The sequence below is a fragment of the Triticum dicoccoides genome, chromosome 4B, assembly GCF_002162155.2.
Source record: "Triticum dicoccoides isolate Atlit2015 ecotype Zavitan chromosome 4B, WEW_v2.0, whole genome shotgun sequence".
Lineage (NCBI taxonomy): Eukaryota > Viridiplantae > Streptophyta > Magnoliopsida > Poales > Poaceae > Triticum > Triticum dicoccoides.
In genome coordinates, this window is record NC_041387.1 from 116,204,156 (window position 1) to 116,276,244 (window position 72,089).

Sequence of the window (72,089 nt, forward strand, 5' to 3'; positions counted from 1 at the left end):
GAACATGATAGCCCTGAGGAATTTGAGAGTCAAAATTCCGATCGTTGCTGTGCTATGCGCCAGCTGTCCCAAAATATCTACCCACCTAACGGTCATATCATTGAAGGGCATTTATGTCTTATCATGTCGGGCTGCTCCCTAGGCTATAAATAGCCGCCCCTACAACGACTAGCTGGTTGGCTACTCCGAGAGAAACCGACACTTGTCATTTGAGAGCATCCCATCCTCCGAGGACTTTGAGTGAAAATCATCTAGTGAGGAAAACCCAAACCCAACACACCTACAACCCAAAGTGATTGAGCATCACTGAAGAGATTAATCCTGCATGGATCCGACGCTTGTTACCTTTGAAGACTGTGCTTCTTCGAGATGGTTAGGCGTCATGGTCTAGAGCATCCAAGAGGAATTGTGGATCGCCGAGTGACCTAGTCTGTGAAGGTTTGGAAGTCACCTGAAGACTTACCACGAGTGATTGGGTGAGGTCTGTGTGACCTTAGCTCAAGGAGAATACGGTGAGGACTAAGTGTCCTGGACTGCGTGTTCAGGACTATGTGTCCGGGACTGTGTGTCCTCGAGTTTAAATACTCAGCCGCTCCAACCAGACGTACAACTGAGACAGCAGTTGGTACTGGTCTACCAAATCATTGTCTTCAACAAGTTTACTGGTTCTATTTCCTCAACTCTTTCATTTCCTCATTTCAGTTGTTGTGTGCTTATTCATATCTGTTTGAAGACTTTGACTGAAGACTTTCTCAATTTCCTTAGTTCAATTTCTTCAGTCTGTCCATCTTCATCCTGTGTTATCCTTTGCTTACGTTTTCTGTACTATGTGTGTGTCTTCATTTCATCATGATGACTATGCTTGTGTTCTGCTATGTTTACTTTTGAGTACTAATTCCGCTGCAAGTAGTTCTTCATTTAGGAATTTCTTCACCAGCAAATTCCTCAGTGAAGAATTCATAAAAATCGCCTATTCACCCCCCTCTAGTTGATATAACGCACTTTCAATGTGTATACCCATTAGAGGAAGGAAATGGTCCCATATAATCAAAGCCCCAAACATCAAATGGTTCAATAACAAGAGAATAATTCGTAGGCATTTCTTGACATCTACTAATATTACCAATTCTTTGACATTCATCACAAGACAAGACTAACTTACGGGCATCCTTGAAGAGAGTAGGCCAATAAAAACCGGATTGCAATACCTTATGTGCAGTTCTATCTCCAGCGTGGTGTCCTCCATAAGCCTCGGAGTGACACTTGTGTAGGATCTGTTCCTTTTCATGCTCAGGTATACAACGTCTAATAACACCATCTAGTCTTTCTTTATAAAGGTGTGGGTCATCCCAGAAGTAATGTCTTAAATCATAGAAAAACTTTTTCTTTTGTTGGTACGTGAAACTAGGTGGTATAAATTTAGCAACAATGTAATTAGCATAATCAACATACCATGGAGCAGTACGAGAAGCATTTGTGACAACTAATTGTTCATCAAGAAAGCTATCATCAATAGGTAGTGGGTCATCAAGAACATTCTCTAACCTAGACAAGTTGTCTGCAACGGGGTTCTCAGCTCCCTTTCTATCAATAATATGCAAATCAAATTCTTGTAGCAACAGAATCCATCTAATAAGTCTAGGTTTAGCATCTTTCTTCTCCATAAGATATTTAATAGCAGCATGATCAGTGTGAATAGTTACTTTAGAGTCAATGATATAAGGTCTAAACTTATCACAAGCAAATACAACTGCTAAAAATTCTTTTTCAGTAGTAGCATAATTTCTCTAGGCACTATCTAGAGTTCTACAAGCATATTGAATAACATTTAGTTTCTTATCAACCCTTTGTCCTAGAACAACACCTACGGCATAATCACTAGCATCGCACATAATTTCAAAGGGTAAATTCCAATCAGGTGGCTGAACAATAGGTGTAGAAATTAAAGCTTTCTTAAGTATTTCAAATGCTTCTAAACAATCATCATCAAAGACAAAAGGAATATCTTTTTGTAATAGATTAGTCAAAGGCCTAGAAATTTTAGAGAAGTCCTTAATAAACCTCCTATAAAAACCGGCATGACCAAGGAAACTTCTTATACCTTTAATGTCTTTAGGACACGACATCTTTTCAATAGCACCAACTTTAGCTTTATCAACTTCAATACCTCTTTCAGAAATTTTATGCCCCAAGACAATGCCTTCAGTAACCATAAAGTGGCATTTTTTCCAATTCAAGACAAGGTTAGTTTCTTCACATCTCTGCAAACCTCGATCAAGGTTGCTCAAGCAATCATCAAAAGAAGATCCATAAATGGAGAAACCGTCCTTGAAAACCTCAACAATCATTTCACAAAAGTCAGAGAATATAGCCATCATGCATCTTTGAAAGGTAGCAGGTGCATTACATAAACCAAAAGGCATACGTCTATAAGCAAAAGTATCGGAAGGGCAAGTAAAAGTGGTCTTTTCTTGATCCTCTTTTGACATAGGAATTTGAGAGAAACCAGAGTAACCATCTAGAAAGCAAAAATGTGTATGTTTGGATAATCTTTCTAGCATTTGATCAATAAAAGGCAAAGGGTAATGATCCTTTTTAGTAGCTTTATTTAATTTGTGGAAATCAATTACCATCCTATAACCTGTAACAATTCTTTGCGGGATCAATTCATCTTTATCATTAGGAACGACAGTAATACCTCCCTTCTTAGGGACACAATGGACATGACTTACCCACTGACTATCAGCAACGGGATAAATTATACCTGCCTGCAGGAGCTTTAGTATTTCTTTTCTTACCACTTCTTTCATCTTAGGATTTAACCGTCTTTGGTGATCAACAACTGGTTTGGCGTCTTTCTCCAATCTTATTTTGTGTTGGCATAGAGTGGGACTAATGCCCTTAAGATCATCAAGAGTATATCCAATAGCAGCACGATGCTTCTTCAGAGTTTTCAATAATTTCTCCTCTTCCTGCTCTGAAAGGTTAGCACTAATAATAAAAGGATATATCTTATTTTCATCAAGATAAGCATATTTAAGAGTATCAGGTAGTGGCTTAAGCTCAAACACGGGATCACCCTTGGGTGGTGGAGGATCCCCTAGAATTTCAACAGGCAAGTTATGTTTCAAAATAGGTCCCTGTTTAAAGAATACTTCATCTATATCCCTTCTTTCATTCATAAACATATCATTTTCATGGTCTAGCAAATATTGTTCTAAAGGATCATTAGGAGGCACGGCAATAGAAGCAAGACCAATAATTTCATCCTTACTAGGCAATTCTTTATCATGGGGTTTTCTACGAAATTTAGCAAAATTAAAGTCATGAGATATATCCCCTAAACCAATTGTAACAATATCCTTTTCGAAATCTATCCTAGCATTAACAGTATTCAAGAAGGGTCTACCAAATATGATGGGACAAAAGCTATCTTGTGGGGAACCAATAACAAAAAAATCAGCAGGATATTTAACTTTCCCACACAAGACTTCAACATCTCTAACAATCCCAACTGGTGAAATAGTATCTCTATTGTCAAGCTTAATTGTAACATCAATTTCTTCTATCTCAGCATGTGCAATATCATGTATAATTTCTTTGTATAAGGAATGAGGTATTGCACTTGCACTAGCACCCATATCACATAAGCCATGATAACAATGATCTCCTATTTTAATAGAAATAACAAGCATGCCTACAACAAGTCTATGTTTATTTTTAGTATCTGGTCTAGCAATTCCAGCAGCTTCATCACAGAAGTAAATAACATGCCCATCAATATTACCAGCCAAGAGATCTTTAACCATAGCAATACTAGGTTCAACTTGAATTTGCTCAGGTGGTGTAGGTGTTCTAGTATTACTCTTACGAACCACAGTTGAAGCTTTAGCATGATCCTTTATTCTAACAGGGAAAGGTGGTTTGTCAATATAGGTAGTAGGAACAATAGGATCATTATAAGTGATAGTCTTTTCTTTAACTTTAATAGGTGCAACTACTTTTACTTCAATGGGAGGATTATATTTAAACCACTTCTCCTTAGGGAGGTCAACATGAGTAGCAAATGATTCACAGAAAGAAGCTACTATCTCAGAGTCAAGTCCATATTTAGTGCTAAATTCACGGAAAACATCGGTATCCATAAAAGATTTAACACAATCAAACTTAGGTGTCATACCTGACTCGTTACCTTCGTCGAGATCCCAATCTTCAGAGTTGCATTTAATTCTTTCCAATAAATCCCATCTGAATTCAATAGTGTTCATCATAAAAGAACCAGTACAAGAAGTATCGAGCATGGAGCGATTGTTGAGAGAAAGCCGAGCATAAATTTTTTGAACAATAATTTCTCTTGAGAGCTCATGATTGGGGCATGAATATAACATTGACTTAAGCCTCCCCCAATCTTGAGTGATGCTTTCTCCTTCGTGAGGCAAAAAATTATATATATATAATTACGATCATGATGAACAAGATTTATAGGATAAAACTTCTGATGAAATTCCAATTTCAATCGGTTGTAGTTCCATGATCCCATATCATCACATAGCCTAAACCATGTCAATGCCTCTCCCTTCAAAGATAAAGGGAAGACCTTCTTCTTGATAACATCCTCGAGCATACTTGCAATCTTAAATAATCCACAAACTTCATCCACATAGATTAGGTGCAAATCGGGATGTAATGTTCCATCTCCTGTAAAAGGATTAGCTAGCAGTTTCTCTACCATACCCGATGGAATTTCAAAGTAAACATTTTCAGTAGGTTCAGTAGGTTGAGGAGAAATTCTTTGCTCTACTGGTCGGGGTGAAGATACCCCGAACAAGCCCCTCAAAGGATTATGTTCCATAGTAACAAGTGACAATAAATTTCAGCACACTATATAAAATTTTCCTTACCAAGTTCCACTTATCAAAGGCGCTTCACTCCCCGGCAACGGTGCCAGAAAAGAGTCTTGATGACCCACAAGTGTAGGGGATCTATCGTAGTCCTTTTGATAAGTAAGAGTGTCGAACCCAACAAGGAGCAGAAGGAAATAACAAGCAATTTTCAGTAAGGAATTCTCTGCAAGTACTGAAATTATCGGTAACAGATAGTTTTGTGATAAGGTAATTCGTAACGGGTAACAAGTAAAAAAAGTAAACAAGGTGCAACAAGGTGGACCAATCCTTTTTGTAGCAAAGGACAAGCCTGGACAAACTCTTATATAGAGAAAAGCGCTCCCTAGGACACATGGGAATTATCGTCAAGCTAGTTTTCATCACGCTCATATGATTCACGTTTGTTACTTTGATAATTTGGTATGTGGGTGGACCGGTGCTTGGGTACTGCCCTTTCTTGGACAAGCATCCCACTTATGATTAACCCTTATTGCAAACATCCGCAACTACAAAAGAAGTATGAAGGTAAACCTAACCATAGCATGAAACATATGGATCCAAATCAGCCCCTTACGAAGCAACTCATAAACTAGGGTTTAACCTTCTGTCACTCTAGCAACCCATCATCTACTTATTACTTCCCAATTCCTTCCTCTAGGCCCAAACAATGGTGAAGTGTGATGTAGTCGACGTTCACATAACACCACTAGAGGAGAGACAACATACATCTCATCAAAATATCGAACGAATACCAAATTCACATGACTACTTATAGCAAGACTTCTCCCATGTCCTCAGGAATAAACGTAACAACTCACAAATCATATTCATGTTCATAATCAGAGGGGTATTAATATGCATAAAGGATCTTAACATATGATCTTCCACTGAATAAACCAACTAGCATCAATTACAAGGAGTAATCAACACTACTAGCAACCCACAGGTACCAATTTGAGGCTTTGAGACAAAGATTGGATACAAGAGATGAACTAGGGTTTGAGAGGAGATGGTGCTGGTGAAGATGTTGATGGAGATTGACCCCCTCCCGACGAGAGGATCAATGGTGATGATTTCCCCCTCCCGGAGGGATGTTTCCCCGGTAGAACAGCTCCGCCGGAGCCCTAGATTGGTTCCGCCTCATGGCGGCGGTGTCTCGTCCCGAAATCTTGCTTATGATTTTTTCCAGGGTAAAAGACTTCATATAGCAGAAGATGGGCACCAGAGGTCTGCCAGGTGGCCCACAAGGCAGGGGGCATGCCCAGGGGGTAGGGCGCGCCCCCACCCTCGTGGACGGTGGTGGCCCCCCTCTGGTATTTTCTTTGCTCAGTATTTTTTATTATCTCCAAAAATAACTTCCGTGGAGTTTCAGGACTTTTGGAGTTGTGCGGAATAGGTCTCTAATATTTGCTCCTTTTCCAGCCCAGAATTCCAGCTGCCGGCATTCTCCCTCTTGATGTAAACCTTGTAAAATAAGAGATAATAGGCATAAGTATTGTGATATAACATGTAATAACAACCCATAATGCAATAAATATCGATATAAAAGCATGATGCAAATGGACGTATCAAGCTCTGCATGGAGCTACTCTAGCTAATTGCTCCCACTTTCAATATGTATCCAGATTGAGACTTAGAGTCATCTGGATCGGTGCCAAAGCTTGCATTGATGTAACTTTACGATGAACTCTTATCACCTCCATAATTGAGAAAGATTTCCTTAGTCTTATGGATAATTTTGACCGTTGTCCAGTGATCTACTCCAGGATCACCATTGTACCCCCTTACCAAACTCATGGTAAGGTACACAATAAGTCTGGTACACAACATGGCATACTTTATAGAACCTATGGATGAGGCATAGGGAATGACTTTCATTCTCTCTCTATCTTCTACCGTGGTCGTGGTTTGAGTCTTACTCAACTTCACACCTTACAATACAGGCTAGAACTCCTTCTTTGACTGATCCATTTTGAAATCCTTCAAAATCTTATCAAGGTATGTACTCATTGAAAATCTTATCAAGCGTCTTGACCTATCTCTATAGATCTTGATGCCTAATATGTAAGCAACTTCATTGAGGTCTTTCATTGAAAAAAAATCTTATTTAAGTATCCTTTTATGCTATCCAAAAATTCTATATCATTTCCAATCAGTAATATGTCATCCACATATAATATCAGAAATGCTACAGAGCTCCCACTCACTTTCTTGTAAATACAAGCTTCACCATAAGTCTGTATAAAACCATATGCTTTGATCACCTCATCAAAGCGTATATTCCAACTCTGAGATGCTTGCACCAGTCCATATATGGATCGCTAGAGCTTGCACACTTTGTTAGCACCTTTAGGATTGACAAAACCTTTTGGTTGCATCATATACAACTCTTCTTTAAGAAATCCATTAAGGAATACAGTTTTGACATTCATTTGCCAGATTATAAAATGCGGCAATTGCTAACATGATTCGTACTGACTTAAGCATCACTACGGGTGAGAAAGTCTTGTTGTAGTCAGCTCCTTGAACTTGTCGAAAACCTTTCGCAACAAGTCGAGCTTTGTAGATAGTGACATTACTGTCAGCGTATGTCTTCTTCTTGAAGATCCATTTATTCTCAATGGCTTGCCGGTCATCGAGCAAGTCCACCAAAGTCCACACTTTGTTCTCATACATGGATCCTATCTCAGATTTCATGGCCTCAAGCCATTTATCGGAATCTGGGCTCATCATAGCTTCTTCATAGTTCGTAGGTTCGCCATGGTCTAGTAACATGACTTCCAGGACAGGACTAGCGTACCACTCTGGTGCGGAACATGCTCTGTTCGACCTACGAAGTCCAATAGTAACTTGATCTGAAGTTTTATGATCATCATCATTAGCTCCCTCTCTAGTTGGTGTAGGCATCACGGGAACGATTTTCTGTGATGTGCTACTTTCCAATTCAAGAGAAGGTAAATTACCTCATTAAGTCTTACTTTCCTCCCACTCACTTCTTTCGAGAAAAACTCCTTCTCTAGAAAGGATCCATTGTTAGCAACAAAGATCTTGCCTTAGGATCTGTGGTAGAAGGTGTACCCAATTGTTTCCTTACGATATCCTATGAAGACGCACTTCTCCGATTTAGGTTCGAGCTTATCAGGCTGAAGCCTTTTGACGTAAGTGTCGCAACCCCAAACTTTAAGAAACGACAACTTAGGTTTCTTGCCAAACCACAGTTCATATAGTGTCATCTCAACAGATTTAGACGGTGCCCTATTTAATGTGAATGCGGTTGTCTCTAATGCATAAACCCAAAATGATAGTGGTAAATCGATAAGAGACATCATAGAACCCACCATATCCAATAAAGTATGATTATGACGTCCGAACACACCATTACGATGTGGTGTTCCAGGTGGCGTGAGTTGTTAAACAATTCCACATTGTTTTAAATGAAGGCCAAACTTGTAACTCAAATATTCACCTCTGCGATCAGATCGTAGAAACTTTATTTTCTTGTTATGATGATTCTCCACTTCACTCTAAAATTCTTTTGAACTTTTTCAAACATTTCAGACTTGTGTTTCATTAAGTAGATGTACCCATACCTACTCAAATCATTTTTGAAGATGAGAAAATAACGATACCCGCCGTGTCGTGGCATTGTCACGTCAGATTTCCTAGTGAAAGGACTTAGTCGTGGAGCCATCGCAACTAGGAAGCTTGAAGGGGTTAATCAGGACAAGAGACATGAGAGGTTTATACTAGTTCGGCCCCTTACGATGAAGGTAAAAGCCTACATCTAGTTGTGATTGGGATTATGTATGTCTCGATAACTAGGAAGCAAAATCGCTTGACCTAGCTCTCGGGTTGTTGTTTCGTATCCTGAACCGCCACCGGGTCGTCCCCTTATATACTGAGGTCGACGCCCAGCGGCTCTACAGAGTCCCGGCCGGCTTATAGATTGTATCCGACTCAGTCTCTTAATCTTTCTTGCCTTACAATACAAGTTACATGATCAAGGCGGTTTAACACTATGGGCCTTAGGTCACCTCTGGGCCATTGGGCCTTTACTAAGCCGCCATCTTCAAGCTTGAGCTTCTGTCTTCAAGAATGCTTGTAAGTATAACCCGACTCCTTTTGGTGGGTCATACTAATAGTTATATCCCCAACATTAGGCCCCAGGCTGATTTGAACTAGTTCATGTCAGTCTTCAATATTTAAGAAAAAGTTCTCCGCCTCTTATTTAAGAAGATTCATGTAACCCACCATGACGTCATCCTTCAAATTTGTGGTAACCCGCCATGACGTCACCTGTCATAAATGTATGCTTTGTCCAACACATCTCAACGGATCTTTGTCTTAATGACCATCCGAAAATCGAGGCGCCTTCGTAGTTGGATAACTATGTCTTTCGGCCTCCTCGTTTTTTGCGCCCACTTCACAGGTCTTTCCTTATAAATAAACCCGACTAGGTCTCCTCTCATTCTCCGTTTCGCATCTTCTTCCTCTCACACCCATCTGTCACTGGAGCTCCACCGCCGTCGCCACTGCGCCCTTCATCCTCGTCGAGCTTGGCCGCTGCATCGACCTAATCTTGACCAGAGAACGGCAGCACTCCTCCTCCGTAGATCCATCGCAGTAAGTTCTTCCCCTTTCCGCACCATAGATCTGTGTTAGGGCTAGCGCGTTCCTCTGTACGGGCACAGTTCATCCAAGCTCCTGCGTTTTTATTGCCATGGCTTTGTTAGATCCAAAAGATCCCATAAATCTGATGCGGCTCATATTCCGCATCCATTTTGATTAACAGTCATCCTTTCTTGCTTGTAAGAAACCCTCATCTCAGCACATGAACTTCTCTGCGCTCTGTTTTTAGGTCTAGTAATTTTTCTCTTCTGAACCTTTGTTTGATCCAAAATAATTACTGCAAACTATGAAACTTGTTTGTCCTATACTTAGGAAAAATCCATAACTTGTTAAACTTGCTAGTCATGGCGGCTCTGACTGCCGGCTTAAGAAAGTGATAACCTGAACTTCCCCTATTAGTTGAAATAACACTGATGGCTTTAAAACAATTATGGCGGCTTACATAACCCGGATGGAAATATCCTTATGCCATTAGGCCCCTTCATAAGTCGCCATAGTTCATTCCAGCAATGCTTTTCCTGCCCGGCTTAAATTTGAACCGACCTTATTTACCTTGCATTTAGGTTTTCAAATATAATGGCGCCCAAGGCACCTACCACTTGCAATTGGGTGAAATCCATTGTTACTAACAACACTTTAGATGACTTCATCAAAACTGGCGATCTGCCCAAGAAAGAAGTCATGCCTTACCGTGCCCCTCACCCGGACAAAGAAATCCCTCAGCCCAAAGACGGAGAGGTGGTTGTCTTTACTGATCATATGAACCGGGGCTTTACTCCTCCCGGTTCAAAAATTTTCAGAGATGTGCTGAAGTTTTTTGACCTTCACCCACAAGACATCAGACCGAATTCCGTGTCTAACATCTGCAACTTCCAAGTGTTCAGCAAAGTTTACCTTGGTGAAGAGCCAAACTTGTTACTTTTCAGAGAGCTATTCTATTTGAACCGCCAGATAGAGTGTGCCAGTGGTCAGAGCTTGGAACTTGTTGGGATTTCAATTCAGTGCCACAGGGATGCACTTTTCCCCTATGCCAACCCACCAAGCCATCCAAAAGATTGGAACATGACGTGGTTCTACTGGAAAGATACCTCCCCGGCTGACGAGAATCCTCTGCCCGGCTTTCGTGCCCTCTGTCTTGACACCAATCATCATTCGCCAGACAAGATTACTTCCGCAGAACGCAGATCCCTCTCTTATACCATAGCCAAGATCAAAGCTCTGTTGGGGAACGAGTTGACGGGCATTGACCTGGTTCGAGTCTGGCTTGCCTGGCGGGTTATCCCTTTAAGCCGCCGCACCGTCTTAATGTGCGAATACACTGGCGCCAAGAATGACCCCCTGCGCCACAGCTCTATCGACTTACCTGCTCATGTTGTTGATGACATGACCAAATCTCTTCTCAACGAGACTCTGGCGGATTGTGGCAGAGTGGGTCTCGCTCCGTTCTGCAAAGACAACCCAGCTCAAAAGGTAAAAACACCCATATAAAAATGTTTACCTTATTTTCTTAATGCTTCATCCATATTCACAATATACTTAATCCTTGCAGGCGGGTGATAAATTTTGGAAAGTTAAATATGATCATGAAGCGGCTAAGAAAGCCAGGAAAGAAAAGAGAGCCGCCAGGAAAGAAGCTGCCCAAAGGAAGGGCAAGAAAGCTACTACTTCTGACTTGCTTCGGCTGTCAGACTCTTCTGATTCAAAGGTAGCCGTTGACTCCCTTGGCTTACTCTTTAATCATCTTATTGACACTGATCATCAGCAGGAGTACACTGGGATGAGCTGTAGCAAGGCTGACGAGGTAACTATTCTTTCCTCCGACTCCGAGCCTTTGCCAAGACAGAAAATCCGCAGAGTGACCCAGAAAGTAAGATTTTCTCATCCTCTAGCTCATCATGATCCTCAATTTCTTTTGAAGCGGCAAATTCATGAGAGCCGGAGGTAGACCCGGACCAGCAAGGACGCGGAGCTCTCCTTCGGCTTACCAAATACTCTAAAGAAATGCCGAAACGAGGTTACCTCTATTTTAACTAAGTTTTACCCCTTGGCGGGTCTCTTTCGTCAACCACTCAATTCCTTTGACTTGGATTATCAGGATACTTCCCCTCCCTCCGGCGAGTCATTGCAATCCAATCTGCCGACTTTCAAGACTGTACCAGGGTATAATAAACCACTCACTTTTGTAGTTATTGTAATTTTCTTACCTCTGTATTAATCTTTTGATTTGAATGCAGTGGTCAAGCTAAACCCAGCAAGAGGGTTAGAAAGAATAAACTGGCTGATGAGAGAGTCACCACTGATGAACCAGCTCTGGAAACAACCGTGCCGGAGTTAAGCACTCATGAGCCGCCACCAGAACCAGCACAAGATGTGTCACCTCCTAGTGACTTGCCCACTGGCCAAGGTGCTTCCGAGTCAGAAAATCCTCAACCTCCAAGCCCAACCCGGACGGCTGATCCTTCCAATACAGATGTTGAAATCACGGGAACTGGCCATGCTGACCCGGGGAGGCCAACCATACTGGCCAAATGCCCCACCAAGGAAGAACTTCTGGACCAGCGCCGAGTCAAGATGGATGTCACCAATTATGCTCATATGAGTATTGGAGATATCTTCTCTGGTTATATGAGCCAAGTGCACAACAGCCGAAACCTCGAGATTGACATGGTGAAGCAAATGCACCATCAATTCGAGGTATAATTTGTTTTATCTTGTTCCTTATCCTTCAGTATATTAGCCCCCAAGTCTGCTGCTTAAGATACTTACGCTGTAGACTTAGAAACAAATTTAACAACATAACAAAAGAATAAACTTCCGGCTTACCATGTAGTCCCCAAGGGGCGGCTTAACCAATATGGTTGAGCCGGCTCTTTATAGAGAGTCTTATAGGTCTTTTTAAACAACGATATGCATTAGCTTCCAAGTGCCAAGTGTTATTGTTTAGAAAATGCTTGGGACTTACTTTATATGAATCACCATATAATGAACCATCGTAAAAAAGAAAAAAACTCCTGCAAGACATTAGCCCCCAAGTGCCAAGTATGTTGCTGGCAAAATGCTTGGGACTTTAATACTGCATAAACAACTTACTTGATTGTATACTTGCATAGGCTACCACGCTACCACGAGTCAACTCGAATCGGAGGTGACCAATTTGAAGAGCCGCCTTGAATTCCAAGAGGCAGAACTTGAGAAAGCCAACAATAAGTTTGAGTTCAGTGTCTCTGAACAAGAGAAACTGAAGACAGGCTTTGAAGCTGAAAAGAAAGCCTAGGCGGATGAAAAGACCGCATTGATAAGTCGAGCTGAAAAAGCAGAAGCGGCTCTGGAAGAAGTCACTGGAGAATTGTTCGGGTTAAAGCACCATATTTCACAAATGGTCGCTGCCATCTTCGGTAAGTCGCCTTGCCGTTGTGTTCATATCGTAAGTCGTACAATAGAGTATATGCCAGAATTTAACTTTCCTGAATATGCTTTGTACAGGCCCTAGAAGCGCAAATTGAAACCACAACATGTTGACGAAGCTGAAAGCCGTGTATACCTTGGTGGAACAATTGTACACCGGGTCACAATGGACCCTTGCTTCGGTGGCCTTATCCAATGAGATTCCAACCCTCCTACCACGGGTCTTAAGTAAGCTTTCCGTCCTCCCTCAATGGATCAATGAATTGAAATGGTCAGCTGCAAGAGCCGGAGCAATAAACGCTCTAAGCCGGGCTAAGGCCTGGCTACCTGAATTAGACCCGGAGGATATTGCCATTGGTTACCCAAGTCTCAAGGAAGATGACACGCTGTTTGAGGACACGGATTTCCTTGCCTGTGTCAAAGAGGTACGCCCCATGGCGACTTTGATAGCCACTGAAATAGATTATACCAAGTACCAGGTGGGTTATGATGAACAAGGACGAAGGATTCCGACACCTGAATATGACGTGACCAGTCTGATTCCCCCAATCCGTAAGCATACCTTTGCTCCTGAAGTTGACCCGGTAGGTCTTGTTGACGATGAAGCAGAATTTGAAGCCTTAAACAACATTGACTGGTCATCATCAACCTTCCAGGAAAAGGAGCAGAGCGCAAACGTGGAGAGGGCTAACCCGGACGCTTCCGGCCAATCTTGAAGGTGAAGCTGTCATGGCGACTCAGTACCTGGTGTAAAAAACAATGCAAACTATTTGGACTTAATAAGTCCTGTAATAGGGTAGATATAACTCTATTGTGGCCATGCCATCGTGCATGTTTTGATGCTTAACATTTATAAGCCGCCTTGTTATATTCGTCCACACAGTTGATTGTTGTTCATATAAACTGCTAGGCCAAAAATGTGATCAAAATAATCATAGATTAGTTGGTTGATAAAAAACACAACTATAATAAGATTTTCCACTGGCCCCACCGGTTCATATGACCCGGCCGGTAAGGATGAAGATCCGATATTTGGATACCCGGAAAGTACCTCGATGCTTAAGGGCTGGCGACTCATCAGTCGATATTGAACCGGGTTACAGACATTATATTTATAACTGTAAACTTCAGGAAAAATCTTAAGTCAAACAATGGGGCTTCCAAAGATAATTTAAATCAAAAAGAGAAATAACAATGGCAAGGCTACTGATTCAAATACGACCAGTGAACCGTCCCAGAGGGGTTTAAGCTAGGATTCGAATACAATCATGTAGCCCCCAATGGCTTTGGCATTGCACCGATTAAGAGGGTACCGACAACTGTGTTCTCTTTGGTTCGAATACGACCTATGTTTGAACAGGGAGCCCCCTAATGACCTTGAGAGTTTTTTAACGACTCTGGTTCGAATACGATCAAAGTCGGTTCCCAAATGGGGTTTAAGCTATGATTCGAATATGATCAAGAAGCCCCCAAGTGAGCTTGGCAGTGTGCCAATCAAAAGGGTATCGACAGCTATGTTCTCTTTGGTTCGAATACGACCTATGTTTGAACAAGAAGCCCCCTAGTGACCATAATTTTGAACAGCTAGATTCGAATAGAATCGTAAGCCGGATCATAACAGGCTGAGCCGGATCAAAATGACCCGCCCCCGGATGATCATGTGATAAGAAGATGATAATAATAATGACAAATTTACCTTGTGAGAAGGGAAAAACGACAGAGGTCCTGCTTTATTATTTATCATAATATATACATCAGCAAAATATGTACATTAGTGGAGACTATGGCTCAAGTGTAGTAGGACCGGAGATGAGCAATATTCCACGGCCTCCGGGTCTCCTCCTCCGACTTACGTGAGTCTTTGTGCTCTCGAACGTCAATAAGGTAGTATGACCCGTTATTTAAGTTCTTTCTGACCACAAATGGTCCTTCCTAAGGTGGGGATAACTTGTGAGCATCAGTTTGATCCTAGATGAGCCGGAGCACTAGGTCACCTTCCTGAAAAGATCTGGACTTAACTCGGCGGCTGTAGTAACGGCGCAAATCCTGTTGATAAATCGCCGAACGGGCGGCTGCCAAGTCCCGATGTTCATCTAACAGATCAAGAGCATCCTGGCGTGCTTGTTCATTGTCTTCCTCCACATAAGCCGCCACACGAGGTGAATCATGACGGATGTCACTAGGGAGAACCGCCTCAGCTCCGTAGACCATGAAGAAAGGCGTATAACCCGTATATCTGTTAGGAGTAGTGTTGATGCTCCATAACACTGAAGGTAACTCCTCAACCCAACAACCCGGCGTCCGTTGCATAGGGACAAAGAGCTGGGGCTTAATGCCTTTCAGGATCTCTTGATTGGCTCTCTCGGCTTGACCATTGGACTGAGGGTGAGACACTGATGAAACATCAAGCGGGATATGCTCACGTTGACAGAACTCCTCCATGGCGCCTTTAGACAGATTAGTGCCATTGTCAGTTATAATGCTGTGTGGAAAACCAAAACGAAATATCACCTTCTTCATGAATTGAACCGCCGTGGCTGCATCACACTTACTGACCGGCTCTGCCTCGACCCACTTTGTAAACTTATCAACTGCCACCAAGAGGTGAGTCTTTTTATCTTTGGATCTCTTGAAAGGCCCAACCATGTCAAGCCCCCAGACTGCAAACGGCCAAGTAATTGGAATCATCCTCAACTCTTGAGCCGGCACATGAGCCCGTCTTGAGAGCTTCTGACAACCGTCACATTTACTGACCAGATCTTCTGCGTCTGCATGAGCCATCAGCCAATTAAACCAATGGCGAAAAGCCTTAGCCACAAGAGATTTTGACCCGACGTGATGACCGCAATCTCCTTCATGAATCTCACATAGAATTTCTTGGCCTTCTTCAGGAGAGATACAACGCTGCAAAACCCCTGTAACACTACAATGATGTAACTCACCATTGATGATCGTCATGGACTTAGACCGCCGAGTTATCTGCCTGGCCAAGGTTTCATCCTCAGGCAACTCGCCCCGTGTCATATAAGCCAGATACAACCCGTCCAATCTGGGATGACATGAAGAGCCGCCACCAACTGTGCCTCAGGGTCAGGAACAGCCAAATCTTCCTCTGTAGGTAGCTTGACAGAAGGGTTATACAAAACATCCAAGAAAGTATTAGGCGGCACCGGCTTACGCTGAGATCCCAACCGGCTTAAGGCGTCAGCCGCCTCATTCTTTCTACGGTCAATGTGTTCCACGTGATAACCCTTGAAGTGCCCCGCAATTGCATCAACCTCCCGGCGATAAGCCGCCATGAGAGGGTCCTTTGAGTCCCACTTGCCTGACACTTGCTGAGCCACGAGATCTGAGTCGCTGAAGCACCTTACCCGGCTTAAATTCATCTCTTTAGCCATCTAGAGACCATGGAGCAAGGCTTCATACTCAGCTGCATTGTTAGTACAAGGAAACATCAACCAGAGTACATAACAAAACTTATCACCCCGAGGGGAAGCCAAAATAATTCCAGCCCCCGAGCCTTCCAATTGCCTAGTTTTTTTTTGGAAGGGCTTCTTTGGCCCCCTTGTTTTTATTTAGGCTTCTTTGGCCCCTTTTTTTCACATGGGGCAATGCTCTAATAATGATGATCATCGACTTTTATTTACTTATAACTCGATATTAGAACAAAAATATGACTCTATATGAATGTTTCCGGTGGTGTACTGGGATGTGCAATGATCTAGCATAGCAATGACATCAAAAAACGGACAAGCCATGAAAACATCATGCTAGCTATCTTACGATCATGCAAAGCAATATGACAATGAATGCTCAAGTCATGTATATGATGATGATGGAAGTTACATGGCAATATATCTCGAATGGCTATGGAAATGCCATGATAGGTAGGTATGGTGGCTGTTTTGAGGAAGATATAAGGAGTCTTATGTGTGATAGAGCGTATCGTATCACGGGGTTTGGATGCACCGGTGAAGTTTGCAAAACTCTCTAGGTGAGAAAGGGCAATGCACGGTACCGAAGAGGCTAGCAATGATGGAAGGGTGAGAGTGCGTATAATCCATGGACTCACATTAGTCATAAAGAACTCATATACTTATTGCAAAAGTTTATTAGCCCTCGAAGCAAAGTACTACTACGCATGCTCCTAGAGGGGAGGTTGGTAGGAGTTAACCATCGCGCGCCCCCGACCTTCACGCAAAGATAAACAATCAAAATACAATGCATGCCAATTTGGTTACATAGTTAGTAGACCATACAAGCATGCTTCGGGAATCACAAACCTTAACACCAATATCCTTACTAAACACAACCATTTACTATAACTTCCCACATATTATCATCTCCATATCACAAAACTATTGCAAGGAATCAAACATATCATATTCAGTGATCCACAAGTTTTATGTAGGATTTTATGACTAACCATGTGAATGACCAATTCCTGTCATCTCTCTAAATAGATATAAGTGATGCAAGAGAGTTTAGTTATTTCTACAAAAGATATGCCCATGCTCTAAAAAATATAATTGAAGCAAAAGAGCATTCTACAAATGGTGGTTTTCTATGTGAAGAGAAACAGGCAATCCAAACTTCAAAAGATATAAGTGAAGCACATGAAGCATTCTAGAAAGCCATACTCAAAAGATATAAGTGAGGTGCAATGAGCATTCTATTAATCAACCATGGTCTATCTATACCAGCATGGTGCATAAAATAAATGTGAAAACTAAATGCAAAATACACTCCAAGACTTGCACATATCGCATGAACGAAACGAATCCAAAAACATACCGATACTTGTTGAAGAAAGAGGGGATGCCTTCCGGGGCATCCCCAAGCTTAGATGCTTGAGTCTCCTTGAATATTTACTTGGGGTGCCTTGGGCATCCCCAAGCTTGAGCTCTTGCCTCTCTTCCTTTTCCTCATAGCGAGACCTCCTCGATCAAACACTTCATCCACACAAAACTTCAACAGAAAACTCAGTAAGATCTGTTAGTATAATAAAGCAAATCACTACTCTAAGTACTGTTCTAAACCAATTCATATTTTGTTTTTGCATTGTGTCTACTGTAATATAACTTTTCCATGGCTTAATCCACTGATAGAAATTAATAGTTTCATCAAAACAAGTAAACTATGCGTCAAAACAGAATCTATCAAAAACAGAACAGTCTGTAGAAATCTGAACATTCACCATACTTCTGGTACCCCAAAAATTCTACAAAAATTAGCGAAAATAAACAATTTGTGCATGAAGATAGTGCAAAACATTTCAGAACCGTTTGACGTTCCAGTAAAAAATGTAAAATCGCGCACTACAGCCAAAGTTTCTGTCCTGCACCGTACAAACCAACAAGCATTGTAAACAACCTAAAGGCAAACCTTAGCACATTATTTTTATAATACAATGGAATTGTACAAGGGGATAATTATTTTTGATGAAAAGTTTCTGTAATCAAGATTCACAAAGTTTCCGTGAGCATGAACAAAGTTCAAGGAGCTCCCCCACTTCAACAATGCTTGTCTTTCTCACTTTCACTTTCCTTTTTGAAAAGTTTTGGGTTTCCCTCTTTATTTTTTTGTTTTTGGACTATATAAAAGCACTCAACAGAAATAAATGACTCTCTAAAACTTCCGGGTTGTCTCCCTGGCAGCGCTTTCTTTAAAGCCATTAAGCTAGGCCTAAAGTGCTCAAGTAATGGATCCACCCAGATCCCAAGGTATATCAAAGCCAATTTTAATTAACAATGATTTGTAATTTAGTAGTGAGCACAAAGTAACATATATCATGTAATGACGAAGTATAAATCTCTTCCTATGCATCGGCATGTCATAAAAGAACAATTCATGCACACCAAGTAAAGGCCAATGCATAGTATAAGCAGTTTCTTGCAATTCTATCATATTGGAAACATAGAGAGGTGGAGATATAGTTCCTCTCTCATAGTAATTGCAAGTAGGATTAGCAAGCACATGCATATTATATCTATCAAAATCATCATGTGTAGTAATAAAACACAACCCATCAATATAATCCTTAATAAGCACAAACTTCTCCGATATAGTGTAGTTTGGAGAATTCAAAAAGATAACAGGACTATCATGCGTGGGTGCAATAGCAACAATTTCATGTTTAACATAAGGAACTATAGCAAGTTCATATCCATAAGCATAATTCATATTGGCATCTTGGCAACAAGCATCATCAAAAAGGGGTATTTGAAGAGAATCAACGGGATCATAACAATCATCATAGCAATCATCCCTCGGTAAGCACAAAGGGAAATTAAACAATGTATGAGTTGAAGAGTTAACCTCATTAGAAGGTGGGCACGGGTAGCTAATCCGCTCTTCCTCCCTTTGTTCTTTGCTCTCCTCCTCATCTTCTTCATCCAATGAGCTCACAGTTTCATCAATTTCTTCTTCCATGGACTCCTGCAAAATATTAGTCTCTTCTTGGACAATGGAGACTTCCTCAATAAAAGCATCAATATCGGAGTTGAATTCATAATTCTCATAGCAATATTTAAGTATAGCAAAAAATTTAGGTCTGTAAACAGCATCATCAAGATTTTCACACTCTTTAAACAAAGATTCAATTTCATAAGCACCCATAAAAGCAACGAATTCTTCTATTTGTTCCACATCATAGTAATCATATATACCATTAGCATAAGAAGCTAAGGTTTTATTATCATTAAATTTGCATGAAAAGGGAAGGTGTGGAGCCTTCATCCTAGAGCAACATGTATAATCATATCTCAAGCATAGTTCCCGAGCATACCAATGCAACATATGAATTTGATCCCATAATAGTTTCCCTTTTTGTATCAAGCTATAATCCCTAAAGTATTCACGTTGATCCAACGTGTCTCCCATAACATAATTGAATGGGGTTTTCTTAGGATTATCAAAGTAGTACATAATATTTTTCACATAACCAGCATCGAGGGTTTTAGGAGGTTCCCCATCTCCATGAGTAGCAAGTACACCTAATTTTTTTGGTATTTCGTGTTCCACATCCATAACTAAAGATAGAGAACAACTTAGAACATCAAATAAAAATTAATTAGTGATAAAGCAAACAAGCACACACGAGAATATTCACCCCACGCTATGACTCCCCGGGAACGGCGCCAGAAAAAGGTCTTGATAACCCACAAGTATAGGTAGCCCCTTTCGATAAGTAAGAGTGTCGAACCCAACGAGGAGCTAAAGGTAGAACAAATATTCCCTCAAGTTCTATCGACCACCGATACAACTCTACGCACGCTTGACGTTCGCTTTACCTAGAACAAGTATGAAACTAGAAGGACTTTGTAGGTGTTGCTGGATAGTTTTGCAAGATAATAAAGAGCACATAAATAAAATGTAGGGTCTGTTTAGATAAAGAAGCAATAAAGTAACTATAGCGAGTGTGGAAAAGTGGTGGTAGGAGTTCTGAAATTGTCCCTAAGCAATTGACTACTTTACTAGACCGATAGCAAGTTTTATGTGGGAGAGGCATAAGCTAACATACTTTCTCTTCTAGGATCATATGCACTTATGATTGGAACTCTAGCAAGCATCCGCAACTACTAAAGATCATTAAGGTAAAACCCAACCATAGCATTAAAGCATCAAGTCCCCTTTATCCCCATACGCCACAACCCCCTTACTCGGGTTTATGCTTCTGTCACTCAAGCAACCCACTATAAGCGAATCATTATCATATTGCAACACCCTACAGTGGGAATCCCTCGCGCTTGTGCAACACGGAGGGCACAATAGGACAGCAACATAACCACAAGCAAATTAAACCAATCATAACAATTCACCAATTACCGATAGGACAACGAAAATTACTCAGACATCATAGGATGGCAACACATCATTGGATAATAATATGAAGCATAGAGCACCATGTTCAAGTAGAGGGTACAGCGGGTTGCGGGAGAGTGGACCACTGAATATAGATGGGGGAAGGTGATGGAGATGTTGGTGAAGATGACGGCGGTGTTGATGTAGATCGCAGTGATGATGATGGCCCCCGGCGGCGTTCCGGCGCCACCGGAAGCGAGGGGGAGAGAGCCCCCCTTCTTCTTCTTCTTCCTTGACCTTCTCCCTAGATGGGAGAAGGGTTTCCCCTCTGGTCCATGGTCTCCATGGCGTGGGTGGGGTGAGATCCCCTCCGAGATTGGATCCATCTCTCTGTCTCTCTCTCTCTGTTCTGCGTCCCAGATTCTACCATTTCACCGTTTCTTATGTATCCGGAGATCCGTAACTCCGATTGGATTGAAACCTTCACCCCGATTTTTCTCTGGAAATTAGCTTTCTTGCGGCAAAAGAAGAGCATCAACCGCCTTACGGGGTGCCCACGAGGGTTAGGGGCATGACCACCCCCTGGGGCGCGCCCCCTGCCTCATGCCCCCCTCAGGCACCGTCTTGCGTTGGTTTCTCTTCCCAAAAATCATAAATATTCCAAAAATATTCTCCTTCCGTTTTTATCCCGTTTGCACTCTGTTTGATATGGGTTTTCTACGAAACATAAAACATGCAACAAACAGGAACTGGCACTGGGCAATGGATCAATATGTTAGTCCCAAAAATAGTATAAAAATTTGCCAAAAGTATATGAAAGTTGAATAATATTGGCATGGAACAATAAAAAATTATAGATACGACAGAGACATATAAGGCTGCCGTCACCGCAGAATAACAGGGGGTGTGGGTGAGTGGAGGGATGACCTGGCCAGCGGTGGGAGTAGTAGGGGGCGGTGAGGTGATACGTCTCCAACGTATCTAGAATTTATGAAGCATTCATGCTATTTTATTATCTATTTTGAATGATTACGGGCTTTATTATACACTTTTATATTACTTTTGGGACTAACCTATTAACCGGAGGCCCAGCCCATACTGTTGTTTTATTGCCTGTTTCAGTATTTCAAAGAAAAGGAATATCAAACGGAGTCCAAACAGAATGAAACCTTCGGGAGCGTGATTTTTGGAAAGGATATGATCCGGGAGACTTGGACTTCAAGCCAGGGAAGGATCGAGGAAGCCATGAGATAGGAGGGCGCGCCCCCTGTCTCCTCGGCCCCTCGAGGCTCCCCCGACCGACTTCTTTCGCCTATATAAGTCCACGTGCCCTAAAAACATCGAAGAACAAGATAGATCGGGAGTTCCGCCGCCGCAAGCCTCTGTAGCCACCAAAAACCTCTTGGGAGCCCGTTTCGACACCCTGCCGGAGGGGGAATCCATCACCGGTGGCCATCTTCATCATCTCGGTGCTCTCCATGACGAGGGGGGAGTAGTTCACCCTCGGGGCTGAGGGTATGTACTAGTAGCTATGTGTTTGATCTATCTCTCTCGTGTTCTCTCTATGGCACGATCTTGATGTATCGCGAGCTTTGCTATTATAGTTGGATCTTATGATGTTTCTCCCCGTCAACTCTCTTGTGATTAATTGAGTTTTCCCTTTGAAGTTATCTTATCGGATTGAGTCTTTAAGGATTTGAGAACACTTGATGTATGTCTTGTCGTGCTTATCTGTGGTGACCATGGGATATCACGTGATCCACTTGTTGTATGTTTTGGTGATCAACTTGCGGGTTCCGCCCATGAACCTATGCATAGGGGTTGGCACACGTTTTTGTCTTGACTCTCCGGTAGAAACTTTGGGGCACTCTTTGAAGTACTTTGTGTTGGTTGAATAGATGAATCTCAGATTGTGTGATGCATATCGTATAATCATGCCCACGGATACTTGAGGTGACAACGGAGTATCTAGGTGACATTAGGTTTTGGTTGATTTGTGTCTTAAGGTGTTATTCTAGTATGAACTCTATCATAGATTGAACGGAAAGAATAGCTTCATGTTATTTTACTACGGACTCTTGAATAGATAGAACATAAAGGATAACTTTGAGGTGGTTTCGTACCCTACCATAATCTATTCGCTTGTTCTCCTCTATTAGTGGCTTTGGAGTGACTCTTTGTTGCATGTTGAGGGATTGTTATATGATCTATCTATGTTATTATTGTTGAGAGAACTTGCACTAGTGAAAGTATGAACCCTATGCCTTGTTTCCTACCATTGCAATACCGTTTACGCTCACTTTTATCATTAGTTACCTTGCTGTTTTTATATTTTCAGATTACAAAAACCTTTATCTACCATCCATATTGCAATTGTATCACCATCTCTTCGCCGAACTAGTGCACCTATACAATTTACCATTGTATTGGGTGTGTTGGGGACACAAGAGACTCTTTGTTATTTGGTTGCAGGGTTGTTTGAGAGAGACCATCTTCATCCTACGCCTCCTACGGATTGATAAACCTTAGGTCATCCACTTGAGGGAAATTTGCTACTGTCCTACAAACCTGTGCACTTGCAGGCCCAACAACGTCTACAAGAAGAAGGTTGTGTAGTAGACATCATGAGGCCTCCGCGGCAGCACGGTGATACGTCTCCAACGTATCTATAATTTTTGATTGTTCCATGCTATTATATTACCCGTTTTGGATGTTTACAGGCTTTACTTTACACATTTATATCATTTTTGGGACTAACCTACTAACTGGAGGCCCAACCCGTATTGCCGTTTTTTTTTGCCTATTTCAGTGTTTCGAAGAAAAGGAATATCAAACGGAGTCCAAACGGAATGAAACCTTTGGGAGCATGATTTTTGGAACAAATGCAATCCAGGAGACTTGGAGTGCAAATCAAGAAACAATCAAGGCATCCACGAGGGTTGAGGGCACGTCCCCCTACTGGGCCCGACCCCCTATCTCGTGGGCCCCTCGGGTGGCCACCGACCTACTTCTTCCTCCTATATATACCCACGTACCCCGAAAACATTAGAAGCAACCACGAAAACCTAATTCCACCGCCGTAACCTTCTGCATCCATGAGATCCCATCTTGGAGCCTTCGACGATGCTCCGCCAGAGGGAGAATCGATCACGGAGGGCCTCTACATCATCCCCAAGGCCTCTCCTATGAGTTGTGAGTAGTTTACCATAGACCTTCGGGTCCATAGTTATTAGCTAGATGCCTTCTTCTCTCTCTTTGAATCTCAATACAATGTTCTCCTTGATCTTCTTGGAGATCTATTCGATGTAACTCTTTTTGCGGTGTGTTTGTCGAGATCGGATGAATTGTGGGTTTATGATTAACTTTATCTATGAGAAATATTTGAATCTCCTCTGAATTCTTTTATGTGTGATTAAGTTATCTTTGCAAGTCTCTTCGAATTATCAGTTTGGTTTGGCCTACTAGATTGATATTTCTTGCAATGGGAGAAGTGCTTAGCTTTGGGTTCAATCTTGCGGTGTCCTTTCCCAGTGACAGCAGGGGCATCAAGGCACGTATTGTATTGTTGCCATCGAGGATAAAAAGATGGGGTTTATATCATATTGCATGAGTTTATCCCTCTACATCATGTCATCTTTCTTAATGCGTTACTCCGTTCTTTATGAACTTAATACTCTAGATGCATGCTGGATAGCGGTCGATGTGTGGAGTAATAGTAGTAGATGCATGCAGGAGTCGGTCTACTTGTCACGGACGTGATGCCTATATACATGATCATGCCTAGATAATCTCATAACTATTCGCTTTTCTATCAATTGCTCGACAGTAATTTGTTCACCCATTGTAATACTTATGCTATCTTGAGAGAAGCCACTAGTGAAACCTATGGCCCACGGGTCTATCTCTTATCATATAAGCTTTCAATCTACTTTTATTTGCATCTTTACTTTTCCTATCTATATTATAAAATACCAAAAATATATTTATCTTATCATATTATCTCTATCATATCTCACTTTCGCAAGTGGCCGTGAAGGGATTGACAACCCCTTTATTGCGTTGGTTGCGAGTTCTTGTTTGTTTGTGTAGGTGCGTGGGACTTTTGAGGAGCCTCCTACTGGATTGATACCTTGGTTCTCAAAAACTGAGGGAAATATTTACGCTACTATTGCTGCATCACCCTTTCCTCTTCAAGGAAAACCAACGCAAGCTCAAGACGTAGCACATAGCCGGCCATGGGAGGCAGGAGCAGGCGGCACAACCGGCGCTACTTTGGGCGGCTGGAGCAAGAAGACCAGAGGTTGAAGAAGCACGACGGCCGTTGGATGGATATCATACGGTCACTTCAGCTAGAATCGTTTATATTGACTAAGTTGACAAAGCCCTTGGTACGTGTCAACTTAGTAGGCCCACAGGCCAGCCTCCGAAACGGTGCGCCCCAGATGTCAGGGGGAGGAATCATTTTTTGGGCGGCTGAAGCTAGAATATCGAGATTGAAGAAGAAGCACGACATCCGTTGGATAGACATCCAACGTAGGCCACTGCTGCTAGAACCGTGTGTTGACTGTAAGTTGACAAAGCCTTGCATACGCGTCAACTTCTTTTTTTAGGGGACGCGTCAACTTAGTAGGCCCACAATTGTGTGGCAGAGAACTTATAGCCCATTTGCAATTTGTAAGAATGTACAACCCATTTTTGAATTCTAATGGAATTTACTACAGCCCATTTACAGTTTGTTAAAAGTACAACCCATTTTCTAGCTAGGACAACGATTAATAATTTCAACCAACCGTTCAAGACAGAATTAATCAATAAAACTTCCCACATTTTGATGGGATCCGAAATATTTTTATCCCGAAATTTCTAGTCAGATTAAATATAAATTTGTATTACGTAAAAATCCAACGAAACATTGCGCGCAACAATTAAAAATTAAGATTTTCAAAATCCATAAATAATACTAGCAAAAGAGCCCGTGCGTTGCAACGGGAGAGAAAACATAACACGCTCTTAACCCAACAACCATCACTCAAGACCACAATAGGTCCATCTCCTTTATTTTTGTGAGGCATCATATTTGTGTTGCCGCTTACCCTCCTTCTTACCCTCGCCGACGATGGCCTCGGTGTTCACACAAAACAAAACAAAAAAGTGTTTGAATATGGTTAAGGCGTCTCTCTGTCCCTCTCTCCTCCCTCTCCCTCCCTCTCTCTCTCTCTCTCTCACTTTCTCTCACTCTCGAAATGAGAAATCTGTTGTTTTCCCCTACGACATTTTTCAGAGGTATGCATGTGTAGTTATCGATGTTTACTTTTCCCTATATTGTTATAGTGGGGTGTTTATTTGCAATCTGGATCACCGCCGGTACAAAAGGAAAACAGATCTTACGCTATAAATTATAAGTTTGCTCCCAAAACAATATTTTAAAAATATTGAACAGGTAAATTAACATCATATTTAGATTTCACACATTTTTCTAATAAAATTTCATATATAATATGTTGAAATCGAAGTTACGGTTTAAAAGATACGGATAATTTAGAAAATCATTTGTTTGACTTAAATATATTTCAAAATAATATTTAAAAATACTTAACAGGTAAAAATAATCTCATATTCATATTCTACATATTTTTCTAATCAAATTTCATATATAACATGTTCAAATCGGAGTTACGGTTTAAAAGATATGGATGGTTTAAAAAAACATTGTTTGACTTAAATATGATCCGCGGATGAATTACCTAAAACATTAGGGGGGTTTTCAAAAAATTTAAAATAACGGTTCGGGTGTGACTTAAATCCGGACTACGGGTTGATTTCAAGAAAACATGGGGATGTTTGTGTAAAATATGAAAAAAACTTTTTGTTTTAACTTAAAACAGGACCACAGGTTGAATTCACTGAAATAGAGGGACTTTTCTGAAAAATGTCATGACGGACGAAAGAAACCCAATTTGCTTTATTATTAGGTAAAGATTTTATAAACTAATTTCGTGTTTGGTGCATATTTTATAGTTACTGCCTAGTTTTTATAATTACATCCCATTTATTATTTTTAAAGCCCATTTTCTTGTTAAGCCTAATGCATCCCTCCTAGGAAAGATTTGCAGCCCAGCGGGGTGGAGAATAACAAGTTGACCATGCCCGGGTATTCCTCAAAAAAAATGTATAGCTGGGCTAGCCATTTTCATCTTGAAAAATATTAATATCTGAGCAGGATATCTGGCCTGGGCTAGACGGGCCACATCCCGCCCAGTTAATACCACGCTCTCCTCTGAACAACAACGAAAACATCGCTCAAGAAAAACTCTACAGTGCTCATGCCTCAAAAACACAAATACTGCTCGAGCTGCTTGGTCCCAGCTGTCGGGCACACCTTGTGCAATTCTCTCGTTTATGTTGACTACATAGGTTGACAATGGTGTGAGACCGTGATGTCAGGAAACCAAGAGGAAGCAAAAAAAAAGTATAGTTATACATACATAATAAGGAGGCACTTGCGTACGTACGGCTATGGCCCTAGTGGGTCCCTACTATCATCCAATCAAAATAAAGTCATCTCCTGAATCCTCATGTTTGTTTACCATGTTAACAATGCTCGACGCCACGACGAGTGCAACAACTCGAAGGCCGACGGAGAGGGCCTCGCGGGCCCTACGGATGGTCTGATACAATGCCCGCTGCTCATTCAGGAAGCCAAGATCATCCGACACCTATGAACACCTTCGAGAGACTGAGATGGCATGAAACAGTAAGGCCGCGCTTGGGAGCTCTGGTTTATTTCACACCTGTATTAAGATACAAGTGTAATTTACTCGTCATCGGAAACAATGCGTAAAATACAGGCGTAATGAAACTGAGGGCCCGAGGTCTGTAAGTAAAACCGGCAGGTTATGCATGTAATTTAAGAGACCAGTGTATATTTTACTAGTCGAAATCGACCAACCAAGCGCTTCGCCCGAGACCATCTGCTTTTATTTACGAGCGTCAGTTTTACAAGCGGTTTTGGTTGGAAAATGACGACCCAATCACGGCCTAAGATGATGAGTTGGTCGGAAGATCATATGGTTTCACGTCTAACCTACCCGACTTGTCGTATAGGCTATGAATGAAACATAAGACGATGAACTTCTAAAGCACGGAAACAAGAGAAGAGGATGATCTTCTTAACAAGCAAACCACTGGCATTAGATCGACATGCAAAACAATACGAAGCATTATTCTCAGGAGGCACGGTGAACAGCTCGTGATGCCGCATGCCACAACATTCCAAGCTCAACTTTGCAATCAAACACAAGGCCTGGCATTACACAGAAAATATTCAGAACAAACTCTTAACACATGAATATCTCAGCAGAGTAACTATTTACTTCTGAACTGAACATAGGAATAGGAAAAAACGATCGTCGCTGCTCACAGCAAAGGGCATCCCACTCAAAAATATCAAATGCATGTCTTCTGGCTAACATCAATGAGCAAATTTTGACAAGGTTTTCCAATTCCAATATATTAAACTAATGTCTTCTTGCTAACATCAATGATTAAACTTTGACAAGCTTTTCCGATCCAAAATATGTAATGCCTATGATCGTGGAGTCCCGTCATGGCTTCTTGTACTTGTTTGGGCACTTTTTGCCCAGTGCACTCCACGTGTTGTAGAGTTGCCAATGCTCTCTGCACACTAGTCATGTCACAAACGTCTACTAATACTCTATAAAGCCTCTTGGTCATTCCTTCTATAATGTAGCACAAACAGTGACTGTTTCTTTCTGCAAAGTGGAATGACCAACTGGACCCAGTAATGTAGCAGTTTGCCTTGGACACATTGGCTCCTTTTGTGTAGTTCAACTAAAATCAAAGTCGGAATAAAACCGAGCTTTAATTTTGATATCCCTATAAGCAACAATAGGTATAAGGGAAACAATTACTAAGAAATAACGGTTGACGACTTGTACTCCCAGAAGAAAAGCATCTACTGATCTACCTTATGTTAATGGGAAACAAAACTGGGGAGTAGAAATTCTCCATTAGTGTGATTCATTCATATTGACCGAGACATTATCTTAACAATGCCTTGTTTCAACATGTATAAACAACGACACAGCAGAAAAGTACCATTCCTAAAACAATGCGACTGATTCATTTAAACAGAGACATTATCTTAACAATACCTTGGTTAAACATGTAGAAAGAACTATAAAGCAGGTTAGTACCATTCCTAAAACAACGGACTGATTCGTTTTAACAGAGGCAAAAAGGAATCAATTACTGGCCAATAAAGGAGGATGAAACATGCGGCCACAAAAATGGTAATCCCACCAATCCCTAACAAGTGTTGCAGTTTTGAACTAAGATTCAGTAGTTAATTAATTCTAAGAGTGGCATTGCTTAATTTTACCAGCGGCATTAGATTAACAAAAAGCATAAACAGTTCCAGGGAGAGTGGGAGCAACAACAACATGTGCTTCCATCTACTTATAAAGGGGGTGATGCAGAATTTTGTTGTAACAAGGAAACAAGCATCATGTCTGGGTTGGAACAATTTTTGCTCACTTAATGGTAAAATACAACAGTTCAATAGCTTCAATTCAACATTTATCCAAAATAGTACCAATACAAGTAGCACAACGTCTCAAAGCACACTGCATCATCATGTGGATGAAAGTCGATACTGACCTTTCTGGACCAAGATTTGAAACAACTCGCAAGGAAGACTGGAAACATATCCCAACACATATATGAGAATTTGATCTCCTTTTGTGCAGTTCCACCAAAATTAAGCAAAGTCACCGGTGTGACATTCAAGTTGAACTGCACAAAACACTCCTAAAATTAAGTGTTTCGCGTAGCGAAGCAAAATGTCGCAATAGCAACAACTTGAATAGATATCCCTGTTTTAACAAAGGCAAAAAAGGAATCAATTACTGGCAAATAAAGGAGGATGAAACATGGGGCCACAAAAATGGTAATTCTGCCAATCCCTTACAAGTGTTGCAGTTTTGAACTAAGATTTAATAGTTAATTCTGCGAGTGGCATTGCTTAATTTTACCAGCGGCATTAGATTAACAAAAAGGATGAACAGTTCCAAGGGAGAGTGGGCGCAACAACACCATGTGTTTCCATCTACTTATAAAGGGGGTGATGCAGAGTTTTGTGTAAGAAAGCAACAAGCATCATGTCTTTGTCAGAACAATTTTTGCTCACTTAATGGTAAAAGACAACAGTTCAATAGCTTCAATTCAACATTTATCCAAAACAGTACCAAAACAAGTAGCACAACATCTCAAAGCACACTGCACCATCATGTGGATGAGACCAAGATTTGAAACAACTCACCACGAAGACTGGAAACAAATCTCGATCTCCTTTTGTGCAGTTCCACCAAAATTAAGCAAAGTTACCGGTGTGACATTCAAGTTGAACTGCACAAAACACTCTTAAAACATAAGTGTTTCGCGTAACGAAGCAAAATGTCGCAATAGCAACAAGTTGAATAGATATCCCTGTTTTAACAGAGGCAAAAAAGGAATCAATTACTGGCAAATAAAGGAGGATGAAACATGCGGCCACAAAAATGGTAATCCCGCCAATCCCTAACAAGTGTTGCAGTTTTGAGATAAGATTTAGTAGTTAATTCTGAGAGTGGCATTGCTTAATTTTACCAGCAGCATTAGATTAAGGAAAATCATAAACAGTTCCAGGGGAGAGTGGGCGCAACAACAATATGTGCTTCCATCTACTTATAAAGGGGGTGATGCAGAGTTTGTTATAACAAAGCAACAAGCATAATGTCTGGGTTGGTCCCGTTTTTGTTCACTACTTAATGGGAAAAGACAGCAATACAATAGCTTCAATTCAACATTTATTTAAAAAATTACCAATACAAGTAGCACAACATCTTGAAGCACACTGCACAATCATTTGGATGAAGGCCTGTACTGACCTTTCATGAGACGACCAAGATAAAATACGAATCTACCAACACGAATAGGAAATCCAATCTTGTTTTGTGCAGTTGCACTGAAATCAAGCAAAGTGTTTCGCGTAGCGAAGCAAAATGTCGCAATAGCAACAAATTGAATAGATACCCCTGTTTTAACAGAGGCAAAAAAGGAAACAATTACTTGCCAATAAAGGAGGATGAAACAAACAGGGACAGAAAGAAGCATCTAACTTATCTTGATGGAAAACAAAGTAGGATAGCAGCATTTCTAAAATGGTTGCATTGATTCATATTAACAGAGACATTCTCTTAACACAACATTCGTTAAAAAATGTAATTTACTTTTAACAGTGGCATTGCTTCAATTTTCCGGCGGCATTCTTAGATTAACAACAGCAAAATAGTTGTATGGGACATGGGACATGGGACATACCAGCACCATGTGCATCCACATGTATAAATGGGTGATGCAGAATATGTAGCCAAGCAGCATATCTGCATTGGTCCCATATTTATTCTCTTTGAACCTTTTTCCTATGTGAGGGCAGCAAATCTAGTCCTGCACAAACTACCTGACCCCCCAGTTTCGGGTTACCCCCCTTTTCCCTTTTCGACCAACAAAGCGGCTGGATAGCCAGTCTACACTACTTTCCCTCCCTCCTTTACTCATTGAACCACGTCCTAGCTTCATGCTCCACCCCACCGCACCCTTCTTTCCTCTTTGAACCAAGACCTAGATTCGACTACGGAATCAAAAAAGATCCGCATGCAGCTAGAGCAATGACAATTTCAAAGAAACTTATACCTTAGGGTCATCGGGATGTGGCAAGGCGTGCGGCCGGAGGCCGGATCTGCCCACACTACATACGACAACGAGGAAGAAGGGGTCGGTGGCCCTCCCGCACAGGCGCTGGGTGAAAGAGAATAGCACAGCCGGTAGTGGATTGCCTCCCTCGCCAAAGGCGGTCGAGTGAATGCTGTACCTCCTCCCCTTCCCGGTGTGACGGGATCCAGATGCCTCCTTCACCAGCTGTGAGGGGGAAGAGAGAGACAAGAGGCCAACGCAATCTTGTTTAGATCTAGTGAAGAGGGTGAGAGACTATGAATATAGCAAACCCTAGCAAAGGAATGCTGAGCCTCCAGAGCGTATATATATATATATATATATATATATATATATATATATATATATATATATATATATATATATATATATATATAGTGCAGCGAGAGTGTGGAGAGTGCAAACCCTAGCGAACAAGCACTGAGGCTCCAGCTTATATATATACTGTAGTATGGACTGAGCTCCAGTGCCTTAACTGCACCTGCTTTTGGCTGTATGACAGGTGGGCCAGCCACATTTTGGGCCCACCTGTCATAAACCCAAAGGCAGGTGCACTAATTCAATGAAGCTGCGTCCATATAGTACTCGTGTAGACGACTAATATATAGTGGAGTGGTTTTCTTATTCTCTCCATAACAATCATTTTAAATTGTGTAAGTACGAAACGAAACTCTTTATTTAACGTACCAGTGAAGAGAACTACTACTCCCTCTGTTCCTAAATATTTGTCTTTCTAGAGATTTCAACAAATGACTACATACGGAGCAAAATGAGTGAATCTACACTGTAAAATATGTCTATATACATCCGTATGTGGTAGTCCATTTCAAACCTCTTGAAAGACAAATATTTAGGAATAGAGGGAGTACTTCCGATGAACTAACAATCCACGTGTCTCGGTCGCACTTCCTGTCCTTCACGTTAGGTACACTACCCTCCCTTAAGTGAACAACCATACATGCGCCAAATTATCAGAAACGTGTGAGAGTGTGTACAAATAAAGAATTTTAATTTTAATTATCGGAAAGGTTTGAGAGTATGTACAATTTGCCCTCTCTATAATTATGGTTTTTTGTGTTCGGGCTAAACTTGGTCAAACTTTACAAAGTTTGACTTCAGTCAAATCTAATATGCGGAGTAAATAAAAATGAAGGGCTACTACGTCCATCCGGGTTTTTAGTCCACACTATTTTTTAATCAAAGTTAATAGCTGGACAAATAAAATTACAGGGGAGCTGGAGACAAAGTTGTGAGAAGGCTTAGAAATCAATACAAAACTTATGCTCTTAGTACCAACATCGATCCTTCTTCGAGGAAACATTTGGTTCATAGCCAATTGTGTGATAAAATTGCACCAACGTGAAAGACGACTGTTGGGGAACATAGTAATTTCAAAAAAACTCCTACGCACATGCAAGATCATGGTGATGCATAGCAATGAGAGGGAGAGTGTATCTTCATACCCTTGAAGATCGCTAAGCGAGAGCGTTTATCAACACGGTTGATGTAGTTGTACACCTTCACAATCCGCCCCGATCAAGTACCTAACGTACGTCACCACCGCATTCAGCACACGTTCAGCTCGATGATGTCCTCGCCTTCTTGATCCAGCAAGACGGGTGAAGTAGTAGATGAGTTCTGGCAGCACGATGGCGTGGTGACGGTGTTGGTGAAGAACAATTTCCGTAGGGCTTCGCCTAAGCACCATGGAAACTATGACGGAGGATAAAATAGAGGGACGGGGTTGCCGGCACACGGCTTGGTGTTTCTTGATGTGCCTTTGGTGCTAGCCCTGCCCCTCTCTTTATATGTTGAGCCTTGGGGTCGAAACTTGGGAGTAAAAGCCTCCACAAAGTCGGTTTCACCCGAAAGGCAAGAGTCCTTCTCGGACTCCAGGACCAGATGCCAGGGTTCCCGGCGTCTGGCCCCAGACGCCAGGGACCCTAGTGTCTGGCCCCTGGACTCCGCAAAACTTTCTTTTGCACTTTCCAAAAACCTTGTGGGCTTTCCCCTTTGGCCCAAATAAAGTGTTCTCGTACCCAAACATTTCGGGAAACATCTGGAACCCCTTCCGGTGAATTTCGGAACCCTTCCGGAGACCAAACACTATTATCCCATATATCAATCTTTATCTCTGGACCATTCCGGAGTTCCTCGTCATGTCCGTGATCATATCCGGGACTCCGAACAACATTCGGTCACCAACATACATAGCTCATATAATACTATATCGTCAACGAACATTAAGCATGCAGACCCTACGGGTTCAAGAACTATGTAGACATGACCAAGACATCTCTCTGGTCAATAACCAATAGCGGAACCTGGATGCCCATATTGGCTCCTACATATTCTATGAAGATCTTTATAGGTCGAACCGCATAACAACATGTGTTGTTCCCTTTGTCATCGGTATGTTACTTGCCCGAGATTGGATCGTCGGTATCTCAATACCTAGTTCAATCTCGTTACCGGCAAGTCTCTTTACTCGTGCCATAATGCATCATCCCGCAACTAACTCATTAGTCACATTGCTTGCAAGGCTTATAGTGATGTGCATTACCAAGAGGGCCCAGAGATACCTCTCCGACAATCGGAGTGACAAATCCTAATCTCGATCTATGCCAACTCAACAAGTACCATCAGAGACACCTGTAGGGCACCTTTATAATCACCCAGTTATGTTGTGATGTTTGGTAGCACACAAAGTGTTCCTCGGTATTCGGGAGTTGCATAATCTCATAGTCATAGGAACATGTATAAGTCATGAATAAAGCAATAGCAATATACTAAACGATCAAGTGCTAAGCTAACGGAATGGGTCAAGTCAATCACATCATTCTCCTAATGATGTGATCCCGTTTATCAAATGACAACTCATGTCTATGGTTAGGAAACCTTAACCATCTTTGATTAACGAGCTAGTCAAGTAGAGGCATACTAGTGACATTATGTTTGTCTATGTATTCACACATGTACTAAGTTTCCAGTTAATACAATTATAGCATGAATAATAAACATTTATCATGATATAAGGAAATATATAATAACTTTTTTATTGCCTCTAGGGCATATTTCCTTCGGTCTCCCACTTGCACTAGAGTCAGTAATCTAGTTCACATCATCATGTGATTTAAGACCAATATTCACATCTGTATGTGATTAACACCCATAGTTCACATCGTCATGTGATCAACACCCAAAAGGGTTTACTAGAGTCAATAATCTAGTTCACATCGCTATGTGATTAACACCCAAAGAGTACTAAGGTATGATCATGTTTTGCTCGTGAGAGAAGTTTAGTCAACGGGTCTGTCACATTCAGAGCCATATGTATTTTGCAAATATTAGATGTCTACAATGCTCTGCACGGAGCTACTCTAGCTAATTGCTCCCACTTTCAATATGTTTCCAAATTGAGACTTAGAGTCATCTGGATTGGTGTAAAAGCTTGCACCGATGTAACTCTTTACGGCGAACTCTTTTATCACCTCCATAATCGAGAAACATTTCCTTAGTCCTCACTAAGGATATTCTCGACCGCTGTCCAGTGATCTACTCCTAGATCAAAATTGTACTCCCTTGCCAAACTCAGAGCAAGGTATACAATATGTCTGGTACACAGCATATCATACTTTATAGAACCTATGCCTGAGGCATAGGGAATGGCTTTCATTTCTATCTTCTACCGTGGTCAGGCTTTGAGTCTTACTCAATTTCACACCTTGTAACACATGCAAGAACTCTTTCTTTGATTGTTCTATTTTGAACTACTTCAAAATCTTGTCAAGGTATGTACTCATTGAAAAAACTTATCAAGCGTCTTGATCTATCTATATAGATCTTGATGCTCAATATGTAAGCAGCTTCACCGAGGTCTTTCTTTGAAAAACTCCTTTCAAAATACTCCTTTATGCTTTCCAAAAAATTCTACTTTATTTCTGATCAACAATATGTCATTCACATATACTTTATTAGAAATGCTGTAGTGCTCCCACTCACTTTCTTGTAAATACAGGCTTTACCGCAAGTCTGTATAAAACTATATGCTTTGATCAACTCATCAAAGCGTATATTCCAACTCTGAGATGCTTGCACCAGTCCATAGATGGATCGCTGGAGACATTTTGTTAGCACCTTTAGGATCGACAAAAACTTTCTGGTTGCATCATATACAACTCTTCTCTAAGAAATCTATTAGGCTTTGTTCGGTTACACCCTGCCCTAAGAGGATTGGAGGGGATTTGGGGGGGATTTGACTTGTAGAGGATTTAATCCACCTCAAACCCTGTCAAAACCCCCCCACAACCCTGTCAACCGAACATGGCCTTAAGGAATGTAATTTTTACATCCATTTGCCAGATTTCATAAAATGTGGCAACTTGCTAACATGATTCGGACAGACTTAAGCATCGCTACGAGTGAGAAAATCTCATTGTAGTCAACACCTTGAACTTTGTAAAAAACCTTTTTTGACAAGTCTAGCTTTGTAGATAGTAACACTACTATCAGTGTCTGTCTTCCTCTTTGAAGATCCATTTATTTAATATGGCTTGCCGATCATCGGTCAAGTCCACCAAAGTCCGCACTTTGTTCTCATACATGGATCCCATCTCAGATTTCATGGCCTCAAGCCATTTTGCGGAATTTAGGCTCATCATCGCTTCCTCATAGTTCGCAGGTTCATCATGGTCTAGTAACATGACTTCCAGAACAGGATTACCATACCACTCTGGTGCGGATCTTACTCTGGAAGTCCTACAAGGTTTGGTAGTAACTTGGTCTGAAGCTTCATGGTCATCATCATTAGCTTCCTCACTAATTGGTGTAGGAATCACATGAACTGATTTCTGTGAGAACTACTTTCCAATAAGGGAGCAGGTACATTTACCTCATCAAGTTCTACTTTCTCCCACTCACTTCTTTCGAGAGAAACTCCTTCTCTAGAAAGGATCCATCTTAGCAACAAATATCTTGCCTTTGGATCTTGTGATAGAAGGTGTACCCAACAGTTTCCTTTGGGTAGTCTATGAAGACGCACTTCTCCGATTTGGGTTCGAGCTTATCAGGTTGAAACTTTTTCACATAAGCATCGCAACCCCAAACTTTAAGAAACGACAACTTTGGTTCTTGCCAAACCACAGTTCATAAGGCATCATCTCAACGGATTTTGATGGTGCCCTATTTAAACTGAATGCAGTTGTCTCTAATGCATAACCCCAAAACAATAGTGGTAAATCAGTAAGATACATCATAGATCTCACCATATCCAATAAAGTGCTGTTACGACGTTCGAACATACCATTACGCTGTTGTATTCCATGTGGCGTGAGCTGTGAAACTATTCCACATTGTTTTATATGAAGGCCAAACTTGTAACTCAAATATTCTCCTCCACGATCATATTGTAGAAACTTTATTTTCTTGTTACGATGATTCTCCACTTCACTCTGAAATTCTTTGAACTTTTCAAATGTTTCAGACTTGTGCTTCATTAAGTAGATATACTCACATGTGCTCAAATTCTCTGTGAAGGTCAGAAAATAACAATACCCGCCACGAGCATCAACACTCATTGGACCACATACATCGGTATGTATTATTTCCAACAAGTCAGTAGCTCGTTCCATTGTTTCGGAGAATGGAGTTTTAGTCATCTTGCCCAAAAGGCACGGTTCGCAAGCATCAAATGATTCATAACCAAGTGATTCCAAAAATCCATCTTTATGGAGTTTCCTCATGCGCTTTACATCGATATGACCCAAACGGCAGTGCCACAAATAAGTTGCACTATCATTATCAACTTTGCATCTTTTGGCATCAATATTATGAATATGTGTATCACTAAAATTGAGATCCAACAAACTATTTTCATTGGGTGTATGACCATCGAAGGTTTTATTCATGTAAACAGAACAACAATTATTCTCTGACTTTAAATGAATAACCGTATTTGCAATAAACATGATCAAATCATATGCATGCTCAACGCAGACGCCAAATTACATTTATTTAGGTTTAACACTAATCCCGAAAGTATAGGGAGTGTGCGATGATGATCATATCAATCTTGGAACCACTTCCAACACACATCGTCACTTCACCCTCAACTAGTCTCTGTTTATTCTGTAACTCATGTTTCGAGTTACTAATTTTTAGCAACCGAACAAGTATCAAATACCCAGGGGCTACTATAAACACTAGTAAGGTACACATTAATAACCTGTATATGAAATATACCCTTGTTCACTTTGCCATCCTTCTTATCCACCAAATATTCAGGGCATTTCCGCTTCCAGTGACCATTTCCTTTGCAGTAGAAGCACTCAGCTTCAGGCTTTAGTCTAGCTTTGGGCTTCATCACGAAAGTGACAACTTGCTTGCCATTCTACATGAAGTTCCCTTTCTTTCCCTTTGCCCTTTTCTTGAAACTAGTGATCTTGTTAATCATCAACACTTGATGCTCTTTCTTGATTTCTACCTTCATCGATTTCATCATCATGAAAAGCTCGGGAAACATTTTCGTCATCCCTTGCATACTATAGTTCATCATGAAGTTCCAGTAACTTGGTGACGGTGACTAGAGAACTCTGTCAATCACTATCTTATTTGGAAGATTAACTCCCACTTGATTCAAGCGATTGTAGTACCCAGACAATGTGAGCACATGCTCACTAGTTGAGCAATTCTCCTCCATCTTTTAGCTATAGAACTTGTTGGAGAGTTCATATCTCCCAACTCGGGTATTTGCTTGAAATATTAACTTCAACTCCTGGAACATCTCATATGGTCCATGATGTTCAAAACGTCTTTGAAGTCCCGATTCTAAGCCGTTAAGCATGGTGCACTAAACTATCAAGTAGTCATCATATTGAGCTAGCCAAACGTTCATAATGTCTGCATCTGCTCCTGCAATAGGTTTGTCACCTAGCGGTGCATCAAGGACATAATTCTTCTGTGCAGCAATGAGGATAAACCTCAGATCACGGACCTAGTCGGCATCATTGCTACTATCATCTTTCAACTTAGTTTTCTCTAGGGAACACATATAAAACATAGGGAAGCAACAACACGAGCTATTGATCTACAACATTATTTGCAAAATACTATCAGGACTAAGTTTCATGATAAATTAAAGTTCAATTAATCATATTACTTAAGACCTCCCACTTAGATAGACATCCCTCTAATCATCTAAGTGATCACGTGATCCAAATCAACTAAACCATGTCCGATCATCACGTGAGATGGAGTAGTTTTCAATGGTGAACATCACTATGTTGGTCATATCTACTATATGATTCACGCTCGACCTTTCGGTCTTAGTGTCCCGAGGCCATATCTGCATATGCTAGGCTTGTCAAGTTTAACCTGAGTATTCTGCGTGTGTAAAACTGTCTTACACCCGTTGTATTTGAATGTAGAGCTTATCACACCCGATCATCACGTGGTGTCTCGGCACGAAGAACTTTCGCAATGGTGCATACTCAGGGAGAACACTTATACCTTGAAATTTAGTGAGAGATCATCTTATAATGCTACCGTCAATCAAAGCAGAATAAGATGCATAAAAGATAAACATCACATGCAATCAATATAAGTGATATGATATGGCCATCATCAACTTGTGCCTTTGATCTCCAGCTCCAAAGCACCGTAATGATCACCATCGTCACCGGCGTGACACCTTGATCTCCATCGTAGCATCGTTGTCATCTCGCCAACTATTGCTTCTACAACTATCACTACTGCTTAGTGATAAAGTAAAGCAATTACAGGGCGATTGCATTGCATACAATAAAACGACAACCATATGGCTCCCGCCAGTTGCCGATAACTCTGTTACAAAACATGATCATCTCATACAATAAAATTTAGCATCATGTCTTGACCATATCACATCACAACATGCCCTGCAAAAACAAGTTAGACGTACTCTACTTTGTTGTTGCAAGTTTTACGTGGCTGCTACGGGCTGAGCAAGAACCGTTCTTACGCATCAAAACCACAACGATATTTCATCAAGTTAGTGGTGTTTTAACCTTCAACAAGGACCGGGCGTAGCCACACTCGATTCAAATAAAGTTGGAGAAATAGACACTCACCAGCCACCTATGTGCGAAGCACGTCGGTAGAATCACTCTCGCATAAGCGTACGTGTAATGTCGGTCTGAGCCGCTCATCCAACAATACCGCCAAATCAAAGTATGACATGCTGGTAAGCAGTATGACGATTATCGCCGACAACACTTTGTGTTTTACTCATGCATATAACATCTACACATAGACCTGGCTCGGATGCCACTGTTGGGGAACATAGTAATTTCAAAAAAATTCCTACACACATGCAAGATCATGGTGATGCATAGCAACGAGAGGGAGAGTGTATCTTCATACCCTTGAAGATCGCAAAGCGTAAGCGTTAGCAACGCGGTTGATGTAGTTGTACACCTTCACGATCTGCCCCGATCAAGTACCAAACGTACGGCACCTCCGCGTTCAGCACACGTTCAGCTCGATGACGTCCTCGCCTTCTTGATCCAGCAAGACGGGCGAAGTATTAGATGAGTTCTGGCAGCACAACGGCGTGGTGACGGTGTTGGTGAAGAACAATTTCCGCAGGGCTTCGCCTAAGCACTACAGAGACTATGATGGAGGATAAACTAGAGGGGATGGGGTTGCCGGCACATGGCTTGGTGTTTCTTGATGTGTCTTTGGTGCTAGCTCTGCCCCTCTATTTATATGTTGAGCCTTGGGGTCGAAACTTGGAGTAAAAGCCTCCACAAAGTCGGTTTCACCCAAAAAGCAAGAGTCCTTCTCAGACTCCAGGACCAGACGCCAGGGTTCCCGGCGTCTGGCCCCAGACGCCAGGGACCCTAGCGTTTGGCCCCTGGACTCCGCAAAACTTTATTTTGCGCTTTCCAAAAACCTTGTGGGCTTTCCCCTTTGGCCCAAATAAAGTGTTCTTGTACCCAAACATTTCAGGAAACATCTGGAACCCCTTCCGGTGAATTCCGAAACCCTTCCGGAGACCAAACACTATTATCCCATATATCAATCTTTATCTCCGGACCATTCCGGAGTTCCTCGTCATGTCCGTGATCATATCCGGGACTCCGAACAACATTTGGTCACCAACATACATAACTCATATAATACTATATCGTCAATGATCGTTAAGCGTGCGGACCCTACGGGTCCGAGAACTATGTAGAGATGACGGAGACATCTCTCTGGTCAATAACCGATAGCGGAACCTGGATGCCCATATTGGCTCCTACATATTCTACGAAGATCTTTATCGGCCAAACCGCATAACAACATACGTTGTTCCCATTGTCATCGGTATGTTACTTGCCCGAGATTCGATCGTCGGTATCTCAATACCTAGTTCAATCTCGTTACCGTCAAGTCTCTTTACTCATTCTGTAATGCATCATCGTACAACTAACTCATTAGTCACATTGCTTGCAAGGCTTATAGTGATGTACATTACCGAGAGGGCCCAGAGATACCTCTCCAACAATCGGAGTGACAAATCCTAATCTCGATCTATGCCAACTCAACAAGTACCATCAGAGACACCTGTAGAGCACCTTTATAATCACCCAGTTACATTGTGATGTTTGGTAGCACACAAAGTGTTCCTTCGGTATTCAGGAGTTGCATAATCTCATAGTCATAGGAACATGTATAAGTCATGAAGAAAGCAATAGCAATATACTAAACGATCAAGTGCTAAGCTAACGGAATGGGTCAAGTCAATCACATCATTATCCTAATGATGTGATCCAGTTTATCAAATGACAACTCATGTCTATGGTTAGGAAACCTTAACCATCTTTGGTTAACGAGCTAGTCAAGTAGAGGCATACTAGTGACGTTATGTTTGTCTATGTATTCACACATGTACTAAGTTTCCGGTTAATACAATTCTAGCATGAATAATAAACATTTACCATGATATAAGGGAATATATAATAACTTTATTATTGCCTCTAGGGCATATTTCCTTCAATGACTGCGTCTCCAATGCAACCAAGGTGAATTGATGAAGGATATCATCTTTGTGGGTAACAAGTAAAGAGCACTAATGGTAGACAACTTGTTTTTCATTGAAAATCGATCAGCTTCACCAGCCGAAGCAACCATGAGCATCGATAGGTCATCGTGGTGATGCATCATCCATTTGGCATCAAGTTTGGGTGAGGCACCTATGAAGTTCGACAAATCCTCACTGTGGTCTGTTTCTTCTCAGTAATCAAGCTCGAGGAAGGAAGAACCATGTGGCAGAGGACAGTGAGGCAGAACAACAATGGCCAGCCAATTTTGTGCAGTTCCACTAAATTTGTGGAAGATATGTGTGAGTATGGAGATACGCATTGCTATTTCCAAAAATATAAAAAGGGATATAGTGTTGTTACTTTGTTTTACAAGATTAACAACGGCATCTCAATTGTCAATAATAATTAATGAAAAGTACACCAACAAACAGAAGCATCATGATTATCTTGATGGAAACTAAAAAGCATTTCTTCATTTAACTAGTGATAGTATTAGATTAGCAGTAGCAATAGGAGCATATGGACAATGACCGCACAACCACCATGTACTTTTAGTCGAAACAACATGTATACCTCCACCGAAGCATAAATCAGGACAAGTTTTTGAGTAGCATTTCCTCTATAATAGTAGGTGATGTTGGACCAGCCGACGAACCCTAGCTACTGTACATGGGGAGCTGGGGAGTAGTCGCATAGAAGAAAACCCGCATACAGCAACCTGGGGAGCTGGACCAGTACAAGAAGTTATACCTCAGGTGGGCGAGATGTCGCTTAGGCGGGCGGGCGGGATATGCCCACAGACGGCAGCGAACAAGGGCGCGGAGGACCTTCGTCCGCGCCAGCGCCGGTTCCGAGAGGATGGTGCGCATCGTCTTCCTCCATCACCGATGGTGACAACGTCAACGCTGCACCTCCTCACCTCCTGCAGCGGGACGAGATTCGGCCGGATCTGTGACCACCGATGAGGAGAGAGATAGAGTGGACACTATCATCTTGTTTCGATATGGAGAGGGTGAGAGAGCGAGACGCGAGAAACTCTATCAAACAAGAGGCTATAATGGAGTAAAAAAATCTCTCCATAGCAGTGGTTTAAAATAGAACGCGTGTTCCCGGAAAAAGAAATGAAAACTGGCGGACAATTTTTTAAGGTACCAAGAGAGAAAACTCGATCAAAAGCACACCCCCGCTTCCAGGTCGCGAGAGTGCTCGCGCACACACACATAGACATAGACATGCATATCCGTGTTTATGTAAAATTCCATTTCCATCTCCATCTCCAATCATATTTGTCCAACTAGCACATTATTTATGTTGTTAATTATATACGCAGCAATATTGACGTACAATATCTCTTGTTTGCGGGCGTCCGGACCGCTGCCACGGCCGCTCCTGACCAACCCGAACCCTCTTCATCACCCGCGCATGCTTCCCGCCCGAAATGGTCAGTGCCGCATTCATGCCCGGCCAGAGCGGACGCGACCTCTAGCTGGTGCCGGCATTGAAGCGGCGCACCGGCCGAGAGAGCGTCACCCGCGCCGCTTGCTGGTGCACGCGAATGCTTCGCGTTCAATGGTCGCAATAGCCAGACACAACATGCATGTAAAAAGTTCTTGGGGTCCATGCTACAGCTAGCTGTCCTCCCCCAACCTGTCAATCTCTTCCAGTAGTGCTAGTACTCCATGGCGCGATCCATCAACAAGAAGGCGAGAAAGTTATCGTATACTCGATTTGCAGTGAGTGGCATGCCGAGCGACCGTGTGGGGTCGAGCCATGGAGGAGGGTGAGACACGAACGCGACAAACATGATTTAAACGTTGGTTTTGCTCGATGGCGTGATCCAACGAAACGAAACGTTGGTTTCTCTCTATTTCGATTTTTTTCTCTGAAAAAACGGAAACTTTCCACTCCATTTTCATTCCTACTCCAAGGTTGCCCCATTACAACATTCCATCAAATACAAAGGAAAACTAACATGCATGCTGATGCATCTCAATGATTCACAGATCATAGCCAATATTTACTTCACAACTAAAGACAAAAGTTGTGAGAGCGTGTACGAAAGAAAAACTACCGATGGGTTCACTCTGACTTAAACCCTAAACCCTAAACATGATTTAATTTCCTCGCTAGGTAGAACCTGTCAAAGGAAAGACGGCTGGCACCCTCGGATCATACAATGCTTTTGTGCAGTTCAACTAAAATCGAGCTGAGCATCCCTGATGGCAAAGATATGGAAGAAGTGTGATTAGAATAATAGTATTGGCACTAGTTCATGAGACATAAACTCATCACAAGTAGAAGCCGGTAGAAGTAGAGAAAGATCGACATGGAGATGGAGCTACATGGGGAGCTGCGGCAGTGGAGCAAGCCGGCTCCAAAAGGAAGATGTACTACCTGGGACGTCGGGCTGTAGCTAGAAGGGCGGTTGGGATGCGGCATCGGCCCATACCACGGTGACCCCCGATTGGGACGCACCGACTGTGGGTTTTCTCCCTCGCCAATGTCGACCGCGTCTACGTAGAACATTGTTCCCTTCCCCCAGCTGCGGGATCAGGCTGGATATGTGACTGATACGTCCATTTTGCATCATGCTTTTATATCAATATTTATTGCATTATGGGCTTTTATTACACGTTATTTCACAATACTTATGGCTATTCTCTCTTATTTTACAAGGTTTATCATGAAGAGGGAGAATGCCGGCAGCTGGAATTCTGGCTGGAAAAGGAGCAAATATTGGAAACCTATTATGCACAGATCGAGAAATCATGAAACTCCACGGAAATCACTTTTGGAATAAATAAGAATTATTGAGCGAAGAAAATACCAGAGGGGGCCCACACCCTGGCCAGGAGGGTGGCCCCCCCTACTGGGCGCGCCCCTATCTCTTGGGCCCCCTGGTGGCCCTCCGGTGCCCATCTTCTGCTATATGAAGGCTTTTACCCTGGAAAAATTAATAGGCAAGCTTACAGGACGAAACTCCGCCGCCACGAGGCGGAACCTTGGCGGAACCAATCTAGGGCTCCAGCGGAGCTGTTCTGCCGGGGAAACTTCCCTCCGGGAGGGGGAAATCATCATCATCATCATCACCAACGATCCTCCCATCGGGAGGGGGTCAATCTCCATCAACATCTTCACCAGCACCATCTCCTCTCAAAACCCTAGTTCATCTCTTGTATCCAATCTTGTATCCAAACCACAAATTGGTACCTGTGGGTTGCTACTAGTGTTGATTACTCCTTGTAGTTGATGCTAATTGGTTTACTTGGTGGAAGATCATATGTTCAGATCCTTAATGCATATTAATACCCCTCTGATCATGAACACGAATATGCTTTGTGAGTAGTTACGTTTGTTCCCGAGGACATGGGTGAAGTCTTGCTATTAGTAGTCATGTGAATTTGGTATTCATTCGATATTTTGATGAGATGTATGTTGCCTCTCCTCTAGTGGTGTTATGTGAACGTTGACTACATGACACTTCATCATTATTCGGTCCTAGAGGAAGGCATTGGGAAGTAATAAGTAGATGATGGGTTGCTAGAGTGACAGAAGCTTAAACCCTAGTTTATGCGTTGCTTCTTAAGGGGCTGATTTGGATCCACTAGTTTCATGCTATGGTTAGGTTTACCTTAATACTTCTTTTGTAGTTGCGGATTCTTGCAATAGGGGTTAATCATAAGTGGGATGCTTGTCCAAGAAAGGGCAGTACCCAAGCACCGGTCCACCCACATATCAAATTATCAAAGTACCGAACGCGAATCATATGAGCGTGATGAAACGAGCTTGACGATAATTCCCATGTGTCCACGGGAGCGCTTTTCTCATTATAAGAAATTGTCCAGGCTTGTCCTTTGCTACAAAAAGGATTGGGCCACCTTGCTGCACCTTATTTACTTTCATTGCTTGTTACTCATTACAAATTATCTTATCACAAAACTATCTATTACCTACAATTTTAGTGCTTGCAGAGAATACCTTACTGAAAACCGCTTGTCATTTCCTTCTGCTCCTCATTGGGTTCGACACTCTTACTTATCAAAAGGACTATGATAGATCCCCTATACTCGTGGGTCATCAAGACTCTTTTTTGGCGCTGTTGCTGGGGAGTGAAGCGCTTTTGGTGAGTGGAACTTGGTAAGGAAACATTTATTTAGTGTGCTGAAATTTTCTGTCACTTGTTACTATGGAAACTAATCCTTTGAGGGGCTTGTTCGGGGCATCTTTGCCCCGACCAGTAGAGCAAAGAATTGCTCCTCAACCTACTGAACCTACTGAAAATGTTTATTTTGAGATTCCTTCGGGTATGATAGAGAAACTGCTAGCTAATCCCTTTGCAGGAGGTGGAACATTGCATCCCGATTTACACCTTATATTTGTGGATGAAGTTTGTGGATTATTTAAGCTTGCAGGTATTCCCGATGATGTTGTTAAGAGGAAGGTCTTCCCCTTATCTTTGAAGGGAGATTCATTGACATGGTATAGGCTATGTGATGATACAGGATCTTGGAACTATAAACGATTGAAGTTGGAATTTCACCAGAAGTTCTATCATATGCATCTTGTTCATCGTGATCGTAATTACATATATAATTTCTGGCCTCGCAAAGGATAAAGCATCGCTCAAGCTTGGGGGAGGCTTAAGTCAATGTTATATTCATGCCCCAATCATGAGCTCTCAAGAGAAATGATTATTCAAAAAATTTATGCTCGGCTTTCTCTCAATGATCGCACCATGCTTGATACTTCCTGTGCTGGTTCTTATATGTTGAAGACTACTAAATTCAAGTGGGATATATTGGAAAGAATTAAATGCAACTCTGAAGATTGGGGTTCCGACGATGGTAAGGAGTCACGTATGACACCTAAGTTTGATTGTATTAAATCTTTTATGGATACCGATGCTTTTCGTGGATTTAGCACTAAATATGGATTTGACTCTGAGATAGTAGCTTCTTTCTGTGAATCTTTTGCTGCTCACGTTGATCTCCCTAAGGAGAAGTGGTTTAAATATAATCCTCCCTCTGAAGTAAAAGTAGTTGCACCTATCACAGTTGAAGAAAAGACTATCACTTATAATGATCCTATTGTTCCTACTACTTATGTTGAGAAACCACCTTTTCCTGTTAGGATAAAGGGTCATGCTAAAGCTTCGACTATGGTTCGTAAGAGTAATACTAGAACATATACACCTCCTGAGCAAATCAAAGTTGAACCTAGTATTGCTATGGTTAAAGATCTCTTGGATGATAATATAGATGGGAATGTTATTTACTTCTATGGTGAAACTGCTAATATTGCTAAACCAGATGCTAAGATACATAGACATGTTGTAGGCATGCCTGTTATTTCTGTTAAAATAGGAGATCATTGTTATCATGGCTTATGTGATATGGGTTTTAGTGCTAGTGCAATACCTTTTTCCTTATATAATGAAATTATGCATGATATTGCACTCGCTGAGTTAGAAGATATTGATGTTACAATTAAGCTTGCCAATAGAGATACTATTGCACCAGTTGGGATTGTTAGAGATGTTGAAGTCTTGTGTGGGAAAGTTAATATCCCGCTGATTTTCTTGTTCTAGGTTCCCCACAAGATGACTTTTGTCCCATTATATTTGGCAGACCCTTCTTGAATACTGTTAATGCTAGGATTGATTGTGAAAAGGATGTTGTTACAATTGTCTTAGGGGATATGTCTCATGAGTTTAATTTTGCTAAGTTTCATAGACAACCCCGTGATAAAGAATTGCCTAGTAAGGATGAGATTATTGGTCTTGCTTCTATTGCCGTACCTCCTACTGATCCGTTCGAACAATATTTGCTAGACCATGAAAATGATATGTTTATGAATGAAAGAAGGGAAATAGATGAAGTTCTCCTTCAACAGGGTCCTATTCTGAAACACAACTTACCTGTTGAAATCCTATGGGATCCCCCTCCACCCAAGGGTGATCCCGTGTTTGAGCTCAAACCTTTACCTGATAATCTTAAATATGCTTATCTTGATGAAAAGAAGATATATCCTGTTATTATTAGTGCTAACCTAGCTTTTAGAGCAAGAAGAGGAAAGATTATTGAAAACTCGAAAGAAGCACCGTGCTGCTATTGGATATACTCTGGATGATCTTAAGGGCATTAGTCCCACTCTATGCCAACACAAAATTAAAGTGGAGAAAGATGCCAAACTAGTTAGAGATCCTCAACGACGGTTAAATCCTAAGATGAAATAAGTGGTAAGAAAGGAGATACTAAAACTCCTTGAGGCAGGTATAATTTATCCCGTTGCTGATAGTGATTGGGTAAGTCCTGTTCATTGCGTTCCTAAAAAGGGAGGTATTACTATTGTTCCTAATGATAAAGATGAATTGATCCCGCAAAGAATTATTACAGGTTATAGGATGGTAATTGATTTCCGTAAATTAAATAAAGCTACTAAGAAAGATCATTACCCTTTACCTTTTATCGATCAAATGCTAGAAAGACTATCCAAACATACACATTTTTTCTTTCTAGATGGTTATTCTGGTTTCTCTCAAATACCTGTGTCAGCGGAGGATCAATCAAAAACTACTTTAACTTGTCGTTTTGGTACTTTTTCTTATAGACGTATGCCTTTTGGTTTATGTAATGCACCTGCTACCTTTCAAAGATGCATGATGGCTATATTCTCTGACTTTTGTGAAAAGATTTGTGAGGTATTCATGGATGATTTCTCCATTTATGGATCCTCTTTTGATGATTGCTTGAGCAACCTTGATCGAGTTTTGTAGAGATGTGAAGACACTAGTCTCGTCTTGAATTGGGAAAAGTGCCACTTTATGGTTAATGAAGGCATTGTCTTGGGGCATAAAATTTCTGAAAGAGGTATTGAAGTTGATAAAGCTAAAGTCGATGCTATTGAAAAGATGCCATGTCCCAAGGACATAAAAGGTATAAGAAGTTTCCTTGGTCATGCCGGTTTTTATAGGAGGTTCATTAAGGACTTTTCTAAAATCTCTAGGCCTCTGACTAATTTATTGCAAAAAGATATTCCTTTTGTCTTTGATGATGATTGTGTAGAAGCATTTGAAATACTTAAGAAAGCTTTGATCACTGCACCTATTGTTCAGCCACCTGATTGGAATTTACCCTCTGAATTTATGTGTGATGCTAGTGATTATGCTATAGGTGCTGTTCTAGGGCAAAGAGTTGACAAGAAATTAAATGTTATCCAGTATGCTAGTAAAACTCTTGACACTGCCCAGAGAAATTATGCTACTACTGAAAAAGAATTCTTAGCAGTTGTATTTGCATGTGATAAGTTCAGACCTTATATTGTTGATTCTAAAGTTACTATTCGCACTGATCATGCTGCTATTAAATATCTTATGGAAAAGAAAGATGCTAAACATAGACTTATTAGATGGGTCCTCTTCCTCCAAGAATTTGATTTGCATATTATTGATAGAAAGGGAGCTGAGAACCCCATTGCAGACAACTTGTCTAGGTTAGAGAATGTTCTTGATGACCCACTACCTATTGATGATAGCTTTCCTGATGAACAATTAGAGGTCATTAATGCTTCTCGTACTGCTCCATGGTATGCTGATTATGCTAATTACATTGTTGCTAAATTTATACCACCTAGTTTCACATACCAGCAAAATAAAAAGTTCTTTTATGATTTAAGATATTACTTCTGGGATGACCCACACCTTTATAAAGAAGGAGTAGATGGTGTTATTAGACGTTGTGTACCCGAGCATGAACATGAACAGATCCTACGCAAGTGTCACTCCGAATCATATGGAGGACACCACGCTGGAGATAGAACTGCATATAAGGTACTGCAATCCGGTTTTTATTGGCCTACTCTCTTCAAAGATGCTCGTAAGTTTGTCTTGTCTTGTGATGAATGTCAAAGAATTGGTAATATTAGCAGATGTCAAGAAATGCCTATGATTATATGGGGCCTTTTCCTGCCTCTAATGGATATACACATATTTTAGTTGCTGTTGATTACATTACTAAGTGGGTAGAAGCTATTCCAACTAGTAGTGCTGATCATAACACATCTATTAAGATGCTTCAAGAAGTTATTTTCCGAGGTTTGGAGTCCCTATATATCTTATGACTGATGGTGGTTCACATTTTATTCATGGTGCTTTCCGTAAAATGCTTGCTAAGTATGATGTTAATCATAGAATTGCATCTCCTTATCACCCACAGTCTAGTGGTCAAGTAGAGTTGAGCAATAGAGAGCTCAAATTAATTTTGCAAAAGACTGTTAATAGATCTAGAAATAATTGGTCCAAGAAACTTGATGATGCGTTATGGGCCTATAGAACTGCATATAAAAATCCTATGGGTATGTCTCCATATAAGATGGCTTATGGAAAAGCATGCCACTTACCTCTTGAACTTGAACATAAAGCATATTGGGATATTAAAGAGCTCAACTATGATTTCAAACTTGCCGGTGAGAAAAGGTTATTTCATATTAGCTCACTTGATGAATGGAGAACCCAAGCCTATGAGAAGGCCAAGCTGTTCAAATAAAAAGTCAAAAGATGGCATGACAAAAGAATACAAAAGCGAGAATTTAACGTAGGTGATTATGTGTTGCTATTCAACTCTCGTTTAAGATATTTTGCAGGAAAACTTCTCTCTAAGTTGTAAGGTCCTTACATTATCGAGGAGGTCTATCGTTCCGGTGCCATAAAAATCAACAACTTCGAAGGCACAAGTCCGAGGGTGGTGAACGGTCAAAGAATCAAACATTATATCTCAGGTAATCCTATAAATGTCGAAACCAATATTATTGAAACTGTAACCCCTAAGGAATACATAAGGGACACTTTCTAGAACGTTTCAGACTCCGAAAAGGAATAGGTATGTGGTACGGTAAGTAAACTGACTCCAAAATAGTTCTAATGGCAATTTTTCTCCGTTTTGGAATATATAGGAATTTTGGAAAGCAAGAAGTAATCCGGGAAGGACACGAGGCGTCCACGAGGGTGGAGGGCGCGCCCACCCCTACTGGGCGTGCCCCCTGTCTCGTGGGCACCTCGTGTGCCTCCCGGACTCCGTTTTCTTGCATGTTACTTCTCTTGGTCGATAAAAATTCATTATATAATCTCCCGAAGGTTTTGACCACCGTATGACGCAACAATCCTCTGTTTTCGTTTCGAGCTGTTTTTTTGATAGATCTAGAGCATCATGACGTCACCCTCCTTCAACAATGAAGACAAGGATGCTTGGCTATTGAAGATAGAGTTAAAAAGAGAAGAACTTTAGGAGATCAGCAAAGATGAAGGGATTAAGAAGGCCATGGAGGATCAAGCTCCGGCGATGGAAGAAGAAAACATCCCTCAACCTTTACCTAACCTCTTTACTCCAACTGAGATTGTAGCTTTCAAGATGATTGAGTTAGCTCGCATACAGAATAAGTATCTCACACAGGAGAATATTTTGTTGAAGGATCATTGAGGGAGTCCTGGATTAGGGGTTATCCGGACAGCCGAACTATATACTTTGGCCGGACTATTGGACTATTAAGATACAAGACTCAAGACTTCGTCCCGTGTCCAGGTGGGACTCTCCTTTGCGTGGAAGACAAGCTTGGCGATCCGGATATTAGATTTCCTTCTTTGTAACCGACTCTATGTAAACCCTAGCCCTCTCCAGTGTCTATATAAACCGGAGGGTTTAGTCCGTAGGAGGACAATCATAATCATAATAGGCTAGCTTCCAGGGTTTAGCCTCTACAATCTCGTGGTAGATCAACTCTTGTAATACTCATATCATCAAGATCAATCAAGCAGGAAGTAGGGTTTTACCTCCATTGAGAGGGCCCGAACCTGGGTAAAACATCGTGTCCCTTGCCTCCTGTTACCATTAGCCTTAGACGCACAGATCGGGACCCTGACCCCTACCCGAGATCCGCCGGTTTTGACACCGACATTGGTGCTTTCATTGAGAGTTCCTCTGTGTCGTCACTGCAAGGCTCGATGGCTCCTTCAATCATCAACAATAATGTGGTCCAGGGTGAGACTTTTCCCCCCGGACAGATCTTCGTGTTCGGCGGCTTCGCACTGCCCGCCAATTCGCTTGGCCATCTGGAGCAGATCGACAGCTACGCCCCTGGCCATCAGGTCAGGTTTGGAAACTTGAACTACACAGCCGATACCCGCGGAGATTTGATCTTCGACAGATTCGGGACTACTCCAGGAGCGTCGAACAGTCACGGCGAGCATGGCTTAGACCTGCTATCGGACAATACTCGCGATATCGCACCTGCAGGAGCTCCGGACCTAAATCCGGGGCAGATTGCGTCGTTCGAGGACGGGTGGATGGACCCCGCCCCGGAGGCCGCACACTCATTGGCAGTAGAGCCGAACACATACTTGACCCCCAAGGAAGCCCGTGTCTCTGGACCCCCAGACTTGTGTCCGGCTGTAGGTCCCAGACCGCGCACCCCCGAGCCTGCCGATTCTGGTTGGGCTCCGATAATGCAATTCACCACCACGGATATCTTCCAGCACTCGCCCCTCGACGACATGCTGAATTCATTAAGGTCTCTCTCTTTGTCAGGAGATGCTTGGCCGAACTATGTCCGACCTGTGGGGGAATAAGGCAACGAAGAAATTCATTCCTCACCCACCACCCACTTCATAGCCACTGTCGATGACGTGACAGACATACTTGACTTCGACTCTGATGTCACCGACGGTATATACGTCGGCGCAGGGGACGATTCAGAACCACCGCCCATGGGGCGCTGGACTGCCACCTCATCATATGATATATACATGGTGGACACGCCTAAGGAAGATGATGGCGACAAAACGGAGGATAAAACCCCCGGACAAAAGCCAAAACAACGACGCAGACGCCGCTCTAAGTCCAGCCACAGCAAAAATAGCGATAACAACGCTAAAAAGATCCACACCCCAGACAGCTCCAAAGGCAACAACGACCATATGGATCCAGCGATGGAGCAGGATGAGCCAGGTCACGCCGAAATCAGCCCGGAGCAGACGCCCGATCACAGTGATCCCGATGAGGGAGTCCTGGATTAGGGGGTATCCGGACAGCTGGACTATATACTTTGTCCGGACCGTGGGAGCGTGAAGATACAAGACTCAAGACTCCATCCCGTGTCCGGATAGGACTCTCCTTTGCGTGGAAGACAAGCTTGGTGATCCGGATATTATATTTCCTTCCTTGTAACTGACTCCGTGTAAACCCTAGCCCTCTCCGGTGTCTATATAAACCGGAGAGGTTGGTCCTTAGAAGGACGATCACAATCATAATCATCATAGGATAGCTTCTAGGGTTTAGCCTCTATGATCTCGTGGTAGATCAACTCTTGTACTACTCATATCATCAATATCAATCAAGCAGGAAGTAGGGTTTTACCTCCATCGAGAGGGCTCGAACCTGGGTAAACATTGTGTCCCTTGCCTCCTGTTACCATCGGCCTAAGACGCACAGATCGGGATCCCCTACCCGAGATCCGCCGGTTTTGACACCGACATTGGTGCTTTCATTGAGAGTTCCTCTGTGTCGCTGCTGCAAGGCCTGATGGCGCCTTCAATCGTCAACAACACGGTCCAGGGTGAGACTTTTCTCCCCGGACAGATCTTCGTGTTCGATGGCTTCGCACTGCGGGCCAATTCGCTTGGCCAACTGGAGCAGATCGACAACTACGCCCCTGGCCACCAGGCCAGGTTCGGAAACCTGAACTACACGGCCAATATCCGTGAAGACTTGATCTTCGATGTAATCGGGCCTGTGCCAGGAGCGCCGGACATTCATGATGAGCACGGCTTAGACCTGCTGTTGGACAATGCTCGGGATATCACCCCTGTGGTAGCCCCGGACTTAAATCTGGAGCAGACTGTGTTGCCCAAGGACGGGTGGATGGACCCCGCCCCGCAGGCCGCACACTCATCGGCGGTAGAGCCGAACACATGCCTCACCTCTAAGGAAGCCTGTGACACCGGACCCCCGCTCAATATTTGGGAAGAGGCCCGGGGCCTTCGCCTATAAATAGGACTAGCCACCCACAGGGTAGGAGATCCCCGCATTGGTAGACGGAAGAGTCTAGAGGCATCTGATCTGCATATGAGACATAGAGAGAGAGAGAGGCGACTGAACTCCCCTAGAAGTTCATCGCCCCAGCCAAGAATAAACCTTCGTGAGGCTGTTCTTCCCTGTACTGTTCCTCATCAGCCCTAGAGGCAATCCACCACACCACAAACTGGAGTAGGGTATTACACCACAATGGTGGCCTGAACCAGTATAAATCTCGTGTCCCTTGTGTTGTTATTCGTGTAGTTTAGATTGTTGTGAGGCGACGAGACATGGGTAGGCAGGGGGTGTGATCTCCACGTGCACCCCAGAGTTCGAACCTTAAGGGTCTGCCGGAACCTGAAATCCAACATTTGGCGCGCCAGGTAGGGGTGTGCCGGAATCTGCCTCCCGCCGCCTTGTGTTTCGCCGCCCGTCCCATCCATGTCAGACGCTCGTCGAGCACGCGCCAAGCGCCGGGCCGCTCTCGCCACTCGCGTCGCCCAGACGCCCCCTGTCAGCGGGCGCCCCTGCCGTTCCCCGTCGCCTACCGTCAACGCCGCCACCGGCCTGGCGGGGAACGAGCAGTAGGCGTCATCCCTACATCCCTCGGTGCGGCGAGAAGGCCGCACCGCCACCCCGTCACTAACTCCAGCCGGCTCCTCGTCCCACGGCCGTCATGCTCCTGCGGACGCGCACGCCGCGCTGCTCCTGGCGCAGGAGCTCCTGCACTACCGTCCCGTCGACGACCTCTACGACGAATGGCTCGCCCGCATCACCGAGCTCGTCAGCGCCGCTGGGGGCTCCCCAGCACCATCTCTCTCACTGCACCGCGCCCCGCCCTGCGCGGGCGACGAAGCTCCGGGGGTGCCTCAGCCGCCTCCCCCTCAAGAAGGCATCTTGGACCCAAGGCGCGTGGCCCCTGGGCGGAACCCACTCCGTCCGGCGCCAGCGCAGCAAGAGAAGAGCTGCCAAGAGATCCCTCGTCCCCAAGAAGCCGCCTGTGTGCTCCCCGCACCGGCCCGACACGAACGCGCACCTACTCCAACGCATCAAGACCCCGCGCTGCACCTGGCGACAATGCATAGAGACCTGCAAGATCAAGCTCTCCATCACCGAAGGGCTCCCGCGGCCACTGCAGGCTGCCGTGCCTTCTCCGCCGAGCTGCGCAGCGTGGCCTGGCCGGGCAAGTTCAAGCCAGACCTGCCCCCGCGCTACGATGGCACGGCTCACTCTGCTGAGTTCCTCCAGCTCTATGAGCTGGGCATCGAAGCTGCCAACAGGGATGAGAAGGTCATGGCAAACTGGTTCCCCATGGCGCTCAAGGACGGCGCCCGCACCTGGCTCGTGAACCTGGCTTCTGGCATGATATCCTCCTGGGATGAGATGCGCACCCGATTCATCGCCAACTTCCAAGGCACCCGCGACCGGCCCCCGGCCATGAGCGACTTGCACCGCATCAAGCAGCAGCCGGGAGAGACCCTGCAGAAGTTCATCCAGCGCTTCAACAGCGCTCGCCTTAAGATCCCCAAGGTGTCTGAGGAGGCCATCATCTCAGCCTTTTCCGATGGCGCGCGTGACGTCAAGATGAAGGAGGAGCTCATGATCCATGAGGACCTGTGCACCTCCCTGGAGCTGTTCAATCTGGCAACCAAGTGCGCTAGGGTTGAGGAAGGGCGCCTTTCCCTCCTCGAGCTGCCAGCTGCTGACCCAGAAGAGAAGAAGCCCAAGGCCAAGGACGTGAAGCGCAAGGGGCTGTTGTGCTTGCGGCAAAGCTGGACACCAAGCGATGCAGGGATCAGCCTGAGTCATCCAAGGGCAGTCGGTACTGCGTGTACCACGACCTCCACACCCACAACACCAACGAATGCCAAGAGCTCAGGGCCGTGCGAGACATGCGTGCCGGCCCACGCCCCAAGCTCAGCGACCGGGGCTATGGCCGAGGAGGAGGAAGAGGTGGAGGACGACGGGAAGACCGTGGCCCTCGCCAAGGGTGGCGTGACCGACCTTGCGAGGACCGCTGGCAGGACCAGCCTCGTGAGGGAGGTTGGAGGGACCCACCTCGCGAGGGGGGTTGGAGGGACCAGCCTCATGAGGATCGCCCGCAAGGCAATGCAGGCCTCCCTCCTCTACCACCACAACCGAGGAGGAATGAAGACCATCATCAAGACGAGGGGGCTGGAGGCTTCCAGGAGCCGCGCGCAATCGCTTGCATCTAGGGTGGCGCTCAAGCCCTGGCCTCTCAGCGCATCTTCAAGCAGTTTGCTCGCGAAGTGAATGCAGTCCTCCCCAAGCTTGAGGCCACCCGCCCTCTCAGGTGGTCAGCATGCGCTATCACGTTCAGCTCAGCGGATCAGCTCAACTGCGCGGCCACAGCTGGAGTCCTCCCAATGCTTTGTTCCCCAATCATCAGCAATGTGCAAGTCACCAGGACCCTCATCGATGGCAGAGCAGGGCTCAATGTCCTATACGTCGAGACGTTCAACAATCTCTAAGTGCCATACAACCAGCTGTAGCCAACCAAGCCTTTCTCAGGAGGCACTGATGGTTCCACGATTCCGATAGGGCAGGTCCACCTTCCTGTTACCCTCGGGAAGCGTGACAACTACCGCACCGAGCTCATTGACTTCGACGTCGCTCACATCCGCCTGCCGTACAATGCCATCCTTGGGTACCCAACCCTGGCCAAGTTCATGGCCGTGACCCATCACGGCTACAATGTCCTCAAGATGCCAGGAAGCGGTGGAGTCATCACGGTGCCCTGTGAAGAGAGAGACGTTGTGTGTTCTCTGGAACGTGCTTTCCAAGCCGCATCAATTGAAGACCTAGATCACAGGAATGGGAGGCTTCCCGAGGCTGCTCCTAAGAAGAAGAAGACATCGCCTGGCCCGACCCCTCAGGAGGCAGGCCCCTCGGGGTCCGTGCCTGTTCAGGGGGCACCTCCTTCTGTCGCATAGGAAGGTGCGCCCGGCGCCCTCCTCGAGCAAGGCTCGGCGGCTCTCTCCTGGAGGGCCATCGACTTTGCTAGGATCACGAGGGAGGCGCTCAGGCACCACTTGGAGGCGTGCTTCAACGCATGTTTCCCTCAGGAAGGAGCAAGGCAAGGAGGGCCGAACCCTCAGGAATTCGTCGGCGAGATCATTCAGGAGCTGCAGGAGTCAAGAGTCATGAGTGGCAGCCGCCGCTTACCCGCCATAGCTCCCCATCCAGGCGAGGATGGTGGGCTGCGCGTCTGCATCGACATACCAGGACTCAACCGAGCCGCCTCTTAGGAGCATCTCTGGCCCTCACGCGTGGGATGCTGCGAAGGTCCACCTCACAACTATGTTTGCATGCCTTACGACCTTCCGAACGTGGCTGCTGTGCATCAGCGCCTCATGAGGAGCATCTTGGAGGCTCAGGCGGTCAGGCACTCCGCAGTCCTGGCGGAGATGGAGATGGTCCCTGGGCCTGGGGGCTCGTGAAGATCGTCTCCCACAACGCACGCCGTCCACTACTTCAGCATCCCTCCATCTTCAGCATCATCAGGTGACATCCTTCGAGTTTCATTTTCAGCTGGGAGCGCCCCCCAGGGCTGCATCATTCCCAGGCCGCGTGGGTCCGTCCCTGCGGCATGTATCCCTTTGGTTCATGTTTTCAGCTTACTTTATCGGGGGCGCCCCTCGAGCTGCATTATCCCCAAGCTACCCGGGCCAGACCCGGTGGCATGTATCCCTCTCGCGTTTATTTGGGTCGTGCGTTTGACCCACCATGATCGTTGTTTGATGCCTGCCTATGGCACCCTTCTTTCTTCATGTCAGCTGCTTGCACGTTAAAGGGGGGGGGTACCTGAGCATCGCGACTCATGGTTTCTTACTGGCTCTCCAGCCCTCACCCATTGGCCTTGTCCACGGCATCGCGACCTGGCATACCAGCGACGGTACAGCCCGCTCGAGGGCCGGGACCCGAGGACGTAGAGCACCGACATCTAACCAGATTTGCAGGAACAAATTACAAGTAAAGGCCCAGAGCCAGGCACAACCCGCCTTGAGGTAGGGCCCCGTGAGTCCCGCGCTGGCTCACGGGTGCCCAGATACACCTCGTCAGGCCCTACCGTGCCAACCACGTGTCAGGGCGGGGCTGTACACGCCTCGGGGGTTCCTCCTGGAGGGGAGCCCCCTCCCACACCAGTGGAAGCACCATGCTCCGTGCTGGCTGACGACACTGTCGAGGAGCGGCTATGCCCGTACACATACGGAAGCGCTATGCTCCGTGCTGGTGATAGACAATTGAGGGTGGCCCCCGGCCGCATCAACCTCAGGGAGCCCATAGCTCAGTGTCCGGCCTCATCGTAACGCCTCCCCTCGGGAGTGCCGCGTGAGGGGGCTGGGCACGGGGGCTACGCCCGGGTCACGCCCAGGCGCATGCCACCCAGCCAGGCCCCTCGGGCCTGGTTCGTCGCACGCCTCTCCCCGAGTGGAGCCAAGGTAGGAAGGCCGTTTGAACATCAAGGGGGACTCCTGAGCATCGCGACTCAGGAGCCTAACTGGTCATGTAGCCCCTCACCCCTTAGTTCCGAAAGGCTAACGGCGGTTGAGGTATGCGCGGGGTCGGGCTCTGCGACGTAGAACGGTAAATTTGCTCATACATCTCACCTCCCTACTTGCTGTTCGTGCGTCAAGGGGGACTCCTGGGCATCGCGACTCAGGAGCCTAACTTGTCACATAGCCCCTCACTCCTTGGTCCCGTCCTGGTTTCCGGTCGGGGCTAACGGTGGCTGAGGTATGCGCGGGGCCGGGCTCTGCCGACGTAGAACACAAGCAAGTAGGAAGGAAAAGCGCAAATCTCAAGGAATTCAAAAGAAAATATTACAGTCCATAGAGTGCTTTGACAACGCCAAACACAAGTTTAAACGCCTCCACGAGGCAGGATGCATGTTGTAGGAATTAAAAGCAGGACAAGAGCCGCGAAGGGGTCACTTTCTGGCGGTGCCATCACTGGTGATGGAGCTGCGCTGGGCGACTTCGCCTCGTGGAGCCTCAGGATCAGCAACGCCTCGCTTTGGCTTGGTGCTGAAAGCCCGGAACTTTGCCAGCAGAGCCTCCGCTCGACCCTTCACGGCCTCAGTAGCGACGGCGGCAAGCTCGCCGCTCACGGGCTCCAGCAGGCTATCAAGGTCAACGTTGGGGTCGCGAAGGTAGACGTGGGTGAAGACGCGCGTCAGCGCTGTAGAAGAAAGGACACGCGCCTCAACCTCAGCTATGGGGCCAAGGCCGAGGGCGACATCTTCAAGGGCGCGGACCAGGAAGGGTAGCAGCTTGGCGGGGCCATCCTCGGCGCCGGCCAGCGGGCTTTCCAGGCCGCTGTCATAGAGCGACTTCAGCAGGGTGCGAGCCTTCACCTCCAGCTTCGCGAAGGCCACGCGGTCCTCGGCCAGGACCCGCGCCTTGCCGTCCAGCTCGATCCTCTTCGCCTCCAACGCCTACTCCAGCGCACCCAAGCGGCCATGGCGTTCATCGAGTTTGGCATCCCGGTCCTTCGCGGCAGCCTCACAAGCCTTCATGTCTTCCTCCTCCCGGCGGACACGGGCCTCCTTGGCAAGCTGGTCGCGCAGGCCTTGCAGCTCACTCTCCAGCGCCTCGTAGCGACCTCGGACATCTGCTACCTCACCCAAGGCGGTGTCGTGAGCGGCCTTCACCTCAAGGATGACCTGCTTCTCCTCGTCGCAAGCTGTCGCGGCCTGAGCCAGCGCCGCTCGGACTGAAGCATCAGAGCGGACCCAACCAGAGGCCAACTCCAGGCGCCCGGCCACCAAGCGAGGGTCGGCGCCCAGAAGATCTTTCCACAGCTAGTCCAGCTCAGCAGCAGCACGATCCAAGACAGTAGAAGGGGTTGGAGAGATGGCAGTTGGCGGAGTAGGAGGAGAAGACAGCAGCGTAATCACAACACCATGAGTCAGGACCTTCTGCGCCCCGATGACTGCGGTAGTGGCGTCAGGCAAGGACACCTCGGGAGTCGCTTGGGCCATGGGGGCTGAGCTCGCTCCAGCTAGCCCCGCCAGGCCTCACGAGGATGACCGGGCAGGAGAGGCCCGCGTCTTGCCGCCCCCTTCTCCCGCGGGTGGGGGTGCTGCCCCGGACGAAGCCTCAGGAGCCCCCTTCAGCTTCTTTGCTGCAGGCACCGACCTAGCCAAGGAATATGGACGTCAAGCCTCAACAACGAAGCAAGAAGCAAAACGAGAATCAAGCACTTACTGGTCATCGCTCGCGGACTCAAGAAACCTCTGGCCGAACTTGAAGCCTGAGAGCCAGCTGCTGGGATCAACCTCAAGAGGCTCGGGAGCAGGAGGCGCGTCTGCAGATCGCCTCGGAGCCGGAGCAGACCCGCGGTGAACCAACCCCGTCCTGTCCTTCTTCGGGATCAGGGGAAAGCTCTCGCCACCTTGCTCATCGCCATCCTTGTCGTCATCCGGCATAAGGCAGAGAGCGCGGGACCTGCACCGAGGGAGGGGCGCCCTCGACTCCCCGTCGGTCGCCTCGGAATCGGGCTCCTCTTCTTGCTCCTCTTCTTCTTCCTCTCTGCTGGAGTCGCCGGAGGATACGTTCACCGTCGCCAGGGCCGCCAGGTCCTCGGGAACCTCCGCGGGCATAGGCCCGTCCTCGTCGAAAGCGGACATGGAGTTCACCACCTGCTCCCAATCCTCCCAAAGGAACAGGGGCACAGGAGCACCTTCCAGTCTCGCCACGTCACCCCCAACCAAGGATTGGAGGACCGCAGCCAGATCTTCGTCAGCCAGGACTTCGGGGTTTGGGCGAAGGGCGGCATCGGATCCCCCGAGCCACCACAGCGAAAGCGAGTGTTCCCGGAGTGGAGCTACCCGGTGCTCCAGGAACTCCCTCAGGAGCGACACCCCGGTCAGTTTTGTCGTCGCCATGTTGTCTGGCCACAGGTCCGCGTCCATCCTCTCCAGCACTGGCTTCGCACGGGGATCAACGAGCTCCGCGCGGGACCAAGCGTCAACAGACTTGGGCTGCCCTGTGGGCAGAATCAGCCGGGAGTGGATGCACCCAGCATCCACCATGACCCACTTGCTCCTGAAGCCCTCGATCCTCTTCCCAGGCTTCCAGATGGCACTGGAGCTGCCATACGCGATGAAGCTCACGCACACGGTGATGGGGCCGCGGGAGACCCGGAGGTAGAAGTAATGGCGCAGCAAGGCCACCGAAGGCCTCACCCCGACATGAGCCTCACAGTAGTAGGCGAAAATTGCCAGGAGAAGAATAGAGTTGGGATGGAGGTGCAGAGCTTGCAGGTTGTAATGGTGGAGAACAGAAAGGAAGAACTCAGAGAAAGGGGGCACCAGACCGGCGGCGATGGCGCTCACGAAGAGCGGGTAGAAGGTGCTTCCCCTGCCCTTAGGAAGGGCGGAGCCAACCTTGAGCGCGGCCGCCCCGTCGTTGCCTTGCGCCGCCATCATCTGGCGCGTCCGAGCAAGGTTCTTCTCCGACACATTCAGAGGATCCAGAGCGGGCGAGTACCATGCTCCGGCTGGGGTCTGGCGAGGCGCCATGCCTTGCTAGGATGCAGGGTTGGAGTAGATCTGGGGATTTCGGAAGCAAGAAGGACAGGAGCGAGAAAGGGGATCTGGGCAGTGAAGGAGAAGGCAAAGAAGGTAAGCCTAGACGGGTGCTGCTCCCTTATTAAATTGTGTAGTTGCCGAGGCGTCCTGGGGGAGCCAGGACGCCCACGTCCGATCAACCGCCAGGCGGTGCCCAAGGCAGCAGGCTATTGGGGCCCGCGGTGCTTCGCACTTGCCTCTTCGCTTCTTTGTTAAGCCAAGTCCAAGCGCACCTTGGGCCCGGGGGCTACTGTCGGCGTTCTGGGAATGGGGGTACCCAGACTTGCCTGCCTGCGGCGTGGCTCAAGGAGTGGCCCAGTGCGGCCCATATTCATCTACACATGCTCAAGACCCTAGCGAGGGGCCAAGCCTCGGGGGATGGACGACGGGAGGCTTCCTCTAGTACGGCCTCGTCAGGCTGGCTCGCGGGGAGGCGGAGAGATCAAGGCGGGGTACCTCACAAGGTGCCCGTGACGCAAGCCATGACAACGAAGGCCAGGCGGGCGCCAGGCGGGCGCCGGCCTGCGCAGAGTCCTTGTTTCCTCTTTGGTGCAAAGGGGGCAAACGCAGGCGGGAGTATCAAGCAAAGGCAACCATTTCAGTGCAAGAAGACCAAGACCAGCAGGACGGCAGAACGAAAGTCATCGTGGAGCCCAAGCCGGCGTCATCATCAGGGCCTTTGGCAGGCGAGGACCAACTTTAGTCAGGACAAGTGTACTAGATGTTCCCCTTCAAAATGGCCAATTGTTGGCGCCCTTCCTGCTCAATATTTGGGAAGAGGCCCGGGGTCTTCGCCTATTAATAGGACTAGCCACCCACAAGGTAGGATATCCCCACATTGGTAGACGGAAGAGTCTAGAGGCATCGGATCCGCATCTGAGACATAGAGAGAGAGAGAGGCGACTGAACTCCCCTAGCAGTTCATCGCCCAGCCAAGAACAGACCCTCGTGAGGCTGTTCTTCCCTGTACTGTTCCTCATCAGCCCCAGAGGCAATCCACCACACCACAAACTGGAGTAGGGTATTACACCACAATGGTGGCCTGAACCAGTATAAATCTCGTGTCCCTTGTGTTGTTCTTCGTGTAGTTTAGATCCTTGCAAGGCGATGAGACATGGGTAGGCAGGGGGTGTGATCTCCGCGTGCACCCCAGAGTTCGAACCTTAAGGGTCTGCCGGAACCCGAAATCCGACAGAAGCTGCAGCAGCTCAAAGTTGACCAAGATTTGCTCGTGGACAGATGGACCAAGCTCCTGGCCACCGAGGAATACAGACTCGACCGCCCTGACAAAGGGCACACACGGCATAATCCGCTACCTCAACCTAAGAAGGAGAACCTAAATCACATACCCCGGCGTCAACATACCACCAAGGTCCAAGACAATACGAAGGATACACGAGGAGGCATCCTCAAGCCTCGACGCAATTGTCATGAACGTCAAGTCAAGGAAGTTGGTGCCAAATCCAGCAACTCCCAGTCTGGTCAGCGGACAAAGAATAGCTCAAGCCTATCCGGCCCGAGCAACATACTCAATCAACCATGTGAAATTCATGGTACTCCTAGAAGGACGACCAAGCATACCAATAGAGAATGCCGGATCGTCAAAACAAAGTGGCAGGTCGTGTGCCGGAAACAATGAGGGGAGGATTCCAACAACAGCGAAGTCACAAGAAGATCCTCCACAACTCAAAAGTACGGCCGATCTTCCCCGATTACATCGACCGTCCGGACAACATCAACCACAACAATTTAATTGCACTACCTATAGAACTAGTAGTCTAGGGGCTTCATCTCACATAAGCCCCCACAGGCATGAAACTATCAATAACATCTCCTCAAAGATGCAAGGTGCAAAGGCCAAGTTTTAACTGACCCACCATACTAATGGTTGTCTTTGGATCACCAAACAAATACCACACCGAAGAATAAGTCTTCGGCATTATCCCCTTATATAGTACTTACCATATACTACCGGGACGAACCACGTTGGCTAGATTCAACGAGGTAGAACATCAGGCCAATCCCGCGTGACATATTCAGAGTTATGGGCAAGGTCGAACTCCACCCTTAGAGTGGAAACCATACCGCCGCTGGTACAGCGAGGCGCGTCTGTTTATCAACTTCTGATTTGGCAGCCAAACACCCAGACACCAATTATGGAATCCGAACTACTTTACGGCATGGTTCAGCCGGGCTCCACTCAGACACCTGCGGTTCAACCACAACGGTATATGCAGCTGCCTTTACACATTTGTCTTTACAGACTAACTTTGACGCAGAACAGGACGCGGAATCAGCTCAAGGCAGGCAGTCCGGATACACCTCAGATCCACACACAGCCTCCTCCAGTCCGGCCATGACAGGTTCCGCCAATAATACCCCTTTTCATAAGCATAAACCGCACTCATATGCATAGACATGTCATTTTACTAAAATGCGTAGACTTAAATAATACTTACCGGCCGTCGTTTCTCATTGACGCCTCTTTGTCACAAACGACACCCACGCCTTGTGTTATGTCCGATTATGCCAGGGGCTTCATAGTACGGCAATAAAGTCCGACCACCTATTCGGTCGCTCGGCACCCCGAACTTATAGCACTATATGCATCAGCTCCGAATCATGTCTTGGGTCATTGGTTGGGTTTGCCCGTCTCCCATGTTTTGGTACCTTATGTTCCGCCCCATTGGCTAAGGTAGCGCTGGGAGAACTACTGCGATTGTGTCCCGGTTTTTCCGGACGAGCACCTCAGTAGAGAAAGCCGAAAATTGACTGTCATGATACGGCGAGAGATGGTCAGCTGTTTGACAGGTTGTAAAATCCTTAAAGATTTATTCCGCATAGTGCCATTATAAATGCAACGTGCGACAGATCGGTCTCCCGATCAGGCGCCGATAGATCCCCTCGTACGGTCTTCCGAATACCAGGGGCTACGCCCACCATACTCGAATTTCTATGGCTAAGTGAGAGTAATAAAGCCCTATAGTCCGATTGCCTGGTTCGTCGTTAGAAACACCTCCTTAAAAGGACCCAAAAATGGGATAAAGAGTGTTCGGGTATGGCCCGAACACCCCCGTACCTTTAACATGGGGGCAGAAGCCGACGACTGGCCAACCCTCAGGTTTTATACACGCTAAACGGTCGCACGGGAAGAACAAACGTTCACATAAACAGGGAATAAATAATAAAAGTGTCATTCTCCCGCATTACAACGGCACGACGACCTTCAGGTAAATATAGTGTCTTTAGCACACTTGTCCACCATAAGGCGGGCCCCTTTCAGGCACCCTCATAGTACAGCTCGGGCTTGCGATGCTCCTTACCCTGTGGTGGCCCTTCAGTCATCAACTTCTCAGCATCAAGCTTCCCCCAGTGCAACTTCACGCGGGTAAACGCCATGCGCGCACCCTCTGTACAAACCGATCGCTTGATGACATCGAGCCGAGGGCAAGCACCAACAATCCGCTTCATGAGTCCAAAGTAACTTCTTGGATTTGGCTCCGCGGGCCACAGCCAGACAACCAAGTCCTTCATGGCTGGTTCGGCCGCCTGGTGCAGTTCGACCAGCTACTTCAGCTGATCGATAAAGGGCACCAGATAATTCGGCGCCAAATAGTGCGACCAGAAATCCTTCTCCGCAGACTTCTTCTCCTCAGCACGGTAGAATTGGGCAGCATCTGATATGCTGCGTGGCAAGTCCGCACACACACCTGAAGGAACAAGAATTCAGCTCGTCGCTTAGCGCCCCTATTACTATGCAAAAAATGGCTTTGAGTACAAAAGGCCTTACCAGCCGCAACCTTCCGTGCCTCCTGAATATCCTTCAGAGCACCTCGGGCTTCTTCCCGAGCATCCTCCGCGGCTTGGAGAGCTTTGGCGAGTTCGGATTCTTTCCCTACTAAACTCTGCTCCAAGTCCTCACTCTTCTTCACCACCTCCTGGAGCTCTCGCTCAGCTTCGATGACCCTGGCCTCGTGTTTCTCACGAAGAGCCTGTTCGGCGGTAGCCTTCTCATTGGCTTCGGCCATAGCCTTCTTCAGTGCCTCAAATTCGGCACTCGCTCCTAGAGCATACAATACAAATACTTTTCATCAGGCACAATTACTCATTCGTGCCGAATCCAAGACAAAGTTTCAACATACCTTGCTTGTCCTCCAATGCTTCTTCACACGGCCAAGTTCCTCTTCGGCCCGTTCCAGACTCTGCTTCAGTCCGGACACCTCCACATTATGAGCGGCGGTCTTCTCTACAAACACCTATTTTCAAACAAAGGGATATACGTCATTAACGAAGGCTCCTGCATAAGCGGGTGATTCGATCCCCTGTCCGGCTTTTTCTCTCTCTTTCACCGGACAGTGCATCAGGGGCTACTACTCATACTGTGACAATCTCCAAAAGGTTTGCAAAAATATACCTCAAAGGCCTTTATAAGGCCAAGGCAGGACTAATTCAGCCCGCTCTCGGCGGATTGAATATTTTCAATCACCACACCCATGAGGGTCCGATGTTCATCGACGATACACGCGTTCCTTAACACTGTCGATAGACCGCCCGGCAGCTCTGCTTGGACAGAGGTCGCTGGCGGAGTAGGCAAGCCTCCCCCTGTCAAAGGTGGCTGCTCGCCCAATCCTGGAGCTTTAAAGGTCTCCAGGACCGTGTCCGGCTGTGGTCCGAACCCGAGATCACCCCCGCCGTCGACACGCCTCGGGGCCACTGCTCCCGTGTGTCTGGCCCCAGAGATATGCCCCCCTGGTCCGGGTTCTGTTGAGACGACACCTCGGTGTTGCGCCTGGGCTTTGGCGAAGGGGCCTCTGGAGGTGTCTCGCTCGCCAAAGCATCTGAGCTCAGCAAATCCTCCGATGAGGACTGCCCGGCACGGGCCCTTGCCAGGCTACACGAAATGTGGCGACGGTTAAAACTAATACGTCCTAATGACCTCGAGTGCGTAGGGGCGTGCAAATTTCGTATACTTAAGATTTTACCAGGGGCTGGATCCTGGGATCCCACTCTGGGCTGCTGTTGGCAGCCGTGGTGGACGCCTCCGGAAGGGAGCCTTTCCCCCTCTTTAGCGATTCGGCCTCCAGGGATGAGGAGGCCGTCCTTTTCTTCTCCCCCCTGCAGGGGACTCATCTTCTTCCTCCCCCTCTTTGTCTTCGGAGGAGGGGTGGTCGCTGGAGTACCCGGATTTTGCGTCCGAAGCATCGCGACGACGGAGGCCGCTCCGGGTATTCTTGGCCTTCATAGGAGCCTCTTTCTTCGGTGCCTCGTAGGGCGCTGGGACCAGCATCTTCGTTAGAAGAGGTCCGGTCGGTTCCTCCGGCAGTGGGGCAGGACAGTGTATCCGCTCCACCTTCTTCGTCCATCCCTGGGATTATTGTAAGACATGATGAAAGCGCTTCCCTCAGGACGTGCCAGATGGACAAAGCATAGCGACAACTTACCGGACTTGCAGAGTGGGATAATTGATACCCACGGTCCTCGGCGGATCCCGGCCATGATTTGCCGGACTTAAAGAGCACCTTCCAGATATCCTTGTGGGAGGAACCATAGAGCTCCCGAAGGGTCTGGTGCTCGGTTGGGTCGTATTCCCACAAATTGCAGGCTCGACGCTGGCAGGGGAGAACCAGGCGAACTAACATCACCTGGACTATGTCAACAAGTTTGACGTCCTTGTTGACCACACTCTAGACATGCGTTTGGAGCAGTGACAGCTCATCAGACGAAGACCAGCTCAGGCCCTTCTCGGGCCAGGACGTGAGCCGCAGCGGGGCTCCGGATCTGAACTCGGGAGCCGCAGCCCACTTTTTGTCGCGCGGTTCGGTGATATAGAACCATTGCTGCTGCCACTCCTTGACGAAGTCATTGAAGGCGCCCGTCGGCCATACAATCTTGGGCATCTTGCTTACCATGGCGCCGCCGCACTCGGCGTGCTCGCCACTCACCACCTTGGGCTTCACATTGAAAATCTTTAGCCATAGGCCGAAGTGAGGCAAAATCCGGAGAAAAGCCTCATACACGACGATGAACGTCAAGATGTTAAGGAAAGAATTGGGGGAAAGATCATGAAAATCAATCCCGTAATAATACATGACTCCGCGAACAAATGGGTGAAGGGGAAACCCGAGCCCGCGGACAAAATGAGGAAGAAACACGACTCTCTCGTGGGGCTCCGGAGTAGGGACGATCTGTCCCGCCGGTGGGAGACGGTGGCCGATCTTCTTGGCCAGGTACCCGGCCTCTTGGAGCCTCTTGATATCTTTCTCCTCGACGGTAGAGGCCATCCATTTGCCTCCTGCTCTGGATCCGTACATCTTTGGAAAACCTCTCTTCGATGGAGAAGAAGAGTGCTTGGACGCTAGGGCTCGAACAGAGGGGAATGGGCTAGCGGAAGGAGAAGGCGTGGGTAAAGAGGAAGAGACCTTATCTCTTTATAGAGACGATAAAAGCTTTTGTGCCTCCCCACTTGCCTGGTGGAACCCACTTGTTCTCCACTCGCCGGAATTAGCGGTTCGGTTGGATTACCCATACCCGTATTAATGAGAATCCCGCAATAATGGGACACGATCTCTGTTGTGGCAAAACGTGTAGAGGAAACCGCCTCGCGATATGCGCTGAGGCTGGTTGTGGGAAAACGGTTCGACTAATGACCCGACCATGGTGACATGTCATGTTGTCTAAAAATTGCCAGCAGATCAGATTTAAGCTATGCTCCCTACGGTGGTATGTGAAGATCATCTTGCAGATCCGTACACGGTCTAAGTGTTCGATAATTACTTTGGAGTATTCAGAGATGGAACCCGCCTTGCAATGCCAAAGACAAGACTGTGCACCGGACTCATCGTCATTGAAGCCTGGTTCAGGGGCTATTGAGGGAGTCCTGGATTAGGGGGTATCCGGACAGCCGGACTATATACTTTGTCCGGACTGTGGGAGCGTGAAGATACAAGACTCAAGACTCCGTCCCATGTCCGGATAGGACTCTCCTTTGCGTGGAAGACAAGCTTGGCGATCCGGATATTATATTTCCTTCCTTGTAACCGACTCCGTGTAAACCCTAGCCCTCTCCAGTGTCTATATAAACCATAGAGGTTGGTCCTTAGAAGTACGATCACAATCATAATCATCATAGGCTAGCTTCTAGGGTTTAGCCTCTACGATCTCGTGGTAGATCAACTCTTGTACTACTCATATCATCAATATCAATCAAGCAGGAAGTAGGGTTTTACCTCCATCGAGAGGGCCCGAACTTGGGTAAACATTGTGTCCCTTGCCTCCTGTTACCATCGGCCTAAGATGCACAGATCGGGACCCCCTACCCGAGATTCGTCGGTTTTGACACCGACACCCCATGGCCAAACTCATCAAACTTCCCCGGGGCAGGAGCATAGTCCGAACGACGACGCATTCATCATCCCGAAAACACGTTCGGAACGAGATAACCTCCATAGAAAGCTTATGGCCACTGCGAGAAGTCTAAAGAAGCAGATGCAAAGGCTTAAGGCCGCACAGGAAACACTCAATCGCAGATGGAATAAAGTGCTAGACACTGAAGAAAAATACGGTGATGATCGCCACACAAAGAGCTATCCAAAGCGCAAGCTGCTTCCAGAATTCGATGATGAGGCCATTCCACCGAAGAACAATACGGCCAGTAGGCCGGACCAACCACTTCATAACCGCAATAGAGCACCTACGGACGCCACACACGATTTAGGTGAGCTCCTGGATAAAAAGGCCGGAGCGACCAGGTCCATCTATGGATCTAAAGGACACGCTCCGGTGCAGGATTATGGTCACCAAAACAATCAGACTGATCGAGTACCAGTTCGGAATCAGCACTGGATGCAACAACAGTCGACAGCATGCCACAACATGTCTAGATACAGAGGGGCCGCTCACCCTCTGTGCTTTACCGAAGAGGTACTGGACCACGAATTTCCACAGGGTTTCAAACCCGTGAAACTAGTGGCATATGACGGAATGACAGACCCCGTGGTCTGGATTGAGGATTTTATCCTTCACATCCACATGGCTCGTGGGGACGACCTCCATGCCATTAAATACCTTCCCCTCAAGTTGTAGGGACCAGCTCGGCACTGGTTGAAAAGCCTCCCCGAAAAGTCAATCGGAAGTTGGGAGGAACTTGAGGATGCTTTCAGGGCCAATTTTCAAGGAACCTATGTCCGACCTCCGGACGCTGACGATTTAAGTAACATAATTCAACAGCCCAGAGAGTCCGCCCGCAAACTTTGGAATAGATTCCTCACTAAGAAGAATCAAATTGTCGATTGTCCGGATGCCGAAGCCCTAGCGGCCTTCAAGCAGAGTATCCGGGATGAGTGGCTCGCCAGACACCTCGGCCAAAAAAAGCCGAGGACAATGGCAGCCTTAGCAAGCCTTATGACCTGCTTTTGCGCGGGTGAAGACAGCTGGTTGCCCCGTAGAGGCAGCAGTGACCTAGGCACATCCAAAATCAGGGATGGCAATGGGAAGCCACGGTGCAATAAAAACAAGCGTCGAAACAAGGAAGAAAGTCCGGACAACACAATGGTCAATGTCGGATTTAGGGGCTCTTGACCCGTTCAATAAAAGAAACTATTTAAAGGTATAAATAGGGACCGTCCGGCCTGAACAAAGTCCTGGACAGACTATGCCAAATTCATGGCACCCCCGACAAACCAGCGAACCACACTCACAGAGAATGCTGGGTCTTTAAGCAGGCCGGCAAGTTAAATGCTGAACACAATGGAGGGGAAACACCAAGTGAAGACGAGGATGAGCCTCGCCAGCCGAACATTGGGGGACAGAAAAAATTCCCACCAGAGGTAAAAATAGTAAACATGATCCACACGGCTCACCTACCCAAGAGAAGGCGCAAACGCGCGCTCAGAGACACATACACTATAGAGCCTGTCGCCCCCAAACTTAACCTATGGTCGGCCTGCCCAATCACCTTTGATCGCAGGGACTACCCGACTAGTATGCGACATGGAGGATCGGCTGCCTTGGTGCTTGAACCAATAATCAATGGATACCATCTCACTCGTGTCCTCATGGGCGGCGACAGTAGTCTCAATTTAATATACCAGGACACTGTCTGCAGGATGGGGATAGACCCATCCAGAATCAGCCAAAGTAACACCACCTTTGAAGGGGTGATACCAGGTGTTGAAGCTCGCTGCAGTGGCTCCCTCGTATTAGAGGTGACATTCGGTTCTCCAAACAACTTCAGAAGAGAAGAACTACTCTTCACCATTGCCCCCCCTCCAAAGTGGTTATCATTCATTGCTCGGGAGAACGGACTTCGCCCACTTCAACGCAGTACTGCACTACGCCTACCTTAAACTCAAGATGCCCGGTCCACATGGCGTCATCACCGCTAACGGAAATACAGAGCGTTCCTTACGCGCGGAAGAGTATGCGACGGCTCTAGCAGCCGGACTCTAAGAAGCCTCTAATATCAGAACGCATGATTGGTCGTTAAGACCACGGACATGGTTAGAGGAGTCCGGCAGCCCAGATAAACCTGAGCTGGGAGCTATACATGTAATCCCATAGAGGACACCAGGGGCTACAGATATTTAATAAAACCCAACTTTTGGCTTGACCTTATTAACAGGCCAATGCCTTACACTTCTACTATCCATCGATGATAGCCAACTCTTCGCACGCTTACGTCATACTCTTGTACATGAGTTTTCCTTTTTTCAGACACCATTCATGCGATACCCTCCCAGGACACGGCACAACGGAGACAAAGGCGCAGACGTGTAGCAGGGCCCCGCTCAAAGGTTTCTCTTTAGATTAAGCCCCTGTGTAAACCTTCTTTATTGTCTCTTGTTGCTTACACATCCCATGGGTACTACACCCACAAGGGATACTGCCGTTATTGGCATTTCGCCATGACAGACTAATGCAAGTACCTGGAAATATATGGTTCATAATAAAGGGTGTTACTCAGCCCAGTATATGTTATAAAGTCCGAATACCTTCGGGAGTGTTCGGCGTCGCGAGTTTGGCCTTATATGCATCAGCTCCGAATCATGTCTTTGGTCAAATGTTGGGTTTGCCCGGCTCCTGGGTTTGCCGCCTTACGTTCCATTCTTATCGGCTAAGGTGGACAAAGGAGAACTACTACGATTGTGCCCTGGTTATTCCGGATGAGCACCTCAGTAGAGAAAGCCGAAAACTGACTGTCATGATATAGCGAGAGACTGTTCAACCACTCAAAGAGTTGGCGGAATCTTTAGGATTCCTCCGCATTAACGAAGGACCGTTTCCCAGTCATGTACACACAAGCCCATATTTGAATGCACGCAAAGTTACCAGGGGCTACAGAGTAGCCCCATCGTCAAACTCCTATGGCTAAGTGAAAGTGTTAAAGCTATATAGTTCGGTTGCCTAGTTCGACGTGCGATCACCTCCTTAAGGGACCAAGATGTTGGATCAAGTGTGATTACGCATATTTTCGCAAACACCCCCACATTATATGCGTGGGGGCTGAAGCCAACGACTGCTAACTTTCAAATTACATATATACATAAAACGGCCGCACAGGAGGCACAATTACACTTTCGGGCAAAAAGTATAAACATAGCCTCCATAATTACAATAAAATTGTTCTTACAATGAAACGATTTGTCACTCGAACATGACATTCTTCGAGCACTGAACCTCTATTAAATGAGCACCTGTTACCTGCTCCAAGTAGTGCTCGGCCGGATCCTGGCTTCCCGCCGGATTCTGGGTCGCAATGATGGTGGCCTCCATATCTGTCCAATATGCTTTAACGCGGGCAAGAGCCATCCGTGCACCCTCTATGCACGCCGACCTTTTCATGGCATCGATTCACGACACG